Source organism: Gobius niger, assembly GCF_951799975.1.
Source record: "Gobius niger genome assembly, chromosome: 15".
In the NCBI taxonomy this organism is placed as follows: domain Eukaryota; kingdom Metazoa; phylum Chordata; class Actinopteri; order Gobiiformes; family Gobiidae; genus Gobius; species Gobius niger.
In genome coordinates, this window is record NC_136866.1 from 8,190,459 (window position 1) to 8,261,583 (window position 71,125).

At 40.5% G+C, this 71,125-nt stretch overlaps 4 protein-coding genes across 6 annotated transcripts; 3 read left to right on the plus strand and 1 right to left on the minus strand.

The window, feature by feature from the left end:
• Positions 1-4,044: 4,044 nt before the first annotated feature.
• zc3h14 (zinc finger CCCH-type containing 14) lies at positions 4,045-11,300 on the plus strand. 2 transcript variants are annotated; one of them, XM_079572298.1, is made up of 17 exons: positions 4,045-4,156; positions 4,414-4,456; positions 4,558-4,672; positions 4,756-4,796; positions 5,333-5,471; positions 5,650-5,935; positions 6,588-6,748; positions 6,819-6,919; positions 7,482-7,631; positions 7,711-7,788; positions 8,217-8,349; positions 8,705-8,901; positions 9,606-9,744; positions 9,820-9,959; positions 10,064-10,143; positions 10,565-10,671; positions 10,971-11,300. In XM_079572298.1, exons 1-17 carry the CDS (start codon positions 4,121-4,123, stop codon positions 10,972-10,974), a joined length of 1,950 nt encoding a protein of 649 aa, XP_079428424.1. In that variant the 5' UTR covers positions 4,045-4,120; the 3' UTR covers positions 10,975-11,300. The 2 variants fall into 2 exon arrangements, with proteins under 2 accessions (XP_079428424.1, XP_079428425.1); XM_079572299.1 differs by having other exon boundaries at positions 5,653-5,935; positions 10,971-11,295.
• Positions 11,301-12,011: 711 nt separating this feature from the next.
• batf (basic leucine zipper transcription factor, ATF-like) lies at positions 12,012-16,778 on the plus strand. 2 transcript variants are annotated; one of them, XM_079571664.1, is made up of 4 exons: positions 12,012-12,251; positions 12,821-12,943; positions 13,797-13,901; positions 15,929-16,778. In XM_079571664.1, exons 2-4 carry the CDS (start codon positions 12,881-12,883, stop codon positions 16,130-16,132), a joined length of 372 nt encoding a protein of 123 aa, XP_079427790.1. In that variant the 5' UTR covers positions 12,012-12,251; positions 12,821-12,880; the 3' UTR covers positions 16,133-16,778. The 2 variants fall into 2 exon arrangements, with proteins under 2 accessions (XP_079427790.1, XP_079427789.1); XM_079571663.1 differs by lacking the exon at positions 12,012-12,251 and having other exon boundaries at positions 12,445-12,943.
• Positions 16,779-17,934: 1,156 nt separating this feature from the next.
• Positions 17,935-33,126, plus strand: flvcr2b (FLVCR choline and putative heme transporter 2b). Its single transcript, XM_079572039.1, has 11 exons — positions 17,935-18,911; positions 21,870-22,011; positions 24,585-24,725; positions 25,827-25,894; positions 25,975-26,078; positions 26,747-26,857; positions 28,298-28,403; positions 28,754-28,865; positions 30,758-30,813; positions 32,025-32,182; positions 32,805-33,126. The coding sequence occupies exons 1-10, from the start codon at positions 18,312-18,314 to the stop codon at positions 32,115-32,117; spliced, it is 1,533 nt and encodes a 510-aa protein (XP_079428165.1). The 5' UTR covers positions 17,935-18,311; the 3' UTR covers positions 32,118-32,182; positions 32,805-33,126.
• Positions 33,127-62,720: 29,594 nt separating this feature from the next.
• On the minus strand, positions 62,721-68,099 carry LOC306974872 (transforming growth factor beta-3 proprotein-like). The gene is made up of 7 exons (XM_079572264.1): positions 67,372-68,099; positions 65,890-66,053; positions 65,206-65,335; positions 65,028-65,135; positions 64,776-64,944; positions 64,521-64,674; positions 62,721-64,328 (listed from the first exon to the last, which is right to left on the minus strand). Exons 1-7 carry the CDS (start codon positions 67,715-67,717, stop codon positions 64,170-64,172), a joined length of 1,230 nt encoding a protein of 409 aa, XP_079428390.1. The 5' UTR covers positions 67,718-68,099; the 3' UTR covers positions 62,721-64,169.
• Between the last annotated feature and the right edge of the window lie 3,026 nt (positions 68,100-71,125).

Consider the following 71,125-nt stretch of genomic DNA (forward strand, 5'->3'; position numbering starts at 1 on the left):
ACAGGGAGTTAAAAGTTTGGATGGAGCCTTGTTTAATGTCGGGGCTCAATACCAAAAATGTCATATTATAATTCTTCTTTCTGATTTATGTCCTTTTTTTTAATTCATGCATGATTAAATGAGATAAATGAAATATGTGCCAAGGTCAAAAAACTGATGAATCTACGCAGGCCTTCCAAAACATCTCCCGCTGTACCAAAACTTGTGCCAAATGTTTTTTAGCTTCCATAATTACCTGAATGACTTTAATGTGGAAGTGTCTTGTTCAATAATAAATGAGAAGAAAATGCTTCCAGCCGTGCAGCCCTGACTCCTGCAGTGACCGCTCCAACATCTTCCCGCACTTTGACTACGACCATTAGTGCAGCTGTAATTTTAATAAGGTTCCACCACTTCCTCACTATTACAAGTTAATGTGTGTCAGATTTAAAGGCATGAATCAGACTAGCATTTTCTTTTCAGTGCAGTGTGCTGATCTGACCTCTATAAGTACAGATAAGGAGGGCAAAAATGGACCATAGGAACAGTTGTCCACTTACCCGGGGCAAGTAGCTAAACGTTGTGTCCTGACATGTGGCCTGCTCCCCTGGTTCCTCGTGGGGCAAGTAAAAAAGAATGTGCCCGCAACATTACTATTGCATTTTATTTGAGGATGGGCCATTTCTAAGAAGTCATAGCCATGCAATAGTTCATTTATAGCAGGGGTGTCGAAATCCAGCTTCCTCTGCGGGTCGCGGGCTGCATATAATGTTAACATGAAATACTATAAAGAAAAAATGTTTCCGATAAATGAATAACAATAAGCTGTGATTTTATAATAAAAGCCTGACAGTAATAAATAATGATAATGTCTTACACTATTTACAAGCCTGTGTCACAACTTTCTCAGAGTACACTGTCGTCATTATTCATTCACTCCACACCGTGTTGGTAAGTTGCTATTGTTGCCACAGCTGCCCCCTGAGGCAGACTGACCATTTACCACGGGACTATAATGTGTTTTTTTTTTTATATCCTGATCTCTTATTATGTCAGTTCCCTCTGCTGGACACATGTGGAACTCTTTCTTTTTCTTTTTTTAGATTTAAGTAGCCCCTAGTGGCTGAAATGAGCATACTGTTTTTTTTCCTTAAAATATTCATAACTCCGCAGAGGAATGGGCTAGAGCAGGGGTCACCAACGTGGTGCCCGCGGGCACCCAGGGGCCCTTTGGGGCATGTCCAGTAGCCCTTGGGACTTTTTCTAAAGTGTAAAACACTTCATTTTCTTGAATCTAATTCTTAAAATTACAGTTATTTTGGTTCTTGTGACTCAGTATGAGTTTAAAATAAAGCTATTTTAATATAATATGGGGTCAATATCCTATAAGTGAACAGTGTACGTTTAAGTCTTTAGGATTTGTTTTTAACTGGTAGCCCTCGAACAACTTAATGCTCTTAAAGTAGCCCTCAAGTCGGGGGCCGGATTAAGTCATCTCTCAGGCCGGATTTGGCCCGTGGGCCGCCAGCTTGACATGTCTGATTTATAGATTTGTAGAAGTGTGACGCACATTTAAAAAACACAATCTTTATTTTGAATAAGTGATAAAACACAAACATAGGCTATATTTATGATCACTTGTCAGTTTGTTCTATCACAGTTAACATTAAAACAGTGTGAATTCTCTGACATCGGTGGTTAATTTAATCTTAAAAAAAAGTTACAAGTACAGGACTTACATTTCCCTCTCCTACCAGAGAGCCTTCGTGTTTTAAAAACCTTTTATATCCATGAGCCCTTTGAAATAATTGCTTTTAAGACACTTAATAATATAATATAATGTAAATGAAGAATTTTAATGCAAGAATAGTAAATTGGCTTCACTTTTCTCTCCCATAAAACAAAAACTCAGAAGCAAACACTGTAGGTATTGGGTAAAGTAGCAGTGACACCCTCTGATTTGTACATTTAAATGTTTGTACGTGCTTGTAAAGTTGGGCCTACTGTATATCATGCTTTATCCCACCACTGGACTGTATGTTGTAAAGCTCCATGGGACGTGTGACTGGGTGAGTCTTCCGTCCTTTCTGCAACACCAACAAGCCTCCTTCAAACAGGTGTCATCTTCTCCAGGAAAGTGAGTATTGGGTTACTGGACATTGTCAAAGCAGGTGCAATGAATTATCTTCTGGCGCACGTTGTTGAAAAGGGCCTTTTGGTTCAGTATTAGGCATCCGTCTTCCACCCTCAGGGAGAGAGATCTGCAGCGCAATGTGATACTATAAGGTAATACTCTTTTTCTCAGATGTACATGACAGAAGCATGGCTGTATGAGGCTTCAGGTCACACGGAGCTGCTGCTTCTGCTGGTTCACCACTGAAGTTCCCCTGCTCCATTTAAAAGGCAGTTGTGAGACATGGTGACCACAACATTTTTGGTCACACATAACTTTTTTTGTTTGGTTTGGTTTGTTTTTGATATGGACATACTGAGTGTTCATAGTGATCACAGTCAGTTCAGGGCATTTATCTTGGTGTTATTGTTTTTGAATCTCCAAATGTGTTTGCAAGCTTAGCCCAGCTTTAGCAGTCACCATCACAAAACATACACCAAAGGGTTGAAAGGGTTGAACACACCAAAATAAAAGTCTACATTTCACTAGGAAGACATCACTACCCAGTGTAAAGTTGAACTAACAGCAGACAGCCTTGGCTCACACACTTGTCTAGACAGCAGCTTCGTGCACTGATTATTGGCTGCAAAACAGAACACATTTTTACATAAGCAGAACTAATTGCAAATTTTAAAATGAGCTTACTAATACTATAAATACAACGAGCAACTATTTAGTCATTTGTGTTTCTCTTTAAAATCCTGGACTTGACCTTTTTCGTGGTAGACTGAACTGAAATTTGTTTTGTCCTTACAGTAAATTACAAAAGAAGACAATGTTAAAAGACACTTCATAGATAACAATGAAGCCTTTTGTTTCCTCAAGGACTTGCAGGTAAGTTATTGTTAGAGATGTTGTGACAGTGAGTGACCCTGAGAGTTAAAACGTGTTTATAAACTCATCTGTGAAGAATTGAGATGTTAGAAATGTGTTAGGAAAGTTATGAGTTTGGACAGTTTGAAAACAAACTCAGTTAAATTCACTACTTTTCGCTTCTTTATCTTTCAATGTTGTTGGAGAGGCTTTTTGTGTGTTACTGTAAAAAGTGTTTTTCAAGACACACATACAATAGGCCTTGTATAAGATAGTCTTTGGCGCCATCGTGTGTTCAACATGATAAAGTATAAACAGCCGGCTCTTTCGTTCTTTATTTTTTACCCTATTTTACCTGGGGCTTATCTCATATAGTGTGTCTTGAATATAGGACAAATAGCTATTTTCATTCAGCTTTTTATGACAATCAGCACAAACAGAAATTTGTCTGATAAAGAAACAGTCTGGTACGAACATCTTTGCTCTTGAGCCTAATGTATTTGTGCATTGTCCGGATAAAAATAATAAATAGCCTAAATAAATGAAGGGGAAAAAAACAAACGAAAAAAGAAAACACTTGTAGCATATGTAGCATATTAATTGGATTACTTTGAAAGCAAACAAATGTGTCTATTCAGTGTAAAATATCAAAATCAGAGGCTAAGTCAAGAAAAAAAAGATAAATGGGATGGGGGTAGGAAAAGAAGAGGCAATTTTAAGAATTAGGACACCGGACAAGGCCATGTCTTTAATTGTGTAGGGAATTTAATAGAGACAGGGTTTTAATTAAAACGAAAATAGAAAGAAAATGTTTTCTTAAAATATACTTTATCGAAGGCTTCAGAATATAGAGGAATAAAATACAAGTTTAAATTTTTAAAGAACAGCGGACTTTTTTCCGGATAGCTGCAATGATGTTCATGCACTATCTGGAGGGTGGAGGTAGAGCGCTAGATTATTCCGAATCTGCCGTTAAGCAGCCAAAGAAGAAGAAGACGACGAACTGTCCCTTTCCTGCTTCCGTAACTTTGGTCACGTGACTGTCGTTTAGCTGCAGAGAACGGTGCAAGGCTAGCTAACCCTCCAGCTGCGGTGCATCCACAGAAAGGGCTTCATTTATCAAACAGAGCATTTATAGGGTTGTTTTAAAGCAAAATGGAAATCGGAACCGAAATTAGCAAGAAAATACGGGTGAGTAGAGTGGCATGTGCGTGTTATTGATCTCAGAAGTGTTATAAACATCCGAGGGGGGGTTTTCTAGCCATGATAGTAGCTAGGCGATAGCTTTAGCAGCAGAATGTATTTGGAAACCAGTACTTTTAACTAATCTTGTGCTTACTAAAAGAAATAAAAAAAATCACCGAATTTTGAATTGCTGGTGACTGAAAGGGAATAGCGTGTTCTCGGATCTGCAGCTGCTAACGTATCAAATTACACTTGTTTTGCAGGCTGCAATCAAGGGCAAGCTTCAGGAGCTCGGTGCTTATATCGGTGAGTGGTGCACGTGCCTATTATTATTATTATTATTATTATTATTATTATTCATTTATGCTTGAGTTTAACCCTTATTTTGTTTGTTTCTTGTGCTGCAGACGAAGAGCTTCCTGATTACATTATGGTGATGGTAGCAAACAAGAAAACACCCCAACAGATGGCTGACGACTTGTCTCTATTTTTGGGAAGCAACACGATCAAGTTCACAGCCTGGTATGAGGAATGCTTGAATTGTCAGTCATTTAACAATAGTGTGTGTTTGTGTTATGACTCTGACATAATCTGTTCTGACGCAGGTTGAATGGGGTCCTTGAGAAGTTGAGGTCGGTGGCAGTTGGTAAGTCTGTGAAGTGCTCACTTAATGTTTACAAACTATTAAAGCACATTTTAAACATTATGAGCCCGGTCCATCAGGCTCAAGAACAGCTTCATCCACTGGGCTGTCTGGAAGCTGCACTCTCTCCCCTAACCGCAACCCTGACCAATATGCGTCAAGTGAATGAGAGTTGCACAATTTCAATTTATACAATTTTCCGGTGTGTTATGCATGTGAATTTCCGATATGTCTAAATTGTGGTCGTTTATTTGTATGCTATTGCTAGTGTCAGCACGGTCGCACAGCGGTTAGTTATTGAATCCCACCTGGACCGGATGGAAATTAGCACAAGGCTACAATCCGGTGTGGCGCGTTTACATGCATGAGAGACCCATGTATTCATTAACATGCACTGACCCGACTAAATAAAAATGAATATAACAAAAATGGATAAATAAGTAGTAGATTTTAATTTAGGCCAGAACAGTAAGAAACGTGATGTATATCTATGATTTTGCAATGCAATGTTCTTAAATATAACTGTAAATGTATTTCAGAGCCCGGATCTTCAAAATATTCACTGGAGTCAGACAGTAGTAAAAGGCGTCCCTCTGAAAGCAGCAGAATTGAGGAATCCAAATCAGTCTCCAGCTCTCGCTCTGAGGCGCGTGTTTCCAGCTCTGCATATGAAAACAGGTAAATAAATATTGTTTATACTGAGCCCATTTCACACATGCGCCCCAGCCCTCTGCATTTTCCATGTAATGTCAGGATTAAAGGAAGAAAATCCTGACTTTATCCTGACATTGTCTTGAGGAGGGTGTGTGAATTTGGTTATGGAGATAGAGATTTAATGATTTCTATTGTGTTTAAGAAGAAGCTCGTCATCCAGGCTTACATCTGCTGTGAAACCCCTGGTGGAGTCTGTTCTTTCTGAAGCGGTTATTGACATCAAGCCTGACATGGATGATGACCTGATTTCTGATGAGCCCGTGGAAACCGCTGCCAACATCAGCCGCACACGCAGTTCAACAAGCAGACCTAGTATTGAGATCTACAGACCTGGTCAAAGCAAGTTCAGCTCCATAAACTCTGCAGAGTCGCACTCCAGGCATGTGGAAAGCAGAAGCAGCAGATCAACCAGAACCAGCGTCAGTAAGGTATGTGTAGCCTACATTCAATTTATAGAAATTTGTTTGTAGGGCTTATTGGCAAATTGTTATTGCAGTATCAGATAAGGGTATCCACATTGTAAAAATCAGCAATATGCCAAAAATGATTTTCCATCTGAGTTTTACACACTTCTTTTGCTATCACAGCCTGAAACAAAAATACCAAGATAAACCAGGTTTATCTTTTGATTATGTCAACGTGACACTCCGTTGTTAGACGATTTGACACATTTCTCATCTTATCATTAGTTCACACAGTTTTCAGACTTTTTATCATAACGCCACAAGGTTTGGTCAAAACTACTAAACTTGTTCTTACTTATAAACATACTTTGACCAAAGCGTTGCCTCTTTTGATACAGAAACCTAAACATAGATCTAAAATCTGTGAGCTCTCAACTGCTAATTGCAAAGAACTGACTCCTGTGTCTAGTCACACATGCATTAGACATGAGGAAGACAGATTACAGCAGAAATATACTGTTCATACTGGACTATCATGGGACATACTGTGTTGAAATAGTTTAGTAAAATATCACAATATTGCTGTTGCAATACTTTATCAAATATTGTGAGATTTATTCTCATTTCATGCTCCCCTGAGGTGTTAAAAGTGGTCTATACTATTCTATTTCTTTAGCCGGAGGAGTCACGGAAGCGTAAAGCTCCAGTTGCAAGCTCAGTGGTACGCGTGAGCAGAACAGCAGATGATGACAGTGATGAAGTTGAAGATGAAGAGGCAAACTACGGCAGCAGAGGAATGTCCAGTCGTGTGTCCCTTCCCTCCAAACCAGAGCGAAAGTCAGTCTCCTGTTCACGCTTGCCTCACCTTTGTTTAAGTGTAAAGTGTAACCCTAACCCTGTGTTTCAGACCTACACTGCCACCAGCAAAACAAGCTAATAGGAATCTGATTCTGAAGGCGATATCAGAAGCCCAGGATTCCATCACCAAAACCACAGCATACCCGATAAGTGAGTTTTCACTTTGTGTAGATTATAAACAAGTACATTAATAGAAATGGTGTTCAATCGTAAAAATACACAAGCTGCTATATATTCTGCTAAAGTTTCAGATTTGTTTTGCCTGTTCAATATGCATTTTTTCAACAACCATTAACATAAACTGTCCAAATTATGTGTGATCAATCATGATGTTTTCAACTCATCAGCCACATTAAAGTGAGAACCCATGATTTACTCATAAAATGTAATATAATCAACATACCATACTTAAATTAAGGATTGGTTTCACAATTCATTTTCTGTGGAGAGAATCCAGATTGATCAGTAGCTGACAACTCTGGGAACCCGAGTGTTTGTTGTTACACGAAGATGGCCAAGACGGCTTGTGTTGTTTGTTGTTTATCGATGGAATCCCTAAAGTCCAGCTGTTAGTGAGCCCCAAATGTGTTCAGAAGCTTCTTAAAAGTGGCTTTTGTAGATGCCAGCAGTGTGTTCCACATCTAAACGACATGATTTATTTAAATATAATCGTCAGAGTGTTGTCTATTTCTCATACATGTATTTGTAACAGTCCCACAGCGACAGACTGTTCCTGTTGCCCCACGAACCCGTTTGTCCACAAGTGAGGAGATGACTGCAGCCATTCAGCTGGTCCAGGAGCACCTTCACAGCCTGGCCCCCAGAGCCTACACCTCCACAGAGCTACCTCAGTCTAGAACCAGTCTGTTCTCTGCTGTTGTTTAAAGTGTTATATTTGTTCTTGAGACACGTTTATTTATGAACGTCCCCTCTCTTTTCAGCTTCCTCCAAATCCTTAGCATCACGGCTGCAGTTGGATTCTAAAGAGGGCAGTGAAGCAGGGGTGCAAGCTGCAGTCAGTAAGTCAGTTTTTACCATTTTAAAGCCACATTGATGGGCATTCAGTGTTAAAGGAATAGGCCACCGTTTTTACATGCTGAGATATGTTCTTACCTTAGCTTTGACGTTCTTTAGGACCTGTCTGGTCTTCCCCCGTGCCTTCAGTCACCTAAACACAGCGCAGACGGCGTTAGCATTTAGCCTCTCCCTCTCTCCACTATAGCTCGAAAACAGGTCAAGATAGAAGCTACCAAGCTCTTCCACGTTTTCCCTATTTAAATATGGTTACGTGAAGTGTTACACTACAAAGTATTATTACACAAAATTAAACAATGTGGATTTTCTAAGCGGATAAAAGGGGGACCTATATTGTAAGGCGTAATAATACGTGTGTGTTATGTAGTTTGGCTTTATCCATTATTTTAACGTGTTCTCAAATATTGCGTAGGTGTGGAAGTAGCTGGAGGCCCTGATACTCGCTCTTTCATAATGAGTAAGCCACAACTTGAAGAGCCTCCAGCCAGAACCCCACAGCGTTCCCTGGATATTTCATCTGCCGCACTTCGCACCATCCAGTCCAGGTACCATACCCTTTAATTGGAAGTTGATATTAGTGTGTATTTGATCTTGATTGATTAGTATGTATTATACTTTCACTGAGTCAGCAGCTGGATGGGTCGTTAGCATTGGCGCCTTTACTTTTATTTTAGGGTTTCTGGTAAGCTTTCTCTGCCCATTCATACATTATACATTCCATCCAGAAGACAAAAGATCCAACAAGTATAGCAAATACTAAAATTAAAAATATAGATGTATGGACAAAATAAGCGAGGCGAGGTGGTGGTTTTGGTACTACTCCGAAAGCTAAATACTTGACATGAAAGTTGAGAACCACAGGGCCACAAGGCTAATGTGCATTTCTTCTCTGTTTTACAGTAAGGAGCCAGGCGAGTCTGCCAGTCCAAAGTTTATAGTTACCCTGGATGGTGTTCCCAGCCCAGTGGGGAACTTTGTAGATTTTGAAATGGAAATGGATGACGTTAGACCTCTTCCTCGAGAAGAGCTCATGGAGAGCAGCACTCAAGCCAAAGTCAGCGTTCTTCAGAGACTCCAGGCAAATCCACTGGTCGAAGGTACAGTAACAACAACAAATTAGATTTTTAAAGGTTATGTTTGAGGTGTATGATCGTAGTAGTTTATAGAGGTAAGTTAAGTTTATTAGTTGAGCACCTTTTACAGGGCAAGAAATAAGGCACTACAATAAAACTATGGCAATAAAATTTGAAATACAAAAAGAATACAATATTAAAATTATAAAATACAAAATGTATTGGTGTAAAGATGATATGCACCTGGATGATGCACATTGTAGAACTCAGGGGAAAGCAAGCTGAATAAATGAGTGTAAGGCTTGTTAAAAGTCTGTGGACTCAGCCTCCACTCTCTCCTCATCTTAAATATGTGCGTTCCTGATTGGAAGACCTCCGTGTTCTGTGTCATTTAAGAAGTTCTCTCCTATTCTGGAGCTTGACCCCTACAGGGGTTCACTGCACAAGCACGTTTCCCTTTATGTGAACATACCATTCCTCATTTGAAAGCCAAGAACCTCCAGAATTCAGTCACTTTAACTACTGTAGGCCTGCTCTAGCATTGATTAGGTGCTGGGATTTTGCAAGTGAGAGAAGGTTGAGATTTAATCATGGTAACATAACTGGGGGACACAAGAGGTCAATGATTATAAAATATTTACAAAAAAATCTTACATACCCTCTTAAATATTTTGTATTGGATAATCATGGTGTTGTCAATGATTGAATGTATTGTTTTACTATATAAGATGAGATGATGGACTATGAAGCAGCAGAGGGAGAGAACGTCCCAACAAAAAGGCAAAAAGTGATGGAACGCTGCAAGTTCTGGCCCGCCTGCAAAAGTGGAGACGAGTGCCCGTACCATCACCCCACAACTCAATGCAAGTAAGTGTCACATGTTGTATGTCGCAATAAGTATTTCTGAATGTTGTTATAACGTATGTGATTCATTTCTTGTAGAACCTTTCCCAGCTGTAAATTTGGAGATAAATGCCTTTTCATCCACCCAAATTGTAAATATGACGCCAGGTGCACAAAGCCAGACTGCCCTTTCACTCACGTCAGCCGCAGAGGTACAGCTGCGCCCCCGTCAAGACCAGGTTCATAACACTTTTTTTTTTTAAAGTTATTATGTTCTAAACAATTGAAAATAGAAAGTCCTTCCAACAATTTTGTCCTAACCAAGTGCTCCGTATGTTCTTAGCGCCACCAGTGCAGACGACAACAGTGTGCCGCTTTTTCCCAGACTGCAAAAAAATGGACTGTACATTTTATCACCCCAAGGTACAGATTACAAGTATTAGATCTACTTTAAAGCCACACTGCAAAGCATTTGTGCGTATCAACAAACACTGCAATATGCTAATAAATAAACAAACATCTTCCAAATGAACATCAAAGACACAGGCACTGCTTTTTTTGGAATAAGACCAAACATATCTAAGCCTTCTAACTGCGATTAAAACAAAGCAGCTCTATGTCCACCAACACAAACTGGCGATGTCCCGCTCCTCACATCACACGCCAGGTCTGAGGAGACGCAAACCCGCTCACTAATAATAATAAATAATAATAATAATGAAGTCAATCCTTGTGTTCAGTTCTATTTATGTAGGGAAACAGTGTGGCTTTAAGATTCATAGCATGAAATGTATAGACCAGTACTTTTGTTTGATATACTCATGATGTCTGTGCCCCTTCGCAGGCTTGTCGCTTCGCTGCGCAGTGCAAACGAGCTGGATGTTCCTTCTATCACCCGACCACCACTGTACCACCAAGACACGCACTGAAGTGGACAAAAGCCCAGACCAGGTACACACATGTTCAATTTATAGTTAGGGCTACACAATATGAGAAAAACTGTCTATGCTATTGGGATATTTTACTGAACTATTTCAACACAGTACGTTCTGTTTCAAAGAAATTCGTTTTTTTGTTTCACAAGATTTAAGTCGCAAAGATTATTTTGAAACATGTTGTGGCTTCTTGTGACATTCTGTCACAGAGCAATGGAAATAATGATGTAAAACATCATTATTTCACCCTGCTCCATAATGATTAACCATAAATATATATAACTAATAACTATTGTTCTGTTTGTTTGTTTTTAGTTAATGCTCCCCAGAGGATGAAAGGAGGATCCGCTCTCTTATGGATATAATTCTTATTTTATTCTATTTGGCTAATTTTTATTATGTTTTCATAAGCATGTCACGTTGTCATATACACGAAAAAAATTAAAAACATGTTACATTGAACAGTGTATTCGTCTTCTCTATTTACATTAGTAACAAGGATTCAAAAGAGAATCCATGGCCAGGTCTGACTCCTCCCACAGAGCATGTTGTTACAACTGTGGTAAACTCCTCCCGGGCAGAGCCGCAACACGGCACCACAGTTCTGCCAGACCTGTTAATCAAAGACGTAAATGTAAGTTCAGATGTTTTATGTTTTATAATGTCACAAGATTGAATCAACCACCTGGATGACTGAGAATCTACTTCGATTTATGGGAGAAATGACTCACTCTTCCTGCATCAAAAATTGTCTATCTACATTTTTTTCCTCAAAAGTCTTCAAGGGACTAGTTGATTTAAAACCGTAAAAATAAGCCTTTACAAACACGGTTTAATCCCGGGTCAGTAGTTTCCTAGAAATTTATGATGTACCAAAATTCTCTGTAATTGTCCTCTGAAACGCCCCTGTCCCACTCAATTCTGTTTTTATATGCGTTATTTATTGCATACTTAAGCTTGGATACCCTTTGCCATCTCTATATTAAACACACTCACATCTATAAGACCATAAGTAAACTACAAACTGAACTTCTGATCTGGATGTGGACTGGGGCCTTTCTGTATGCATCATGAAAATTACCCTGTTTATTAACCCCTTACTACCAGGCGTATTTTTAATCTGCTTTTTGCATTCTGTTTAGTGCGAAACTTTAACCAATCAACAAGTTTTACATAACAAAAATCAAAAACTTCAAGATTGACAAGCATTCTGAACCTGTACAGAACAAAGCGCACTGACTTCATATTTACTGGTTAAGTAACACCAAATAGAAAAGAAAGAATAGTAGGAATTCTTTGTTCTAATGCTTCTAGTTCTGTTTTTGTTATGTCAATCAGCTTTCACTCTCTCTCTCTCTTGTCAACTCATTTGGACACTGCTAAATGCCAAGTATATGAAATGTGTGCCCTTGCTTTTCAAAAATTCCAGCAATGGGAGAACATGTTTTTGTGTGGGAGGACTGTTCAGCCAAGCAAAGCTGTTTTGGTCCTGATCTTCTTTTTTTTTCTCTCTTCATGCTATAATCTTGCACCACCAAATGCCACCTCGCGATGGGGACAAACAAGCTAATCATATTTGACAAGCTCCAAGATCAGGTGCGATATTGTTTCTGAAATGCATGAAGGCATGAGAATTTTCTCTCGGTTTGTCTTTTTTTTTTTCACTTGCAGTTGCTGTGTTGGAAAGTCTTGTGGAAATCACCTAAAGCTCTTGTACGTGGTGAAGTCTCGGTCAAACGTGGACATGGATGGCCTGTCTCTTGGGGATCAAACCAAAACATAATGGCTGAGAAAGAGGAAGAGGGAGTCCCTAAGAAACCAGACCAAAAGAGATAAAAGATATATATTTATATTTCAGGTTTTGCCTTTCAGAACATCTTGTACCTGCTAACCCATGCGCTATTTCTGTGGAGTTTACCACGGTATCACTTTGGGGCTGGGTTTCCATCAGACATGTGATTTCCAGGGTAATGCAACTTTGTTTTCTGACTAGAAGTTGCATCAAAACTTATTAGGCAAACAGATAGAGAGATAGATGGGAGGAGAGAGAGAGAGAGAGTGAGAGAGAGAAAGAGGGGGAGGCAATCAAAGACGAGAAGAGAGAGGAGTTAGTCATTCATGTGGTGAGCAAAAGCCTCCTCAGAGCTACTTTCTCTCTCACACAGACACAAACTTCATAGAGCAGACGTGTGAAGAACGCACGAGGGCTTGAGGGCAGCTTGGCCATGGCACAGGGCTCTGACAGCAATGACACAAGCTACAAGTCCCCGTCCCCAGCAAGTAGAGCGGTGAGTATGCTGCCTATTTCATGTCCTCAGTTTACACCTTACTATTGGCACATGCATTTTGAGTGCCCATTTTGGCCACTTTTAAGGCGTCGCAATGGGTTTTCACATGGGCTGCAGGCATTACTCAACCAACGTGTGTAGGCTTTTGTGAATTGCACGATTCATCTCATGCCTAATTAGAGCGAATCCATTGTCTGTTTCGAGGGCGCAAACTGTGAATGACGGGGCGAGTGTCAGGAACAAAGTGTGTTGGACTTGCATGTGTCCGCAGTAACGTGTCCTAAATGTAAAACAATAATGGCACACACTGTTATTGATGCAACTTTTGTGTATAGCGTTGTACAAGTACTAGCTTTCACACCATGTTTATTTGTAGAGTACACCATGTAGAGCTGATTGACATTCGCATTTACTAGATTTACTTCTACAACTTTTAAACCACATTCACAACCTTAAACTATTTGACCTTCAAGGCATACAATCCAAATGTCTAAGCTGGGTGTAAACCATATCCAAACTTGAGAAACGCCAAGCTAAAATGCATTACTGAAGCATAAATGATGAATCATCTCTAATTAAAAACGAATAAAGGCTCAAATTGCAGATGATGGTGACATGTGCAACAAGTCTGACCCGTGTAGTAACTGTCACGGCACCTCTTATCAAGTAATATCATAAAAATCAAACGGACAGGAAACAATGGGTACGTTCTAGTTAACCAATGACTCAACCACTCCCAAACCCAGCCCTTTCCTTGTTAGACCGTCAGACAGGCAGCACGCCATTCGCACACACATACACCTGTAGTTGGAGAGCTTGAACAGTGTTTTATTGCCTTTCTTTTTTTGACCAGGGCTCCTCAGACGATGTTAAGAAGGTGATGCGGCGAGAGAAGAACAGAATTGCTGCTCAGAAAAGCAGGATGAGGCAAACTCAGAAAGCGGACAGCCTACATTTGGTAAGACTTTGAAACTTAACACATCACAGCTTTCATTGCGTTTCATTCTTGACAAAACGTTCGAAGCGGCCAGAATTAGGATTGCCCTATAATTACTCTCTGGTGGTACCTGACCATGTGGCGATGTGTCATGGCTTCTGCTGTCACTTGTCTAAGTTTGCAGAAGCCTCACGAATAAATTAGCACGTGTGGGCATCCCTCTTTAGCATACCAGAGAGGCAGAGAGGATGACTACAACTTTTGCAATACACCAACTATCTCTATGTTTAGTTTTAAATTGTATCACATCTTTACAGCAGTGGAGACTATTTTGCTGCAGCAGAAATGTCTTCCTTGTGAATTAGTAAAAGTCACATTAATTTGGTTTTAATAAAAAACAAACAAACAAAACCAAGATTGATGAATATGAGGAGAAAATGTCAAATATACCCTATACATCATTTCACTTAAATCGATTGCAGTTATACCACAAATGTACCCAGGGCAGTATCTATTGAGTAGGTGTTGAAACCTTTATTAGGCCAATCTAAAAGCCAGTGTGATGGGAAGTAATACGTCCAAAGAATACCTATGCAGACTTCCCCGGCAGTTCTTCACAAACACACTTTTGTGGTTTTGCTTTTTATCGCGTCGCTTGATAAACAGGAAGGTTATTTTCCCCCGCGGTGACACCAGGCAGACTTCCTGTTTCCTCCGTAGTAGTTTTTGGTGAGGTTCGAAGTTAAATGTCGTGGGCTGAGGCAGGGGAGAAACACTGCAATCACTTCTTGTAAACGCTGAGAGAGCAGTGGGCAGTGTTTGGCTAAGTGACGCATGAGTCTGTGGGGTTTACCCAGAGTTGTGTGACAGTAAAGACCAGCATCTCTGTTTCAGTTATGATCGGGCGAGATGTGACCTTTGCATTACCAAAGTGTCTGTTCGCGCTCACATTTCACTTGAAAAGTGGGAAAGAACATGCGGCATTCGCAGGTGATAAATATGAAAAAGTACCCCACAAAAAGAACATTTACTAAAATGAGACGTTTAAAAGTATACGTAGGCACACTCCGGCTGAGCTTTCTGTTGAGACCAGTGCACATGTGCATATAAGCATAATGTTTTACATTGTTTATATCAATAACCGTCTAACTTTTATACATTCTGGCCCTCGTTCTTTTTGTAACTTGCTACAGCAAATCATCTGTCACTATCAAACCCTGTCCACACCCATGTTTGCTATTAAGCTGCTAAGGTATCAGCATAATGTGTAATTTTTAGATCTATTATGGCGTCGATTTTTATTTCATTATCCACTATTGCAGCCATTACGGGACGTTGCGCCCCCCTTATCGATCTGAAAATCTGTTGGGGCCCCCGAATAATAGTATATTTACTCTATTCTGAGGAATTTGTTATTATTTTATATCTAAAACTTCATGAAAAGCAACGTTTAGCCATGACTGCACGGTAAACTGGTTTATAGCATAATGTTGCAAAGAAATGTATATTTCCTTATAAAATCTTTTTTCCCCAATGTACTTGTCTTGTAGACAAGTGCCCCCCCCCCCCCTGCAGTGCCAGACCCCACTTGGGGAGCCTCTGCACTATTGTATTGTACTCATTAGATGGATGTATGCGTGGCTGGGAAGCTATAAAGGAGTTGCCCCTTGGGGATAAATAAAGTTATCTGAATTTGAATCTAACTAAAAAAAAATATGACCACAACTTTCCATCTTCAGCCTTGCTCAAGGCCTAAGTGTGGGTCTTTCTGTGTGGAGTTTGCATGTTCTCTTTCTGTCTGAAAACATGCAGATAAGGTTAATCCTTCAGATAGCCACAGTTGATCATGAATGTAGCTCAAGATCTGGAGGGAAAGTAAAGTGTAACTGAACAGCTATCGTGTCCCTGTCAGTGTCCCAAGGCGATTATACAGAAGTATTTTACTTTTCTATTCAGAGAGTCCTGGTAGGGGATGTGGTGTCTTGTTATTAACACAAAAACTGTCACTATAAACACCAGTCAAGATTCCCTAACAATGTATTTTTCAGGAGAGTGAGAACTTGGAGAAAGAAAATGCGGCACTGAGGAAGGAAGTGAAACAGCTGACTGAAGAGGCCAAGTATCTGTCCTCTGTGCTGAGCAGCCACGAGCCTCTGTGCACGGGCCTCACCCCCACCACCCCAGACCTGATCTACCCCTCCCATCACGGCGCCTTCCACCAGCACATCGCCGCCTCACACTACCAGCACTGACCCCCACCCACCCTTGTGCCCCAACAGACCACCTCAATGGAGCGACTCGACCAGAGTTGTACTTACACATCATCAGCCTCTTTTTTCTTTCTTTTTTTGGGCCAAATTTTGATTCATCTTCCATTGTATTCTCCCAACACTGCTGCATCTTTAAGTATCACTGGTTATGTCCTCAGCCAACTAGAAAGCATCGTGCAGCAACATAACCTGGAATGTTCTGCAGTGTGGCTTTAAAATGACAATTAGGCTTTGAGGACAACAACATTCTGTCTACACAAGCCAATGACAGCAAACTGTAACACGGTCACTATTTATTTTAGCTTCTGCTCATTTTTGTCTTGATCTGTGACTGTCTTGAATTGTACCAGTCAATGTTTACAAAGGGAGACATGGACAGACATGACACCAATTACTGTATGCTATTGAGGAAAGTATTTTTGTAAGCAGCAATTTAATGTATTGTCATACAAAGATGAATGTTGTCTTGTATATGAAGTCATTTTATGTAATTATTTTTGCTCAGGAGCCACTGACAGATGTGATTGTTCGACAAGCAGAATGTACCAAAGCAGGAGAGCGGACCATTTGTATTGTGATATCTGAATAGTGATTGTACAAGAGACACGTTATAGCCTATTTATTAAATGTGAAGCCTCGCGCCTCTTCTACACCTTGTCTTTCACATGAGCTTTCTTATCACCAGGAGACAGGGTGTGCGTGCCTGTTCTGTAGGTGATACAGAGCACAACCGTTCTTGATGCTATCAGTCTCTAGATGGCAGTGTTTGGTAGCACCTCACCCGTAGTAATAGTGTGGTGATGGATTAGAAAAGGCATTGTACCTAAAAGTGTAATAATATAATTGCATAGAATATGTAAGGATATGTATGTGATTTTATGTTATTCTCTCGTTATAATAGTCTTGCCCTAACCCACTATAAATGGTCAATTACCAGAGATCATTGTTATTTCTTTGGTTAAAAATACAGAAACTGCATAAAACGTCAGTCGTTATTCCTTGTTAAGCAATTTCCAACCTTAACCATCATATTACTGCGTTGTAACATAAAGAACAGCCCAGTATTTAGGATTAGATAATCACTATTTAAATGTAGGCAGCAGCCAGCTGATGTTATAGGCTTCATAATTTGTTCAGGCACTTTAATGAAGCATCTTTGAACAGGGGTGTTTCTATTGGGTGGCCAGGGGGGGCACAAGCCACTCAAAGGGTGTCAAGAAACTTAAACAAATATGAGGAAAATTATATGAGCATTATCATATTTTTTATGCAACCAGGATCTACAAAGGTGGTGCCAAAGGACGCATTTGCAAACTATTTTTTTATTTTTTATATTTGGCTTTACTTTGACCGAGGATGAAGTATTTGCCCAATGAAACTCTCAGCTTGTTCTGCATGCAAGGTTACCAGAAGCTGCAATTCACGTGTTCAATTCTTAATACGATTTTTGTTTCAAGGTTTTCGGTTTGGGTTGGGTAGCAGTCTTGCAAAATTGCTCCCTCCGGGCCACCCCCAAAGAATATAGTCTGAACACGCTCCTGATTTTGACGCAAAACAATAATGTAGCTGGCGATTTGTTTTGCTTGCCTAAGCCTAAACCCCCAAAACTTAGATTCAACTGCCAAAACTGTATCTTGTTCGGGTATTTCTATGCAACACAATCATTCATTCGACATGTCTGCATTCCTATTTCCAATGACAAGCATGTACAGTCAGTCTACCGGACGTTCAAGTGGAAAAAGTTTTAACTCCGCCCTGCCTGTGTATGGTTCGGAGCCCTCCTCGTAGTTTCACTGACGGACTTGTACAGAGGAACCGCTTAACGTGGGGTTGATCCTGGGTCAGAGCGGTGCACGTGTTCGCACGGTGTGCCGAAGAGACTCAACTTCAAGCAGGCTGCACAGCAAAGGATTTCAAAGTTCAGTCAAATGGCCGGGACAGCAGGAAATGAAATAGGCTAGTGTGACCACGTGAGTTAAAAAAAAAAGTGGAAGCTATATATTAGTTGTGTCTAGAGTTCAGTGAGCTGTATAGTTCGAGTACTTGCCAATAAGAGTAGCTGCACGATCGAGAGCTAATGTGTTACAAAGAAGCTGATTCAGCCACTCTTGCGCCGGTGTCAATTCAAGTTGATTGAAAGTTGATAGAGTTTAAGACAGTTATGGGTGAAACGGAGGCGTTAGAGGACAAAAATGTCAGTGACATCCAGGTGGAAGTTTCGGAAAAGCAAAGTCTGGCAGAAGGAGATCATGGGACGGAGCAGTGCGCGCGGGACGGAAAGACTTTGGACAGCGGCGTGACCCTGCCTACTCCACCGCCTCGGATTCGGCTGTACAGGCGACGCTGGATCATAGTGTTTCTCTTCAGCTTCTACTCCCTCTCCAACTCCTTTCAATGGATACAATACGGCATCATCAACAACATCTTCATGCACTTCTACAGCGTGGACGCCTTTACAATAGATTGGATGTCCATGATCTACATGCTTACGTACATTCCGTTTATCTTCCCTGTCACTTGGCTGCTGGACAAGAAAGGTCTGCGCGTGATTGCACTTGTGGCCACGGCTCTGAACTGTGCCGGGACGTGGATCAAAGTCCTGAGTGTCAAACCCAACCTGTTCGCAGTGACCTTCCTGGGACAGTTCTGCTGCTCCTGCGCGCAAGTCTTTATTTTGGGGATGCCCTCGAGAATCGCCTCAGTGTGGTTTGGTTCAAAGGAGGTGTCCACCGCCTGCTCCATCGGAGTGTTTGGGAATCAGGTAAAATGAAATGCCTCACAGCGTTATATGTCCATCCTTTCCATCACTCATTACCCTGGAAGTCACTTCACTAAGTCATCATAACGTGGGAAACCATATCCCAGTGGCATGTCTGCGTAATTGCGCACGATCCATATTGGTTGTAAATATGTTTATTCAATAAATAATTTTACAACAAGTGGTCATAACATAACAAAAACAACTTATATATTCAAACATCCTGCCTGACACGGTTAAAAGCAACTGGCAGGTAGTACTCAGTTACATTTGCTCAAGTACATGTAGTTTAAGTAACTATGCCTCAAGTTTTATCAATTTACTCTGACATGAGTAAAACATTTGGTCACTTTTGAAATCTGTAGGCCTAAGTGACAAAAAAATTGTCATATAAAAGATAAGATGAGCCTTTATTGATCTCACAATGGAGAAATTGACTTACATCAGCGCTCAAGAAACACTCAAGGGGTGCAAATAGACAGGAAAATGTGCAATCAAGTAATAGTAACCAGAGGTATCTCATATACAACAAATATAAAAGTTTATAGGGCAAAATATGCAAATAATAAAGATAAGGACAGAATGAAAATATTGAGACTATCAAGACTCAACATTGTGCAAAGTTTACAGTCATAGTGCAGGCGATAAAGTGGCTCTGATGCAGAGGTTGTTGCACGTGGTTTGCCTTAAGTTATTGCACATAAGTTACTTTGAATCAAATTTATTTATTTTAATTCCAATTAATTTTATTGTATTTTATCTGAAAATATATATATATATATTTTTAGCTACTTTTAAGGTCTGTGCTTGTGAATGTGAACACTATTTTCCATTGACTGTCACTACAAAAGAAATCTGACTTTTTTTTCTAGTGCTACTCAAGTTGAAGTTTCACCCCATAGCCTACTTTTTTCTGAAACAGAAACAAGAAGAAACAAACATAAAATATTGCGTGACCAATAAATATAAACACTTTACTTTTTTTGTTGTTTTTAGGTGAACTTTAACTAAAACCAGGACTTATTCACCTGACCTCCTTACCAAATACTGTATAAGTAAGCTTTCACCAGACAATTAGTGCTCACTTTAGCCATAGACTTTGCTGGATAAACTTTACTTTATTAACACATGGAGTTGCTGCAGAGTATATATGAAAGGACAGAACAGAGCTGTGGCTCATTGGCATCACATGTAGCTGGGAATGTAGCATCAGCTTTTTGTTACTTCATTGAATAAGTAGTTTGGACCACGCCACCTCTAGCCTTACCACTTGCTTCTCTCTTTTTGTTGAACCTCGCTTTGGGACAATCGAGATGACACGGAACAATAACATGGAAGGCAGCCATACAAATTCCCAAACCAGCGCAAGTAAAGCTTGCAGGGACGTCACCCCTAGTCTGGCTTCTCTTGCATGGAGCCCTGGACCTTTAGGAATATCTCTTTCCCCTCGCTTGGATATTGAGGCTATCAATGGCGACTCCATTCAGCACGTGCCGAAAGCTGAACTTAAACTCTACCATCGCCGCTGGCTCATGCTTTTTCTTTTTTTCTTCCATTCAGCCTGTAATAGTTTTATGTGGCTTCAGTATAGCATTATAGGCAATATCTTCATGCGCTTTTATAGTGTTGAGGCATTTGTACTGGACTGGTTGTCTCTCCTCTATCTTCTTACCTACATCCCTGTCATTCTGCCTGTTCTGTGGCTTTTGGACAGGAGGGGAATCCGAGAAACTGTCGTTATTGGTGCAGCTTTCAACTGCATCGGCGCTTGGATCAAAACAGGGAGCGCTCATCCAGACCTATTCTCAGTAACATTCTTCGGTCAATTTGTTTGTTCCATTGCCACAGTTTTTATTCTTGAGATTCCTTCATACATTGCATCAGTCTGGTTTGGAGACAAAGAAGTTTCCACGGCCTGTTGTATTGGAGTTCTTGGAAACCAGGTAATGCTGTATAAATGTATCAGTTTGAGGTCTGTATATCTACAGCCGACTCATGCAGCGAGGCATAAACTCACTGTTTGAAGCTCGTGTAACGCACAGCCAGAAGCCAAGGACATATAGAGATTCTTGTGTCGTGGGGTGAAAGAACAAAAGGATTGCTTTGCAATGCTTCTGGCCTGAAACCTCTAATCAGTTTAAGACGTCTGTTCGTGAGATTATTTGGTGTAAAATCTTAAATCTACTCACAAAAAACTAAATTATTAGCAGAATGAAAAGTGGGCCATGGATGAAGTAGATAGTGACACATGATGGTTAAAAATAAGGTTAAAATATACTCTTTAAAAAAAATGATGTTATTCTAGGATTTCTCAATACATTTTTTCTTTCAATATTATCAATCTATTTTCCCAGATAAGAAGCAAATGCAGTATGTTTAAAGCAAACATAGATTTTACATTTATGATGTTTATTCACAGAAAACTGTATCTGATGTAAAAGTTGTTTATGCTACATTCTTTATTTTAGGTTCTCAAGCCAATTATCTGATGAAAAAGCAAAATAAGGTCCACGCTCAGTTTTTAGTAGTCAAAGTTTATAAGATGCCTCTATCTACTATTTAATTGTTTGCACATTTCCTGTCTATTCCGCACACCCTGAGTGTTTCTGAGAGCTGAATGTAACAAGTGAATGTGAGCTCAATACAGGCTAATCTTATCTCTTATCTTATGCAGACTTTGGTTTGGATCCTAAAGCCATATTGAAAAAAACACAAAATTACCTTTGCTGATCTATACAGTCACTACCATAACCCAGTCCTGAATTAAATCATTGAGAGTGCTATAGAGCAGGCCATCATTAGTTACATCATAGAAGGTGATTTCTGGAGGTTCAAATTCCAGGTGAGTGGGTAAGACCTATGTTTTTCATTTGCAGCTTAAGCCAACAAAGGTTGAGGTGTGCAGAATGCATGCTACGTATCCCCTTGTTTAATGTAACTGGATGTTTTTGTTTTCTACAGCTGGGTATTGCCATTGGTTTCCTAGTACCTCCCATTCTTGTCCCAAATGTTGAAGATCTGGACGAGCTGGCTCACCACATCAGCATCATGTTCTACATCACAGCGGGCGTGGCCACTCTTCTCTTCATACTGGTTGTCTTCGGTATGTGCTAATCTCTAAAGACCCCTTATAAACAAGCGTATCTCCGGGAAGTCAATCACTATCTTCTTATGCGTCATTCAGATGAGTGTAACAGCCACAGAAAAACGTTAAGATCTTAATGTTTTTAGCTTACCAAGCCAATTGTTTTGTTTTCACTTAAATTGAAATCATTTTAATACATTAGTTTTGAAAGTGGTCAGCTCTAGCGTTGCTACATTTTTTGTGAAATACCAGACAAATCAGGGCTTGTTCCTTCTTGTTCCTGTTTTTTTTTTTCTGATCTTGCAAAATCATCTGTCACCATGTTTTCAATTTCCATTATTTCTACCTCTTGTTGAAGTAACAATTGGGCGATTGACTGTCCAGTTGAAACCCCATTCAGTGGTTTTAGTTTACATCTGATTTGAACCAAACAAAATAGGCCCATTGAGTGGACTGGCAAAAAGCGCAGACCAGAAAATCTTGAGCCAAAGCACAAATTCCTCCCACAGACCAAAAGTGACAGAAAGGCTATTATTGTGTTTGAGCAGGGTCAGGAGACGAGTCACGAGATTAAGAATGCAATCAGCAAAATCCAACAAAAACATGGCCTGGTGATACTATTAATAAAGCAAATTGTATTTCAATCAGTCACATTAAATCTCAAACTCTTGGTGCAAAGCGAGCAATGTTGAATAGATATGTATTGTACACAGTAGGACCTGTCACTGATCGAGACCCAAAAGGCCATTTGTTATCTCATAATAACCCCTGAAACTTGCTTATGATTTTAAAAAAAAGTTGATGGCATTTGTGCTGTAGCTGTGATCAATATGAAAACTAATAACAAGTTGTCATACCGCAAACACACAATCAAGTCGAGTTGAAGTAATACTGCGCCGGTCACTGGATCTCAATGAAAACGCAGTTGTGCCGTGGGGGAGGGTTTAGTAGGCCTGAGCTAAAAGTTATGCATTCAGAAATACAAAAGGAAGCTTGTGAGGGCATTCCATAGTAAGGCTGTGACCACCATTCACACTGTCCGCACGGCTTTTAACAGTAAGTGAGGACACCAAAAGACAAAAAGCCACTCTTAAAAGAAATGCACTCTATTCTAAGCCTTGGGACTTGCTGTTGGAGGCTTGTACGGAGTGTGTGCTGTGCTTACACCTCACGGCAGCAGTAGTTTGATATGACACATCTCAGCACACACCCTCGTACACGCTCACGCCAGGTGCCATGTGTGAGGGCTGTCCTGCTGTCCGCCCCATCTGCGGTCCTGCTACAGACCTATGAGTCAACGGGGCAGACAGAATCCCACTGTTACCAAGAAGAACTGTGGCTGCTGCCCTTTAGACAGCCAATGAAACAACAAAAGTTACCTTTTTTAATAAAGCACATTACTCCATAAGTTAATTATAACGAGCCTTTGGAACACTCTTCCAAAGTAAATTATTTCAGGCATAAGCTATAGTACGTTTATACGGCTGACTAAACCTGTACGCACTGAATGACTCTGATCTGAATGGTGTAAATTCTCCAGAAGTGGGAAGCGTTTTCATGATGTGAGTGAAATAATGATCCATGCATTATTCTGTATACATTGTATGAACTTTTGTAAGTGTAGCATCAACCTGTCCAGGGACTGCGGGTGGAAATGAGCATTTTTTGCTATAACCTGGCCCATTACATGTCTTCTTTTTTAGACTAATGTCTTTTGTGAATTGTCCCAATCAATGAAATAAATCAAAATGAAAATAACAGTAGTTTATAAACTTCACACTTTGAAGGAGCTAAAGGTAAGATTTAGTCTTGCCCTTTACCATTGCTTGAAGGCCTTAAGTCTGGATAAAACCGGGAATAGAGAAGGATTAGATTAATGTGTGAAACAAATAAAACATTATTCAATTGTGTCTGAACTTTTACCCAAAATTGGTTTGGCAAGACAAAATCAGAAATTAACTTCTAAACCATGGCCTGAAAGTACAAAGTGTTCCATTTGTGTCAAAGTTTAAGAACCACTGTCCCACAGGGTTAGTGAGTTTGAGGTCCAAAAAAAGACTTTTAAAAGGAACTGTAGAAGACCGTTGACACAGATTTCAGTAGTGTATTTGTGTATGAATCTCTTGTTGTTTTAAGGGCTGACAGCTCCAAGTGGGCTGCCGTGTTATGCACACAAAGGTCACTTAAGATAAACATTTTTAAAATCTATGACAACTGTCAGTCAAAAATGGTTATTTGTTACTTGTACTTTACCCTTATGACTCTGGTGTCTATTCGGGGCATCGAAGTAAATGTATCACATGTATATTTGTCCTCCCCATTCCTTAACAATATTCACACTGTATTATTCAATGTTTTATTGTGTTGATGATTGGATAGTTAACACAGAAACATTTTGATGAAGCTCTCTATCTCCAGATTCTCACAATGTTTACCACTGCTATAATGTGTGCAGCCCTCCCTGGTGATTGTCTTGATGTATGTGTGTATGCGACTAATGTATACAGCTGATAAACTGAATTTCCTTCTGACTAATAAAGTATATTGTATTATATTGTATCGTGATTAATGTTTATTTTGTTTCTTTACAGTGTTCCAGGAACGTCCCGAACTTCCCCCCACTCAGGCCCAGGCCGTGGCACGCAGTATCCCCCCAGAGCAGTACTCTTACACCGCCTCCATCTTAAGACTGCTGCGAAACAAGCCCTTCATCCTCCTCATCATCACCTATGGTCACTAACACTATCAGTAAATAAATACATGCACCTGCTTCACAACCAGAACATACTGTATACAGGCTCCAGGAAATTACCCCACTAAAACACACTATAATTTCAATTATGCCAACCCATAAAACTGTATACAGCTAAAGCCGAGTGTGCACGTGTCATAGAACGGTCCTAAGGTCATTTATGGTGATGTGTTTGATCATTACAACACATCTTTTCCATATTATGCTGTGTATTCAAACGGAAGGAGTTCGTCTGTCATGTCATGAATTGTTCGCGCCTCTATTATTAGTTTGCCTTTGCAGCTGGCTTTAAGTTTCAGCTGTTAAAACTTGATAAACATTCAGATGTACCTGAGAAGCACCTGCCTCTGTCAGTTTACACTATTGACCCTTCCCAAGGACAAAACAGGCAGCAAACCTGCTTGTTAAGAGGCCTTTCCTCATACAAAGTTCTCATCACAATGATGGGGCTACAGTTGCTCTTGACTACATTTGAGAACAAAGAAAAGTTTCTGAAGGAAAAATGAATGTAAGATTTTGAAAGATTTTAGATGTACGATGAGGGCCCAAATGAAACCTTCTCATGGTGCACACAAGCTGTACTCGAAGTCACCCCGAAATCGAACCCAGAACTTTCTTCAATGAGGGTCCAACCACTCCTTTCACTTGTTGTTGTTTGTTTATTTGGTCTTGACAGTGCTTGTTAATGAACATATATGGGACACACACATGCATTCGATGTCCCCCACTCGCACTCTCAATCACACTCTTGTTCATCCTATTGTACATGTTTTTAGTGGTAGGGGAAACCGGAGTACCCGGAGAAAACCTATGTAGACACGGGGAGAATATGCAAACTCCACACTGAAGGGCCTCAAACCTGAGACCATCTAGCTGTGCTGTGCCGCCCCAACTCCCAGTCGCGGTTTACAGCAGGCCACAAGAAGTGTTATTTCATCCTTGAGTCTTTGTTTTGGAAACTTGGCTTCAAGGTTGGATACAGTTTGCTTGAGGACACACCGCTCTAACCCAAACTCCATTGTGAAACAACACAATGCAATGTATACAATGCTCCATTACAATACAGTGTGTTTATTTGCAGGCTTGAATGTGGGCTGTTTCTACGCTGTCGGCACCCTGCTGAACCGTATGATCATTGAGCATTACCCTGTAAGTGCTAAAGTATCATCTTTTCCTATTTGTTAACACATGTCTTATCTGTCTATAATCTATGTCATTTTGACCAACAGGGAGAAGAGGTGAATGCTGGGAGAATAGGCCTTACCATAGTCATCGCAGGAATGGTCGGGTCACTGATCTGTGGAGTGTGGCTGGACCGAACCAAGACATACAAGTAACACACATTTAGTCTGTCCATCTGCTTTCATTGTTTGACAGGACAAGGTTTTTTCAGGTGTCAGTGAGGTGACCCTACTCACCTCTCTTGTCCGCTTCATTGTTGTGCGGCCCAGGGGGCTAATGTCCACACACCCGACCATTCAGTTTTGTTCTGCAGATGAAAGTGTATTTGTAAACATATCTGCACTTTGAATTCTGGAAATGTACACCTAAGCTTGGGTCCAAAAATTGATCTTTGGGAGGTTAAAGTTTATTTAAGAGTCAGTGAGTGCTGGTTCAGTGCCGTACTTTGTAACCGTGTGGAAGTGCCCTTGTGCAAAACAAATTCCTCACTTAAACGTTTCTATTTAGACTTTTAGCAGTAAACCAGTGCACATTTACTACCAGTGATTTGTGGCCTCTATGGTAATTTAAGGAATGTCTTCTGCCCGGCCAGGATCATTAACAGCATAAAGTTTATTGCGAAGAATAAAGTTTATGGTTGGCTTTATAGTTTTACCCATATACTTGTTTTGGTTTGGTTGCAGATTTAAAACATGTAAAAATATTGAAGATGCAATGGGTGTGTAGGTTGTAGGTCCTCTTTGGTGATACAGCAACAGCAGTTAGTCATTTCAAAACAATTGAGCAATAAATATTTTGTTACTTTGTGTGTGACTTTAGGCAGACGACTCTAGCGGTGTACTTCATGTCTCTGGTTGGGATGATCGTTTATGCCGCCACTCTCAACCTGGGGCACCTTTGGGTGGTCTTCATCACTGCTGGAGCCCTTGGGTACGTATGCTCTGTGCTCTTTACAGTGAGCTCAGTGAAATAACAATGTTACTCGCCACAAACTTTTTGATGAGTTTGGGGACATGTTTTCAGACTGTTAATACTTGCTATACTGCTGCGCTGTGTAATAAGGTAAAGGTAATGAATATACTTTTATTAGCAAGGACCATGCCACAACATAAGGTGCAATTAAAGAATGTATTAACGGTGAGTAGTCCACGATCGCTGGGTTGAATGAGCTTGGCTGCTATAAATAAGGTATCCAGGTAATTAGAGGTGTGGCTAGGTGGTTAGGTGGCTGGTAAGAAAGGGTTCGGTCCTGCTCCTGAATCTAGTCGATAAAATATAAACTTAGTATATAAACTTATTTTCATAAAAATGACCCAGACAGTAACAGCTTGTAACAGGCATCAGAGGCTAAACTAAGGACATGCATAAATTGCACCTGAATACCCAAAGTGAAATAGGACACGTAAGTAGCATTTTTCTATACATATATATATTTAATTAATAATTCAAAGCTACGTTTACCTTTTATTCTAGTCAGTCTAGTGTTTAAGTGACCCAGTGGAGAACTGTAGGTAATATATAGATGTGCGTGCAATGTATGTATGCCACATGTGCAAAGGTCAAGACTGTAGATCTGTCAGCACATTGTCATGCACCAGTATGACTCCTCACTAGTTGTCTAGTCTTGTCTCTGCTTCTTCTTGAGATTATTTTTCAGTATTGTCATTGCTCCCTGTAATATGTGCTTTTCATGCACTAAATAGGCCATAATATAGATATACATTACATACAACACCGAAGGCAGAAAGGGTGTGAGACTCGTCGAGCAGCTTCAGGAGTCACTTGAAAGATTGTGTTCAAACAGGAAAGGACACATACAGTACACCAGGGGGAATGTAAGTTAGCTTAATGATGAGCCCATTTTCTTCCTTGTCAAAAGCCCCACTTTCTCAGAATCCCAATATTGCATGTCATATTTGATCGGTAGGTTTTGAAGGAAACTTTGAATGGAATTGACAGCATTCCACAGTACTTTAAACATGATCTCTGATGTGTGTTATAATCTTTCTCAAAATCATCAGTTTTTATTCTAGAGGGCCGGGTTTTGCCCCGGGGCCTGACGTTGCCTACCCCTGCTGTTCACTATCTAAGTTTACTGTACTTCGCTTTATTTATTTAACAGCAATTACTAATGTGTTCGGATTTTACACATTTCCCCCCATATCTTTGGATACTAAAAAGTTATTAAAAGTAACCCTAAGAAGTTTGGTTTATTGTTATGCAAATAAAGTGTTTGTTTTTTTACTTGACAGGAAAGACAGGTCAACCTTGAAACAGTTTGCATTGTCCCGTGTTTACTTTGTGTTTTGGGCAGTGCTTGTGACACACCATTGTGTCATTATTGTGACAAATCTGTTTTTGTTTTTCCAGTTTCTTTATGACTGGATACCTACCTCTCGGCTTTGAGTTTGCTGTGGAATTGACCTACCCAGAGTGTGAGGGCACATCTTCTGGTCTCCTGAACTGCTCCGCACAGGTACTGCTTAGAAAGCCGTCAGAGCGTGTGTCCGAGTTTATAATGAATCTGTTGCTACCTGCGAAAAACCTCAATGCAAATTTAATCTTTGTTGCAGTGAATAATCACCTTTAGTATATTTTTTGCAAAAGTGGACATTGGATCACTGTATTCTTTATGTGGTTGTTAAAAATCTGACCTACACATGTTTATCAGGTGATTTGGCCTTTGAGTACGCATTACCAGTAAAAATCAATATTCTAATGTTTGCGAGAGATTGTTGGCTGTTGTAATCAGTGGGGTTGCAATAGTTTTGGAGCTTGTTTGTTATACTTGGAAAACACTAACCACATGTTTTTCCACTGATCCAGGTGTTTGGCATTATTTTCACCATCAGCCAGGGCAAGATCATTGACTCTTATGGCACACTGGCAGGAAACATCTTCTTGTGTGTATTTCTGCTGATTGGAACAGTAATGACAGGTGAGGCATGATGTTTTAATACACAGTGTTATAAAAGATATTTCATTTTTCACATAGAAGTATTAATTCTTGTGATTTTGTGGTCAAACAAATCGGTTTAGGTGCTCACTGGAGATAGGTGGGTGAATCCATCTGCTTCTAGTTGAAGTACAAAACAACTCCAGGGCACTCCGATGATTTAAATTAAAAAGCCTTTATTTTCAATTGTCAAGAGAGATACATTTTGCAAGCAGGAAAGAGGATCGATGTGTAAATGTTTACATCTACCAATAGATGTAAAGGATTTGAGGAAAGAAAAGGAGGGGAACCAAGGCACTCCGCTTAGTTAAAAATCCCTTATTATCACGGGACAAGTCCTGTGATAATTTATGGATTCACTCCACTCGATCCTGAAGAGCGCCCGTTTTGGATTTTAGCTCTGTTACCCACTGACACACTCACTTATCTCCTCCACACCAGATGTAAAGAATTTGCTTGACCTTTTATTCACACCAAAAGGATCCAAGATGCGGCCTCCATTTTTTTCTTTAATCTTTTTTGTTACATTCTTTTATAGATTTCTGTTGAAGTGTCCTATTTGCAAACAGAAGCTGCTAAGAAAACCATTTGAACTCATTATGTCCAATGTTTAACTTGTTAAAATTACATTAGTCACTGAAGTGCTAAGCTTTGTTCACAGAGTCTCTAGTGCGTGAAAGGTCACTGAACTGACTCACTTAAGCTGATGTTTGAAGCTGAAGTAGTTTATGGAGGGAAAACTTCATTCGGCTCATTCATTAACATTCAAGACACAATGAAACTTGTCATGCCTTTTATTTAAAACACTTTGACAGTCGAAATAAATGCACTGATTTGAAATGCTGAATTTAAAGTAAGGAAAACTGTGAACAAAATGGAACCGTTTATTTGTACAACTGAGCCCTCTGCTGGTGGACCTTACTCACTGCAGTACAGGGGCGGACTGGCCATATGTCCATTCTGGAAGAGCACAGAAGGGCCACTGGCTCTAGGGCCACCAGTCCCGCCTCAACCGAGCTTTACCCAAATCTAAAAGCTTAAAAGAAAAGCATCAAAATAGCGAGAAAAAGAGGATGAAAAGTCAACCAAAACATGAGAAAAACACAACAAAAAATAATTGAAAAAACAACAAAAATATGACAAAAATGTGGCGACGTGACGAAAAGTTTCCATCACTTTTGTAGGTCTTAACTTTCAAATGAGGCGTTACATTGTTGATCTCCAGTCGAGAAGCTTTTAGATTTGGGTAAAGCCCAGTATAAAAAAGCATGAATCTAAAAGGAATTCCGTGGAGTATGGTGTACCACAAGGTTCAATTTTGGGACCATTATTATTTATTATTTATGTTGATGATTTTGTTTCTGTTTCTATGACCACCTTTCCAGTTCTTTTTGCTGATGATACCAATCAAAAAAACAATAATAAAAAGCCGAACTGGGGAAAATGCACTCGTTATTGTTAAGGCGGGTGGTAAGAGGTTAACCTCTTAACTCCCACCTGAACGGATCCTTTCTCCAGTTTGGCTTTACCCTAATCAAAAAGATTCTTTGGAAAAAAGCACCAAAAATGTGACAAAAATTCAACCAAAGACTGACAAAAATTCAACAAAAATGTGACAAAAAAGAAAGAAAAAAAAGAAAAAAAAGAAAAAAAAAACATACAAAAGGTGACACAACACAGCAATAATGCGAGGAAAAAGGTCAGTTTTGTGGGTCTTAGTCAGAGTCCAGGGCTGTTTTTCAGTCCCAGTCCGCCCCTGCTGCAGTAGGAGAAATACCACAAATTGAGGCGGGTTTAGAGAGCTCCTTCTCATCTAACCTCTAAATTGAAATGGAAACAGACATTGACGGAAGTTTTTTTTTTCTGTTTTTCAGGTTTCATCAAGTCTGAACTACGAAGACAAAATGCCAACAGGACAGCTGATGCCGCTGTAAGTCCCCTCAGTACTATGTCTATTTGAAACACAAGGCTTATTATGAATAGCTTGATTATGTTGATTATGAATAACTATGTCGACATTTCTTGTGAAATTGTACATTTGATCCTCTATAAATTTGACATTGAAGTCACTGTGGCCGTTGGAGGTATACTGAGTCGAAGAAAAAAAAACATATATAAGCGATCACTGTTCAATTTTCATTCAATGTTTGTTGAATCGTAGGCAACAGCTGAAAAGCATCCAGGTCTCTAACGCTGTTTTATAAAATTACTGTGACCGCGCAAGGGAAGCATTGCCCTGTTTGTGAACATAGGACTTTTAAAGAGGGGGTATTAAGCTTTTTTCAATCACAAGGCACCAGTCTATATCACACTACAATGATGACAAAACCTTCTGTTGGTCTGTCAATGCAGTAAATTAGAATAACTGCCTTGTATAAAATTGCTCTCTCAAAATGGCTGTAGTGAATGTCTTGAAATAGGCCTCTGTCTCTTTAAGAACCCTCTGACCCTTTCCGACACGCCCCCTCCCCACGCTGTCTGGGGCATCAGTGGGGAGGGGGTTCTGCTGAGGGGCAGTGGTTGGTTACTCGGCTGGTGACGAAAGGTCGGAGGCGTCTCCAGGAGGTGGGGGCGTTCCTAGGAGGACTCAGGCAAACCTATCCCTAAAATGGCCGCCATCAGAGTTTTTACAGATTACTCAAAAATACGTGAATGTGCCAAGGCAACACTTCAGGCATGTTTTTAATGAGGGAATGACATAATAACACGATGTAAAGGTTGAAAAAGTCGATTTTGCATAATACCCCCCTTTAATATTAATTTAAAACACTAAATGGCCTACCACAGCTGGACGTTGCGACATTGCGATCGCTCGTACTGTTGATATTTTTCAACAGTAGAATATGTAAAAGTGACTGAAGTTTTTATTTGAACTACATGATTTGACTTTATCACAAGAAATAAGTTATTGTCCATTGAAATATTCTGATTTGATACTCAGATAGAGAATATTCCTCTGAGACATTGGTAGCACACAAGCTACAGGTGAGAGACCTTTACTCAGATTAAAAACATGTACTAAATCACACAGGGAAGAAATGCCTCCTACAGCCTCAGTGACAAACCCTCCCCTGAACACTGGTCCCTCACAGTGGCGTGTTGTGCTAGTGATCGCTTGATGATCAGGAGGTGTTTTTTTAGGCCGCGGGGCAGATGGCGGGACTGGACTATGGAGCCACAGCCCTAATCACAGACAAGACGCAGCCCCCTCCTCACTCTCAGGAAATAAACTAAACCTTTCCACTCCCAAAAACACACAAATCTACTCAAATCTTTGCTCAACACACAGCTGTGTAAAGGTAGGCGCTTCTGTCGATCAAATGATTGTTCTTCCTGAAATGATTATTAATTTTTCGCTATTATCCCCAGTGTGATCTTTTTCTGCGGATTTGTTGCTTACTTTACTAATAAGAAAAATATACTTATGATGTTATTTCAATTAATAAAATCATTTGTGTCATTGTTCTTAAAGTAAAGTTTGAATACATTTTTAATTGCAGTCTTAGCTACTGTATGTTTGACTTGCTGTGTACATGTCACATGCTGAGACGACATTATGACCACCTGTTTTCTAGTACAATTGCCCAAATCATTCTTTGCTAAATTCGATTTTTTGTTTCATTCTACTTTCACAAAATGTTTCATCTTTAGGAATCACGAGCTATTTCCTCAACCAATAAGAGGGCGTCTTACCACCCAAGAAGCACGTGACTAATCTTTATGAGGGCTCTGAACAGTTTTTTCACTGTCAATTTTTCCCAAAAGCCTTTGAAAATGAGTCATTCTTCACTGCTTGTGATGCTTAAGATGATCAAAACCCCTTCGACTCCAAGTCACTCTGTGGTCATAATGTTGTGTCTAATCTCTGTGAAAGTTGTACTAACAGGATTACATCTTTTAAAACTATTTTTGGCTCCGCAGGGAACTCCTGATTGCCCAAACAGTGCTGTCCCATCGGCAATAATCCTCCGAGAGGCACAGTTTTAAATGAACAGACCACGTTCTTCCTGTTTCAAGAACAGTGCAATCTGAAGACACTCTCCCTCCTACAGCTAAGACACACACTATAGTCAGGGGCATGTCGGGTGGCCCGTGGGGGGCACTTCGTTATACCAAAGTGATACATAAAGTGGTGCATGCATACATTTGTTTACAGTAGTTTGATGACATTAATAGTCACATTTTATACTGACCCCCTAAAACTCTCTCAGCCCCTTTGCATTGGGCAGCACCTAGAGCGGCCAATGAGAATCCAATGAGGATTGGCATCTGGTCATCCCTTAAACATGCCCCTGATTATAGTAATTATTTATTTTTAAATAAAAAAAGGATGAACGTTATTTTACAAGCTATGTAAAGATTTTAATTCTATGGAAATCTGAACTAAATCTGTGAAATATTTGTAACCATAAATGTATAGTCAAATGTGCTAAAGAAGGATTACAATGAAGTTCTACAGATGTTTTGGATCTGAACAGAACACTGACATTATGACTTGTATATTTCGTTTCTAACATTCAACTCATTTGTAATTATGTATAAAATAAGAATTGATTTTTGTAAAACTAATCATGTTTACATTAAATGTGTTTTTGTGCTAGTGGACTCTGTCATTGTACTGGTCTTAGTGTAATCCTCCATGTGGCCACATGAGTGTGGTATTGTATACTGTGAAGTCTCTGCTGTCACTCTGCCTGGCCAGCCTGCATTAGTTGGTTCTTTCTTTCTCTTTTGCAGAGTTAGGTTTTGTGAATTGCGTAAGACCTGATTGTGCTCTGTTGGCATCCAGCGCACAGATAAACGCTTGTGAGCTGAGGTCACGCTGGTTTTGGTCCAGTACTCTGAGCATTTCCCATCTGACTGACTCTTTGATGAGCTCATTGTTTTTTACCGCGATAATGATTGAACTTTGGCACAAAAATGGCCGCTAGTCGGCCACGATGGCTGCGGTTTATTTTTTTAATTTTAATTTTTAAATTTGCCGCAAGGTCTGAGTGAAATCAAGGTTCTGCTGTTATCTCAGGTAAACTAGTTGTATTTGCCTGGGCCTACTTCCCTACTTAATAATAAACAGCAAATTACAAGTGAAGTATTCCTAGCTATGTATTATTTATAAAGTGAAAGCATATTATAAAATGAGTGATACCTGGCCTGCTGTCAACGTTTTTTCAGACACACTGCGCATTTTGTTTCTAAAAGCCTTTAGAAAAGGTTTATGCTTATGCTTTAATCTGACGAATAAGAACCAACACTAACACTTTTCCCAAACATGCAAGTTTACAAAGCCTGTGTGCCTCTAAAACCTTTACTTACGTGTTAATGCCATTCATTTGTGAAAGTTTTTACGCACAAGTTGATTGTTGTACTGTCATATGACGATGCATGATCCAATAACTCCAGAAGCATCAAGTCATTTTAAAAACAAACTAGGGCTGCACAATATATCGCCAAATGATTGTTACTGCAATATTAGGTGACACATACCACTGCAAGAAGAAAGCCTCCATAAAGCCCATATACTGAGGAGATTATTCTTCTGACTTGTCCGATTTGTAACATCTTTTGCCAAAAGAGCCAAAAGACATAAGCATCTCAAAATTTGTGTTTAGGTCATGATTTTCCCTACTTCGTTTCATTTCGGTCTTGTTTTGGTCCTATTATTGATTCAATGCTACTATTTCGTTTATATTAATGGAATGTATTATCAGATATTTGTTTCTCTTTTTACTTTTTTATTCATTTTTTTGTGCAGCCCTAGAACAAGCCTTTCCCCACACACCTATTTGAAGTTTTTAAGGCCTCATGTCTCAAGATGTTAAAAATGTGTTGTCATTTTTTCCCCCTGCTGTGTTTTCTTACTCCACAGATGAGTAAATGCGGCCACCTCCCATCTCTGCAGGACTGCTGACCCGAGCCTCTGAGGAGCACAGTACTGATTTTGCCCGTAGGTTAGTATCCATAATGTGCTGGTGTAGCATGGCGCAATGTGGTGGAGTGCGTCATTTCTCAAAACGTGGCCGATCCTATCTCGCTCCTGGCTCTTTGCAGATATTATCAACTATATGCACACACAGTGATCCATCCTCAACCACAGGCCAGCAACACTATATTTACTTTGACTGCGAGGCGCAAGAGACACGGCAATCTGCAGCGACTGGATTGTGTTTGTGGAGGGAACCAGATTGTAGGTTTTCGTACAGGAGATTATAAAATAGAAACAAATTACGCCACTTGGTGTCGGAGAGTAGACAGTGAGCGAGCTTGTTCAAACAGGGATTGCTCATGTAAGTGAGCACAGCTGAAGAAAATGACTTTTTCTTGCATTAATATGTTAAATGGAGAAAATAGAACAGCAGAGATGTAACGATTATTAGTAGTTTCAGATGTGCTGTGTGTGCACTGAGTGAAGTGCAGCAGGATGGCATAGGGGTTAGTTTTCAGAGTGCACTTTGCCTGGCCCAGGGATCAATTCATGCCTTTGGGCTTTGAGAGATGATTGAAGATCACCGTCCACTCTCACCCATTTCATGCCACTGACTATCCCGTCCAATAAAGCTATGGGCTAAAAATACAGCAGTTGTATCAGTGTATTGAGGTAAAAGCAGCAGTAAATAGTGAGGTTGTCATCTACTTTTTCTGCATTTAGGGCATCATTATGATACTGCAGTTTCTCATCCAGTACCAAGTAAGAAAGTGCTTTATTTGTCATTGTACAAGAGCACAACGAAACTGTGTTCAGGTGTTAGTCCTGAGCCGCGCCGCCACTGTGGGCCAACCTGAGCAGCATTTTTTTGGAGGTTGGGGAAACTAGCACCCGGAGGAACCTGGCTGGCTGCCTTCAGTCTCCTCTGATCCTCTGAAACGGTGCAGCGCCTTCTGGGTTTGTCCCTGTTTCAGAGCGTGGTGTCCTGCACTGGTCAGCTCCTCCGCCTCCTCCTTCCTCTTCCTCCTGCGCAGCTCCCTCCGCTCCACAACAGTCTTTCGCCATCATCTGGGAAGAGCATAGCAGTTAATCTGTTTTATTCTCCAGTAAATGTCCATTAGCCAGAACAATTCTAGGGATAGAAGATGTGTGTGGCTTAGCTGTGAGTCTTACCCGGATACCTCCTCGTTTATCACTTTTTTGTTTCCTGTAGCGCTTCTTGTGACGCCTCCACTGTGTTGCAGGTGTGGGTGCCTTTTCAGTGTTTCAGAAGAAGAAATGTGTGTCTCTAGCTGATTAGATTGCTGTTTGTTAACTTTTATAAAGCTGCTTTCTTCAGGACCATTATGGTATAAAAAAAATCATCTGAACCTCACAAAAACGCAGCAAAGATGTACAAAAGCATCCAGTAAAACAATGTGGAGCACAGAAACCACAAATGTAATTCACAGAAAAAGGCAAAAAAACCGCAGCTGTACCAAGAGAGAGGGAGGTTGCTGTTAAGTCAGGTCAGATATCCATTGATGGTGATGTGGAGCAGCTCTGTGTGAGTCGCCCACATTATCCACAGATGGGCTGTAGAAGGGAGGGGCTCTGAACTGATTGAGGATATTTACCGTTGGACGGGAGCCAGGAGCAGTGCTAGGTACCATTGCTGTATTTTGCAACACTCCACAGAGAAGATAAGGCATCTCCCAGTTTCATGGTCTTTTTTTTCTATTTTTCTTTTGCCAGCGTGTTCGGAAAAGCCCTCTCTGCACTGTTTAAAAAGTATTAAAAGAGAGGGTGCACTGGAAACAGGACACCATTAATGTTGGCAGTGGATATTAAAGTGTAGATCCTAATGTTTATACTCAATACCATATTATAAAACATTCCGGAGGTTTACTAAAAGTGAATAAGATAATCACTTTTCTTCTGCTGTTAAATGAATGTCTCTCTAACTTCTCATTGCTTTGACCACAATATAATTTCAGTTTTTGTAAGGCCATTTAAAACAAGCAGTATCTTAAGGAAGGAAGACAGTTTTATTGTTATACTGTACAATTTTCAATTGGTCTTTTGGAAAGCTTTTCAACTTTGTATCGACTAATAAGACTTATCATATTTGGTCTAATCATGGTCTAATGGTCTAATAAAAATAAAAGCTATGGTTAGTTGCACACAATCTCTGCCCGATCCCGTCAGACATTGGAAGATAAGCAGGGAAGGGCCTGGTCGGTACTTTGCTGGGAGACCGTTTGGTAACACCAGGAGGCCTGGGGTGAATGTGGTGTGTGTGTGAGTGAGTGGTTGGTGGTGATCGGAGGGGCCGATGGCACAGGCTGGTTGCCTTGCTACCGTCAGTCTACCCCAGGGCAGCTATGGCTACAATACCACCACCAGGTATGGAGTGAATTAATAATTAAATGAAAAGCGTCTTTGAGTGTCCAGAATAGCGCTATATAAAACCAATGCATCATCATTATTATTATTATTATTATTTTTGTTGTTATTATTAGCTAATGGTTCTCAAACTATGGCTGCTCTCAGGTTCCATCTCTGTTTTATTTTGAGACAGTTTAACTAATGTTTTTGTCCAGGTTTAGCCCTGGTTTTGGCCTGGTCTTGTTGTACCTTTGGTATCTTAGAATCAGATGTTAATAGAATTAAAAAGTCAACAACTGACAACCACTAATCTAATGTTTACATCGTAGACAACGCCTCAGTTTTATGCAGCATAAGCCGTTCAAGTAGCCGTTCTGTGCTTATTGTACAGTTTATTGAGGTTAACCAGAGCTTGTCGATGTGTTTTGGCTGCATTAGTGCAAAGGGTCATGTTGTGGTTGTGTTGATTAGCAACAACATTTCTGGTATCATTTCCTCCGCCGCAGCGGCGCTTGCTTTTAATTGTTCTGAGGAAAATTAAAATGGAAAAAGTCAGTTAATTTTCTTCAGCTACTGTATTGGCGTTAGCAGCAACCCATGGCACCTGGGCGGCTATAAAAGCGTCCGGCCACGTAGAGGTGAAAGTGCCGCTGTATCCTGTCCACGACACTTTATAACCACCAGAGTATAGGCCCATATGGAACATTTTACTGTGTTTTATGACAAGTGGGGTATTGATGCGAGTGTCTTTGATTTACCTTTAGTCGGAGGAGCGCCCCGGGGCTGGAGGTGGAAGGGGTGCTCTGGTTTCCAGAGCTGGCAGTGGGATCAGAGCGGAGGAGGTTTGTGGGCCTTGGCACCAGCTCAGAGCTCCAGATTAACCTGCTCAGTAGTTAAATAAACACACTTCCACACACTTTCAATGGACGTTTCACCACCAGACGCTCAACTCGCACCCCGCAGAACTCCATGATGCAATTACAAAAACAGACACAATCACACAGTATAGACGCGATACATTTACCCTTAAACTTTTTCATGTGCTGATGATTTTTGTTGTCCACTTCAATCAAAACCGGTGGTGCTACGGAATAAAATACTTGTACATGAACACTTTTACCAGGAGTTTTACATCATACTGTATTGTTTTAGTGTCTCTGTTCAAGAGGTTTCGTCAGCAACTCAGAGTCCATTTGCAGGTGCCTGGACTAATACTGTTCTAGAAGGAAGAGCTTTTGTATTGGTTCCACACTTTTATAACTCTAAAAAGTAATCCTCAACCTTTTCAATTGCCTCTGTAGATACTAGTGAGCGTCTGTATCAGCCGCTCTTATTTACAAACCCTTTTTCTCTGCTATCATCTTGACATGGGTTGGGTCTCATTCACTGTAAATAGAGGGAAAACAGAATCTTGAACATCCCTTATTGAGTAAAGGGTTTTCTTGTGTTCTTTTTTCTCCCTGTCATCAGAGGTGTGGTCGGTGACTTTAAGATGGAGATATACCGCCGTCCGACTTTGGGCCATAAGGGCTTTCCCAGCGGAGATGGTAAATCCTCTTGTGCTGTAGCTTTTGCATAATTTATTGAAGGAGATTAAACAGTAAGGAAAGGAAAGGACTTTATTTTTATCGCTCCTTTCACATACGCAGTCTCGTTAATCTGCAACTAAACTATTTGCTATTTAATCATAGTCAAAATCACAATCTGAATGGTATGATTAGCGCATTACAGGTAGGATTAGTTTATCAGCTGTTCTCTAATATATCCAGAAGTGTAGATGTTTGAATCTTGATTTAAAACATAAATCACAAATCTAATCGCAGCTTCCTGTCCGATTTTGCATTTAGATTGGATTATCTCTTTATCTATTTTCCCTCCACACTTTTATTACACAGCACAGGTCTGTGACAGTTGATGTATTCTCACACAAGTTGTATTTGTACACAGAGAACCCCAGGGCCACTCAGTGAAAAGTGCTTCATAATTTAGGCCCGCTCCGGAGCAGAGATGGAGCTGGAAAATACCCAGGATCCCCGGCGCCAAGTCCCTTGCTCTTGGAAAATCCAGCCCAGAGGTGTCCAAGCGGAGGCCTGGCTTTAATCACCGCCTCACACTCACTCAAGAGGTGCCCACAATCAATCGTTCTGATTCTAAACTCTGTTGTAGCTATTATTACAGTGGCTTCAGACCGTTTTCAGATCTCTTTTAATTATTTGATTTGTAATATGTTGCAGCCTGGTCCAAAAAATCATATGCATTTATTTTGTATTTGAAATTCTGAAAAAAGAAAACCTAAAATCATGTTTATTTGAGGTGTTGTAGATGAATAAAAACACTCGCATGACTAATTTAGTGCTTGTATTTTGCTCCATATATCATGCAGTACAGCTTTGTTTCGTTTCAAGTACCTTTTCCCTTTTATAGAGTTGAAAGTAAAAGCCAATCGCATTTGTTTTGGGATGCTCCTTCTTCACATCATTCAAGGCTTTTCCAAACTCGTGTTGACACAATCCAAACACATTAAACTCATCGCTTTCTGTCACTATAGAGATATGTTGTCCTGTCCACTTTGATCCACCAAAACCTTCAGTGAGGTCACAAGAGAAATGGATTTCTTCAGCCAGCAATCTTTGCCTGGATAACGATGAAAGCCGAGATTTTTGACACACGCCCTGTTTGTGACTTGCAGAGTGCGCACAGCTGCCGGCGATGGGCCTGTCCATGTGTGACACTGGAGCAAAGGTACGACTGTATTTATCATGTTTTGGTTATGGGAGTTTAAAGGCGCACCGCGAAACATTCCAGGTTATATGTTTCACCTAAACTAACATGCCAAATGTACTCCTGAAGATCAGCTTGACCTCAGCAATACTTCATCAAAATAAGCAATTGGAAGAGGATTAAATGTGCTTTAACCTCATGTTTGGCTGCCTGTATGGGAGCAAAGCAGCAACATCTTGAAGCTGCTTGTTGTTAAGAGATATTATTCGAGACATTTTTCACCAATGTCGATGAAAGATTTATTTTCTTTACTCTTTTTACCGTGTGAAAGGTTATGCAGTGTGGCTTTAATCTCTTAACTGACCATCTGAACCGAGCACTTTCTCTCCAGTTCGGTTTTACCCAAATCTAAAAGCTTCTTGAAAAAAGTGTCAAAATGGCGACAAAAATGAGATGAAAACAAGGATTAAAACGCACAAAAAAGCAACAAAGAAGTGATGAAAATGTGGCTGAAAATGTGGCTGAAAATGTGGCTGAAAATGTGACGAAAACGCAACATAAAAGCAAGCAAAGAGTGAGAGAAAAGTGGCAAAAAGTGATGAAAAAGTGACAAAAATGTGGCAATAATGCAAAAAAAAGCAATGAATGAGCTTTGTAGCTTTCAAATTAATTCAAATGATTTGGGCAAAGCTGAACTGGAGAAAAAGCACTTGGTTAAGACGAGGATTAAGAGGTTAAAAATAGATGCCCAGTTCCATGTGTTACATCATGTTAAAATGAGTATAAATACATTTCAATGGGATTTTAGGGTGTAGTGTAAAATCTCTTATTCTCTCTTTATTATATTGTGTATGTACTGTAGAATCGTGTTCTGTATTCCCCCAAAGGAGCAAGAGGACATTTCTGTGAAGAGAAGAGTCTTAATGTTTGCTTTCTCAGCATCTCCTCGACCCTCGATGGAAGAAGGCTGAACTCTAGAGTCCCCCCCAAGCCAGCTTTCAGGATCCTTTCATTGTAAGGTGAGCAGCATAAATGACCACAGTGAAAGAAACCCTGCATTTTGGGATAATGCACGCACAGGATCTCTCCACCTCTTTCAGACTCGCTCGCCAAAGGTTATGTAAATGATTTTATAAGCTTGACGAGTCTTGAAATACTATCTTGTTCTATTGTATTGTGTCCAAACTTTATTTTTATGCTGTATCAAAAACAAAAGGGGCTCGATGCTTCTCACTACTAACTTATCAGTGCAAAGTATTTGAGATTTTCAGATCGGCTGCTTTGGATTAACGTGACTCATGAGGTTAAAAAGGGAAGTTACATCAGTCATCCAATCGGGCCAGCTAAGTGAATTATGATCGTTTTGCAAAGCTTTATGAGAGTGTAGTACGCCGGTTTAGTTTGTTAGGTCAACTACTGAACTCGGTGCCTCTAAAGACAAAGTTTTAAATTTGTCAAAAAGACAGTTTTCTTCCACACCCTGCATTTAGACACAGTTAACTCTCACATTAGGAGATTTGAAGATTTCCTTTGGTTTCTTTGTGTGTTTTAACCTACAATGAGAACTGGTTCAAAAGGTCAAATTTGGTATAACACCCAGTACATCTTCTTTTTTCTTGACATGTATACGCACTACTTTTTTTATGTTATTCCCAGCCTGTAATTAGCCACTGTATGTGTTTTGGCTTCATAAAATCAGTCATTATGAAACACCAAAGTGATGCAACAGATTTGTTCACAGTGAAAGATGATGCTTTTTATTGTAAGGGTTTGCGGATCGATGACTGGTCAATGCTGAGTCCACCTAAACTCCCAGTTTTTAGTGGCTCGCCAGGGAACGATTTCTCCTCCGTCAGCTAAACATAAAGCAACATTTTCCCCTTTTTTTTTCCCTTTGGGTTTTTCCTCGCTGTAATCCTTCTCTTCTTGTACAGTGATTTGCATTTTGATTAGCCCTGAGTTTATCGAGGACATACTGGCGCAATGTGACCATACAATTTTGTTCATTGCGTCAAGCTGCAAGAATAATCGCAACGTCAACAACAAACGGACTGTCCACTGGCTCTTTTGAAGCGCTTTGTGTGACGTTTGAAATGCGCTATGCAAGCAAAATGAACTTTCCCTTAAATGTATGAGATAAACAATAATCTCAACTCTTTTTACTAGAGATGCACCGATCCAGCTTTTTTGCTTCTGATGCCAATACTGGGGGTTTGAGTATCTGCCAATATCCGATATTAACCGATACCAAGAGACTTCCTTAAAAGTGGCTGCTCTGATTGAAAGAGTGAAAGGTCCTCTCCTCTTAATTTTAAGATAAATGAAGTCTTGCTTTTCTTGTCATGATGTTACAGATCAGTTACCAATTTGTTATATTAATAAACAATTAGAAAAACATTTAACATTTCTCACTGGATTTTCTACACTATCCTTGGGACAGGCTATTTAAACAACTCACATAAAATGATATCAGTTATTCTTTAACAGCATTTCATCCAGCAGTGGCTGATTTTGTTTTATTTGGCTACTTCTATCATAGTTTCTGACCCAGCCTTGATTAGTTGCCGTTAGCAATAGCATGCTCCCGCTAGCGTTAGCATGCTGTTGCTAGCGATCAGAAATACATTTGCGGAGGTTAAAACTAACCCAGCCACTGAATTCCCCAGGCTTCAAAATGACAGACAGCCCATATTTACTGAGATTAGTTGGTGAAGTTGTGTTTTTAAAGCCAAAATTGGCATCGGTTCAGTATCGGATATATGTAGCCAATACCCGATGTTGTATTTTTTCTAGTGTCGGATCGGTGCATCCCTACTTTTTATACTTGTAATAGTTGTCAGAAAAATCACAACTCGATATCAAATCATGCAGCGCTAATCTCGCTGCACCCCTAAAGCTATGGACCCCCTCACCTCTCCTGAAAATAAAACATAGATAATCTGCCTTTCTATCTGTCACCTGTGACGTTTGTCGTTGCTTGTCCAAATGAAACTCTGTGCCCTTTCCCCTGCCTCCTGGATTAAGTGTTGAATTCCTTTTCTCCGGGGTTTCCGACACTCGTGGCTGCGCTGGCTTCTCTGGAGGTGACGTAAAGTGCTTTTCTGGTTCTAAACTAATATTGTTGCACGGGATTTGTGAGGAAATTAGGGTTTTTCTTGAAGCCTATGGGGGCCCGTTGGTGAGAGGGTTCCCAGTGAAAGGTGATCTGAATGCTTTTAAGATGGAAGTGCTGGTGTCCTGACGGAGGCATGGTGGAGATAAGGGACTTCTCATTGGTGGTTTTAGTCCCTAATTCAAATCGCATTTTTTTTTGTGTTTTTAACTGAAGTCACTTGAGCTGCACTAAATAAGAAAAAAACGACCATATTCAACAGCTCAACAATTCCATGTCCCTGCCATTACATTTGACCCCTTATCCTCCACCTAAACCAAGTGCATTTTCTCCAGTTCAGCTTTACCCAAATCCATAAGGTCATGCCTCATTTGAAAGCTTCGACCTACAAAACTCTTCTAAGTGGATCTTTTTCCTCGCGTTGTCGTCACTTTTTTGACATCTTTCTCCCATCGTTTTTTGTTGGGTTTCCGTCACATTTTTGCCTCATTTTCAGCACTTGCATTTTTGTCACTTTTTTGTCACTTATTTGTTGTTCTTTTGTTGCTCTTTTGTCACCTTTTTGTCACTTTTTTGTCACTTTTTTGTTGCTCTTTTGTCGCTTTTTTGTCACTTTTTTGTTGCGTTTTTTTCACTTTTTCTCTAATTTTTTTGTCACTTTTTTATCACTTTTATTTTGCTTTTATGGCACTTTTTTGTGGTGTTTTTGATGCTATTTTGACACTTTTTTTCAAGAAGCTTTGAGATTTGGGTAAAGCCAAACTGGAGAAAATGTGCTCGGTTCATGCGTAGGTTAAACCAAAAATGTAAGCCATTTCTTTTTTCATCAAATTGGTCAAAACTATGCTTTATTTTCAACTCTTATTTCTCAATGCTTATTTCTTGAGCTTACTTCTATAAATCTTTAACAAGGCTTTAAAAAAAATGTTAACATTGATGTGAACAATACTTGACCAAAAGTATCTCGTTACTCCCCCCTTCAGGCTTTGTAAAGACTGTAAGGAAAACATCTTTCTGTCCCGATCTCTCGCTGCTCACCACATCAGTCCCGTGTGTGTGCTACTGATGCCTCTGCCTCTCCATATGACTCTGGTTATTTCGATATGAAAACCCCGGCTGTGTCTTTATTCTCATGCTTAAAAGCCAGCCTGTGATTTCTTTAACCTCCCACTGGTCCTGTTTGCAAATCAGTCCCTGACCAGGCGACCGCAAGAACTTTTATTTGCCTTGGACGCATGTTGGGGAGTGAGGTTCATCGAGAGGCTGCTGTAGTTATTATGTGACACCTGGATGTGATTTCGGCGCCCTAATTGCAAGAGAAAATGGGAGACTATAGAGAAGAGTTTATATTTTTATGATCAGAATAGACCAATATGCTGTGTGGGAGTGTCTTAATAAACAAATACATTACTATTTATACTGACATGCAGTGTTAATGGACCAATGACTATATTTTTATTTTCATTATGGGTCCAGGTTTAGAGCAGTGTTCTTGAGAGCTGATGTAACAAGTGAATTTCCCCATTGTGAGATCAGTAAAATCCCATCTTATCTTATCCTCTGGTTCTCAAGATGATATTGAGAAATACTTTAACACTCATACATGCTGATGTACTCCCCCCATTCTGCTATGTATAATAATGTACAGTACAACATTAGTATTTTGTAAAAGTAGTGCTTGATCACCACCAGGTTCACCCCCCATTATTTTAGTTCACTTGTTTATTCATTCATTTATTGTAAAGCCTGTAGGTTTTATTTGTTTTATCTGCTTTTGCCGTTCAACTCTTCAAGTGTAGTTGCTCTTTTGTTAGCTTTGTCTATTGTTTGTCGCTAATGTAATTATGCAGAAGTCATGAACTGAAAGATCTTCACTTTTAGGTCCTGGGCCCTCATTTATAAAGCACAAAAGGCCAAAACTGACCTCACTGACCTCAATCAGCCGTCCTAATAAGGCTCTTCTTTATGTTCAAAATGTGTGTTTCCAAAAGCTTTATTGAGAGATGCCAATACGTGTGATCAGAGAAGAAGAGTTCACTTTTCCATGCAGATCTTCAAGCTTGTGTCACTGCTCCAGCTTCTGCATGTATGACCTGCACTTGATGAAACCCACTCATTACTGCCTCATATTTAGGGAAATCTCATACTTTGTATCGTCCTTTTGTGGTGAAATGAAGGTGTACTGTTGCATACACAGGTTTTTGTAAATCGGGAAAAAATTTCATACTGAATTTTTTGAGTCAGTTTCCTACACACTTTTCAAGTCAGAGTCTCATCCACAGTTTAATAAATAAGCCACCAGGTCTTGAAACTATGCCCTTAACATTGCGCTCCATGTGCTTCTTTTCACCTTTTGCTCTTTAGTCTTTTTTTTTTCCACACTGAAACTTCGTGTCCTCAGTTTGTCTCACGCCGGGATCTGCATGAGGACCCAGTGCGAGGAAGCGTTTTGAATAAAGTATCCTTGCCCTGTCAGCGCACCAGCAAATCAAAGCTTCTTCTTCCCTTCCCCGTCCTCAAGGCCCTCGTGTTTTCTATTTGCCGTTAGCCTTTTGACTCTTGTGCACAATTCTCTTCTCACTTGGAGACGTCAAGCTGCATAGTTTCTTGTTAAAGCTTGCCGAGGTGCTGACATACGCATCGGTTCCACCATGCACCCATTTTGCTGGTGGTTTTTCCTCAATAGATGACTGTTGATCCTCACTGCTATCTGAAAGTAATTTCCGCCTGGTATCGTGTTGTCTTGGGTAAGAATGCACAGTCATGTATGCACAGGGTAAGTCATCGAGGCGTTTTTATGGACAGTTGGAGCTCAAAGCTGCAGAACGCGTCCAAGGACAGAGTTATATCTCATTTGGCAGGAAAACGAATGATTGTCGACCATAGAAGCCAGAAAGGATAGAACGAAGCAACATGCTGTACTAGATTTTGGCTTGAACGCTTCATAGCTACAGGAGGTCATGTCATCAAGTTGCAGGAAAACAAAAACTTCAAGTGTCTGTCTCTTAAACAAACTGGTTCAGAGCCCACAATTGTATGCTATTCTTGTCAAAGCAAACCAAAGTAAATTCAGCTATATTTTTATCCCGTAGAAACTGGATGACTCGGTCGCTGCTGAGCTGATTTATGTGTGTGTTGTCTGAGCCTACATAAAGGCCTCATCATCATCCATTTATTTTGTATTTTGCCCTGTTAAATTCACACATTTTAGTAGCAACAGTAGCTATTTTGATGGAGCTTTAGCCAGATAAAAGGATCTCTTGAAACCATAAATAAACGGTGCAACGGTGTTTGATGGAGAGATGTCACACTTCACTTGGTTGTAGTCGTTTGATATATTGATGAGGATCATGTTGATGTTATCGACAAATTATTTTATTGGTTCATTCACAACAAACGCTTCTATGGTAATAATCAAAACATACAGAATGACTGTTCTGGTGCAGCAAAACTGTTTGTTTGGGTGTTATTAACTGTATAAACACAGTCCCAGCTCACCATCAACATTCATACAAATGTCCCCAAAGCTCATAATTATTATTTACGCTAACTTATATGCTGTACTATAAATGTGGACTTGGCAAGATAAATCGCAATCAAATTGAGATCACAATAAGGATATTAAGGCTGCAATTTTATTATTAAGTACGTTTTATTGTCCTTGTAGCAAAATGTACCGTATTTTCCGGACTATAAGTTGCACTTTTTTCATAGTTTGGCTGGGGGTGCGACTTATACTCAGGTGCGACTTATATATCAAAATGTATAATTTCACATGTTTGTTATTTTCACACTAGAGGGCGTTCTAGGCTTATGGACCAGTATCTGCTACTCCTGCACCACTGAAGTTTTAAAAAACAGCAATCAAGCAGCAGAAAGAAAGTTTGGAGTCAGCGAGAAACTTGTGAGGGATTGACAAAAGGCGGAGGTTACTCTTACAGCATTGAAGAAAACAATAAAAAAGCTACAAGACCACAGTTAGAGGAACGAGTTCGCAAATGGGTGCTTGAACAGCGTGATGCCGGGAGAGGCTTGTCAACGGTGCGGTTACGCCTCCAGGCCCAGGTAGTCAAGGCTGGTGCGACTTATACTCCGGAGCGGAAAATATGGCATTCTTTGCATTTGCCCCTTCCTTCAGCCAGCGCCACAAGTTTATTTGTTTTCAGAGACAGAAGTCACAAAGTGCTTCACAAGAGGCAGCAAAAGCAGTAGTAACACATGCTATAGTTAAATTCTTTATCATTCATCTGGTTCCTTTTTTTTAGTTTTTTTTATCAGAGATCACCATAGTTCACCAATTACATGGTAGTCTGGCAAATGTTTGAAGCAGGAGACATTCCAGTTCTGTGGCTGTAGGGAGCAACGTTTATTCACAATGATGAGTTCGAATTTCCAGAAAGACTTAAATGGACAACTACCTGGTCAACAAACAGTTTTTACGATTCAAGTACGGTGAAGCAGACAGAAAACACAATCATACTACTGTCATCAATTTACATTCATCTGAATATGAGCCACAACATTACTCTAAGTTGCGTGATGTCCTCTTGTTAAGGTCATCCTGCTTATTTAAATCGAACTGGGTCTTGCCCCGCACAGCTCTGTACATCGAGCGGCAAGCCATAACAAGTGGAAAAAGGTGACGCTGGAGGTGACTGCGTGTGTGTGGTCCTCCCTGTATCAGATGCCATACAGCGGAGACACGCACGCACCCCGTTGATATTCAAAAGCCGTGGGTGTTTGTTTTAAGTGAGTAATTGATACTTGCCACTGGAAGAATTTCCCCCAATTTGGCACCGAGTGTGAGAACAAGGGGAGTCCAGTTTGCCATGTCTGCCCGCTGTCAGTAAGCTGTGTATAGGCGAAGTGTGTGTGTGCGTTACTGTGTTAGCTCCGGGAAATCCACTGGCCCTCGTCCCTCCTTCAGCAGCAGACCACACATACTGCCACTTTTATGGATTTCAGGATTCCTTTTTCTCTCTCTCGCAATGTGCCAAATTGAAGAGGAGTGTAGTACTTGTAAAATATGTTTTTCATCTAAGTGTGTCAAAACAAGACCATGGAGCTACATTCTGTTTTAAGGTCACAAAACATGGAGCTTCTTGATAATCCAGGTCTGACAGTGTCCCACAAGATCCCATAGTGGACGATAACATACAGTATTATGTGCGCAGGTTCTTGTTTGCACTCTCACTCCCTTTTTCCCCTATTCACCTGCTGTGTCTTGCCTTTAAATATAAATCACAACTACGTGCAATCCAAAAATCACGCAAACCTGCAGTATTTGTTGTATTAACCAAAAAGTGACTGAAAACTTTTGCACCTGGACTCTTGTGATCAAACCCCCTCCCCCACAAAAAATAAAAGCTCTGATAGACCGTCATGGCTCCTTTGATCTGAGCCGTCTTTTACACCTGAAAACATTTTGTGTTATTTCAACCTGCATGCGAAGGGGAGAGATCTACGCTTTGTTTTGATAGCCGCCACTTCTGCCGCCCACATCTCCTCTCGCTATCATTTGGAGCATTTTATTCTTGTCTTGTCAGCTGCTTTTCATTCAAGTGTCCAAAGTCTGGGCCCTAATCCCTAAATGAATGTCTTCTTCACATGGCACCACATTCCAGGCACAGGACCCGGCCTGGAACAGCTGGATGACAGAAAGTAATGCTTTCATTTTTCTCCTCTTTTGTAAAATTGTCCTTTATGGCATCTTGGATCCTCATTATGTTGACGTGAGCTTGACTCATAAAGCTGGCTGAGAATCAAACAACTTATCACAGGCCTTGCAATTGCAAAAAAAAGGGCACGACTCTTCACCTACCCTGTCTATGTATCGGGATGGTTTGGTGCAGCCTTTTTTCCATCAGTTTATTCTTTGGTGGCTGTGTTTTGCTGGTCTTCAGTCACACCTTACAGCTGAGCTTGACACAAAAGAAGTGCCTAAATCTTTACAAAACAGATTCAGGCTTTTGCACAAGCCTAATGCTCCAGCCACTTGCTCATATTTGATCATCATCCCTGCGCTGGAAACCTTTTCGCGGTTCTGGCAAGAAGGGGCACCTTTTGACGGTTTCATTTGAGAGCAGACAGGCTTTATTTGAAGATTAGTCGTGATTGATGGAGGAAGAAATGTAAAACAGCACCAACATAATTTACACAAAAAGGCTGATCACTTCACCAGCGATGAGCACAAGTCACAGCAAGCTAATGAGCTAAACGGTACCACTAGTATTTCTCTTTTAGAGCCGTCAGCTTCACTCCTCAATACCTCAAGTAATCAGCTGGTCAGCCTGTTTTTTTGGGGACATTTCTCCACAGTTTTAACTCGTTTAATTCTTAATGTAGTAATGCCAGTATCAGGTTGTGTCCAGATTTCCCGCACACCGTCCCATATATAAGATTGACATGACATTTACGGCAGATGCCTCTCCTTATTTTGTATAGTTGTTTTTGTCTTTAACCTCTTAACCCCCACTTTAACCGAGCGCTTTTTCTCCAGTTTGGCTTTAGCCAAGTCTAAAAGCAAAGAAGTGGCAAAAGAGCGACAGAAATGTGCCGGAAAAGCGACAATGACACAAAACAAAAGGCATGGTTACACTTCATTTTACACTACCCTTGATACATTGTACCTGCCAAATTAAGAACAATGTCATTGGCTTTGTAACAATGTGTAATGACTTGTACCTAAAGGTTCCATGTATGATGGAGTAATGTGTATTAGTACTTTGTAGGTACATAATGTAATAAGACATAAGACTTTAAAGGGGCTAGATGCAAGTTGGACATTATATGCTCACTACTGCCACCTCAGGTCATACGTGTAACTGCACTTTCTTGCTTGACGGCACTTCGGACCCGAACAGCTTTTTGAGTGACAGTGCAGGATTTTAGAGGCAGTTGTGGTGAATTAGTCTGGGCTCATTCTACACCTTAGGACATGGCTGAAACATGTAAGGGGAGGAACATACATACTTTTAACATTTTTAAACTCCGTATAGTCCCTTTAAACCTAACCTTAAGCCCTAAACCTTATTCAATGCCCGCTTGTAGCAGAGTTTCATGATGACAACGCTGGGTGTCACCATTGCCCTCCATTTCTTTAGCACTTTCAATACAGGGACGGCAAAACAAGCTAGTTTTCCATAAGCAAGCATTGCACTTTAGACACATTAAAACCAAATTAAAAAACTTTAAAACCTGGCGCCTAGTTTTCCTAACCTTTCTACAACTAAATATTGCTCCTGTGATAACGCTGGGTTAGGCACAATTACAGAGACCAGGCTGGTTTTCGTGTGGAACATTTTAGAAATCTCGTATAGCTACTAATGAGGGCCGAACTTTGATTGACAGGCCGCATAAGAGCTAAATGCACGGGCGTGGCTACGACTGAACTACACGCCCCTCGAGGGCCGAGTCTACAGTGAAGATCCCGCCCTTATGCCCTTTTTAGGAACATGCCACGTCAGAGCTTGGTAGGAGGAGTCTGTAAATCCGCTATGATTTCCCTTACGAACGTAATTATTATGGCAAACGGGGAGTGAAGAGGAGCTGTCTATTAATTCTACAGTCTAGGGTCTTATTACATTATGTACCTGCAAAGTACAAATACACATTATTCCATTGTGTATGTACTACATAAATACAAGTTATTACAGATTGTTACAAAGCACATTACATTGTACGAAATGTTGTAGTGAAGTGTAACATTAAGTGTTTCCAAAAGGGGTAAAAACACAACAACCAACAAGTAATGAAAATGAGTTGGAAAAAGTGATGAAAACACGACAAAAAAGTGTTTATTATAGACAAGAACAGAATAAAAACACTTCCAATATGTGACAAAAACGCAACAGCCGGAAAAGCAAAAACACAACAAGAAAAAGCGGCTAAAACACGACTTAATTTACGAAAAAACAACAAGAAAGTCACAAAAGAGCGACAAAAAGGTGACAAAAAGGCGATGAAAAAACTTCGAAAACACGACAAAAAACACCTAAAAAATGTGACAAAAACGCGGCGATAAAAAAGCTCTTATCGGTTATTGAAGGCCTTAACTTTCAAATGAGGCATCACGCTGTTCTTTAGGCTGCAAGCACCAGCCCAGAAGCTTCTAGATTTGGGTAAAGCCGAACAGGAGACAATGCATTTGGTGGTAAGAGGTGAAACAAATGTACCTAAACACCAGACATATACTGAACAAGCATTTACCATTCTTGTTCATTTCCTTGTTGCTTGCCCGTGTATCTGCTCTGAACTTCTTGGTAGTGGACCTTGTTTATCCCTTTTAGATTATAAGTGTTGTTGTCAAGCACCCAGAGATGCTTTTTTTTTTTTTGCACAAAGAAGAAAAAGCAGCGCGATTGCACAACACCATCTCTATTGTGTTCTTCTGGATGGCATCTGACCAGTCCATTTTCTCACTCAACCGCACGCAACTGGACACAGTAGTTGCCATAAGCGTCCAGGAGGTTTACACATTCGGCATTCTTTTGGTCGCGGAGATCCCAGCTATAACCTGACATTAGTTGCACTCAGGTCGTTTAATGTGAACAACCCAGCCATTATCCTCTCCTCTTCTCCTCCAGCTGCTCATCCACATGTGCCTATAGCCTCGAAACATCGCCGCTGCCTTTTAGTGCCGCAGAATCTGTAAAAAAAAACAAAAAAAAACACCACAATTAATGACATCATCTTTAAGAGACCCAGATAATCTCCCCCTCGTTGCAACATTTGAGCCCCGTAATGGCTCCCGGGGTGGTGAGAGTGTGTCCAAGTAACACAATGCGAGCCCTGACACGGTCCAGAGGGGCACTTGTCTTGTTTATGTCCAGCCCGCGCTCCAGATAAGGCTGTGGGAAAGAAGCGTGTGAGGAGGAGGAGGTTAGAAACAGAGGAGATTGCTAATGGCAGGCCTCCCTTTGCGCTTGAGCTTAATAAGGCCTCCAGCAGCTGAATGGTGAATTGAAAGAAGAAGAAAAAAATACGAGGAAATTGGCTGTGAATTTGTGTGAAAGGAATTGCGCAAGAGCGTGAGGCGACACAGAATAAGCAAAGGAACATAAATTAGTTTCAAGATTTATTCAGACGGTTGTAAGTCAATGATAGTGTTTAATGGACGTTAGTGTCACAGTTTTCACTCCTATGTGCATATGGATTCCCATCTGCCCTAGTCATCTGTTTACTTTAATTATGTTAAGTTGTTTTTTCATACTACTTTTTTTGTTTTTGTTTTTAGATTTGGATAAAACCCAACTGGAGAAAATTAGCTTGGTTAAAAACTCAGATCTTACCTGTTTCTCAGTGGCAGCAAAACTTAAAGGGGCTAGCTGAAAGTTGGCCATTTTATACTCACTACTGCCACCTCAGGTCATACGTGCAACTGCACCTTCTATACTAAGCTCAGGCATGACGGCACTTCAGACCCGAAGTAACAACTTTTTCTGTGACAGTGCAGGAGTTTAGAGGCAGTTGTGGTGAATAGGTCTGAGCCCATTCTACACCTTAGAACATGGCTGGAACTTGTAGGGGGAGGAAAATACCTAATTTTAACATTTTAAAACTCGTGTAGTCCCTTTAGAACAGAAGATTATTATCTAGTTGTGCTACTCCAATCAGAGAAATAAAATGTACAACTCCCCAACCTGAGCTTACATGCAGTTAAGAAATCCATATAATCAGAGGAGGGATGGTGTTCTAGCCTTGTCATTGTTGCCCATTAGTTCATTTGTAATCTTTCTGTGCATCTTAATCAATTTGGTGCATCACTTGTTCGACACTTGCTATTACATTTTGTATCTTGCGGAAAAGTGAATGCCCTGTAATTGTTGGTTCCTAAATTTGTCCTGACTATAAGCGACGGAAAGAAGACCCTCCTGCCTTTGCCTTGTGCTCCTCAGGGGTGCAACAGCCGTGTGCATTTTCAGCTCAAAATAACGACTTAAACAGAAGTACACATTTACACATTTTCATTCTCAATCCGTCATCCAGCCTCTTTGTCCTCGGGCCCCCACCATGTTCCAGGCTGCCGCTCCCCCCTGAAGTTTTGCTGCGCTTTTTTTAGGGCTTGTAAAAAAAAAAAACGGCAGTGCAATCTCATGGAAACTCGCAGCTGAAGTCAATAATAAGAGCCACTCTCACAGATCATTTTATAGCTGATCGGGGAGATTACAGTGTGCAGTAAGAAGCATGTGTTGCTTTAGAAAGTAAAGTACACGTTTTAGGAATCAATCAGTATCTGAATATATAATTACTCACTCCTCGCCTTGACTGACCTTCATTGTGCTAAACAGGCCAGAGAGGTTACAATAAAGCTTCCTCTTGTTTGTTTGCAGAGGGCGTCCTGGACTGCAATGAACCCAGTGCAGATATAACAATGCAGATCAGTTTTCCTTTAATTAATTTCAGCATGTGTCGCAATCATGGGGCTAAGAACGGTCAAAGCGGTATGTTTTGAAAGATACAGTAGATACAACTAGAAGTATTACACACAGGTAATTGTTTGATTGTCATGTGTGTTGTCCAAACTACATATTCAAGCTTCTCGCTCTGACTTGGGTGATAGAAAGCAGTTGGGTGACAGCTTGGCCTGTTCAAGATCCTCCCTGGCAGCTGTACTTAGCACTGATCTATATCTGTTCAAAGTATACTTTAAAAGCACATCATACTTAGAAATGGCGCCTATGTTCTTCAGCTCACATTGATGCCCTGGGGCTAATACGTTTTCATGGTGTTTTTTCAAGAGCACCCAGTTTTTCTTAAAGTAATGACTACAAGCGTAAGATTAACATCTGATCTGATTTCAGCCCAAGAGTCCTCTCTCGAGTCTGGCTTAAATCTGCAGGGTGACCACATCTGTAGATATACTTGAATGTACCAGCGATGGCTCTACCATATGAACCTCACCAGCAACATACCTGAATGGCCTCCAGATTTCCTTCTTTGCTATTTTTAACATTTTAACATATTTCTAGGTTCGAGAGGAAGAAGGCAATTTTGGTACCTTGTGATGAGCTTGAAATAAGAAGTTTGGAAAGAAAAGAAGCAAGTTCCAATAACGAAAAATCTACACAACTGAATGCTCACCAGCTTTTTTATTGGCTCACCACAGTATGACATTTCGGGTGAGTACCCCTTCTTCAGACAATTAGGTTTAAACACACTGGCTGTATCTGCTTGCCCCACCTAGACACACGTCTTTACTGCCTTACACAAGGGCGTCTATTGTTTTTGTTCTTATACTGGTATATATTTTTGACTGATCATGTGATGCGTTTTTGCGTCATGTGATGTTTCCTGTCACATGACCCATGTAATCAAGTACTGTATAAATGTACAGGTGTGTTTGAGCTACCTTGATTGTCTGAAGAAACGTCACACTGTGATGAGCTAAAAAGCTGGTGAGCATTCAGTTGTGCAATGGCTTTGGACCGGTGGATGTGCGTGTCTTTGCCAGGATGAATGAGAGTGTGTTTGAGAGTGTGCATGGGGGACAACGGCTGGAAATTGGCCCAAGGCTACTATCCGGTGTGCCGTTGAAGCCCTTGAAGTTAAATGTTAATGTCTATAATGTTCCTCCCTCTACAGTAACACTAGTATTTTGCTCAGTAATCCTGACTGATCACATCAGTATCATCAGGAAACCGGTAGCAATGTTTTGTTGTCTTTTACAGCAGTGGTTCCCAAAATGAGGGTCGCAAGATATTGTGAGACAATATTTTCTGATATTGAATTTAGTGTATTTTTTATGGAAAACAGCATATTTTAGTAAAATTAAGCCCAGATATCAAAATGCAGTATCCAACTTAACACCATTAAACCAGAGTGTAAATGTTTCGCAACGTTGATTATTATAAGTACTAATTACATTTCACAGCGGGGGTGACGAGTTGTTGGTTGAGTGATTTTGGGGGTCTCGGCTTGACTGGGAACCCCTGCTTTAGAGACCTGTTTCTAAAGCTAGGCTAAGGTCATGGGTTCCCAGGGGTTTCTCTGCAGATATTTGGGAACTCATATTGTGAAATGTAATTTGCAGTTTATAATAGTATTAAGCAACATTTACAGTAAAATCAGTTAATAAATGCTTTTTTTTTTTTATCTTGAAGTCGTCTTGCCAACATCTCAGTCGGTGCAAGTGAACTTTATATATACAGTACTTCTATTGTACTTTACTTTGTCCTCTCAGTTCAGTCAAGTTCACCTTTGTTCTGATTCCTGGCTGCACTGCATTCCTTTATGATTCTCTGCTCTGAATCTGCGATCTTTGTGTAGGATCAGTTCCCAGTTGAATCTGAATAGCTGTGATTGATCAGCGGGGCGGTTACGTAATGCACTGGGTTTTACTTACTTTGATATTCGAGCAAGTATTAGACACATTTTTGACTCGGAGATACTGAAGGAAATGTTTGATTGGCTCCAGGAAGTGAATGTGGGCTAAGATTTGAATACATTCTTCTTCTTTGAGATGAGAAGTATCAATTTCTTTGGACTTTCTGCGAAGCCTTTGTCTAGATATCAGCTACTGCTACGGTGCTTGGGCCTACTCAAAAGCTTTTTTTAAATGCATTGTGCCATAAAAATCCATTTTCCTTTGCCATCCTCCACCAGCTTAAACCAAATTGTCTCATGTGGTGAGATCTGTGCGAGTCTGCTTTAGGTTATCACTGGTTATGGGATGCATGATTTATCACCAGTCACCTCTCAGGGTCACGCTTTTCCAATATGGTCCTGGCTGCTTTTATTGTAAGGTAAGTGTGTAATTATTGGTGTTTGATGGTTGACCTGCACACACAATTGTTCATTAAAATCACTGCGCCTCCGCTTCCCTTTTTAAAGGGAGTATGGGTGAAACGCATTATGCCATTAAAAGTCTCAAAATGATAGCAGATGTTTGGGCAGCCTCCTGAATGAGTGGGCACTGGGCTGTAACTTTTCAGACCAATTGAAGTGTAGAGTTTCAGTGGTGGAATAACAAGCTTCAGTGACGAGGTGTTTTTGATTGGACGGTCGGCATTGATAAAGAAGACTTTGAATCGACGACTTTTGGACAAAGAAAAAGTTGGAAAAAATAGACAACAAATATATATACAACAAAGAAGATTTAAGGCTGTTTACATGTCTGCGGATTGTGATTGGATTCACAAACCTTTAGAATTACAGATGTTGTTGTATTAAGTAAATAAGTAAGCGTTTTATTTGTCATTGCACAACCGTACAACAAAATAATGTTCATGTGTTAGTCCTGAGCCGCTACGACTGAGCCGCCGCTACTGAGCTGCCGCTTCTGAGCCGCCGCTTCTGAGCCGCCGCTTCTGAGCCGCCGCTTCTGAGCCGCCGCTTCTGAGCCGCGCCGCCACTGTGGGTCAACCTGACCAGCACGTTTTTGGAGGTAGAGAAAACTGTAGCACCCTGGCTGGCTGTCTTCAGTGAACCTCTGTATGGTGCGCCGCCTCCTGTTTGTCCCTGTTTTAGAGCATGGTTTCCTGCACTGGTCACCTCCTTCACCTCCTCCTTCCTCTTCCTCCTGCAGCAGCTCCCCCCGCTCAACAACAGTCTTTCGCCATCTGGGAAGAGCTTAGCAGTTAATTTGTTTTATTCTCCAGTGAACGTCCATTAGCCAGAACAATAGAAGGCCTGTGTGGCTTAGCTGTGAGTCTCGCCCGGATACCTCCTTGTTTGTCCCGTTCTTGTTTCCTGTAGCTCCTCTTGTGATGCCTCCACTGTGCTGCAGGTGTGGGGGCTCTTGGTGCCTCCTCAGTGTCTCAGAGGAAGAAATGTGTAGGTCTCATATGTCTTTTGCTCATAAGCTAGCTGGTTTAAAAAGCTGCTTTCTTCAGGACCATTATGGACTCTATGCAGTAAAAAAAAATCCACCAAACTCCACAAAAACACGGCAAAGACGAACAAAAGTGTCCAGCAAAACGATGTGAAACACAAAAACCACAAAAACATACAGTTACATCAAACTTTTTTTTTTTAGTAATCTCCACCGTCAACCTGCCTAATTTGTTGAGCAGTGTGTTCAGTGATAGGAGATTTTGGCACGGTTCTGCATCGCTGTAAACAAAGTCCTTTTGCTGTTTGACTTAGGCTTGACAGAGCGGTGCTAATCCTCGGTAGAACGGGCGGTGACATATGGGGTTTATACCGAGAGGCACCACACAGGTACCATCCAGACAGGAGCGAGAACAATACTCTGTCTGAGGGCAAGACAACTGTACGTATAATGCTAACAGTGAACGGACGTTTCACACAAACGCACAAAATGACAGTCCTAAATATTAGTTTCTGTACACCCGAATGCGTTGTTAAACCGTATTATGCCTGCATTGAGTTTATTAGCATTGATGTGAAATTAAACACCAAAATGCTGGTGTGTTTTTGTCGAAAAAACATTTTATTAGGGTAAAAACCTCAGAGCTTAACCTTAAGTTAGCCTTTTTTTAAGTACATTGATGCTTGCCCACACTTTTTTCCTAGTTTTTACTTCATTTTAATGATGATATAACTGTTTGGAGAAATAAATGGATAGATAAATTGTAATCCACTTTAACGTGCAACTTTTCTCAATTTGTAAAACATTATTTCTCACTCCGTCGCCGCAACTCCGGAGTGACGATTAGGTGCTTCTGTTTCTCATTACTCTGATTATGTTTGCGGTGCTGAAGAGATAAAACTCCATTTAGATCCCAATCCACGTAATAAAAGAAAGATGTGTCGTTGAGCGACCAGTGCTGGCCCCGCAGCTTAACTACCAGGATGTTTATTGTTTGTGTTGTAAGCATAACAAAACACGGCTGATCAGCTCCATTTGTAGCCGCACTGACCACGGTTTTATTTGGAAGCCAATGAAGGGAATAAGGACCAGGGGTTGCTGTCGATATGTCCAAAAGAAAGTGACAAAAGGAAACTATTTTGTTTTTTGCAGGTTTCGTACCAGGCTGAAGTAAAAAAAATGATGCAATTTTGCAGTGTGATAGAAACTTCTGTGGTGTGGTTGGAGCATATTGAGGGATTAAAAACGTAGCTGTTTCTTGGGTTTACATTTTTTGGTGTGGTCCGCAGGCTTTATTAAACTGGATGGGTGGACACCATCACCCAACCAAACTGTCAGGAGCCAATTCTTAAAAACACGATGCAATGACCATATCCAGGCCAGTCATCTTTAACTTTCAGGTGCTTCTGCATTTTTTATATATAAATTCTACACTAAATGCTGCTTAGACCTTTTCAAAGAGAGTCGAGCCACTGGGCCTTGGTGAGCCCTATATCCTTAAGTGCAGCCCCTCATACAGTGCTTTGTTCCACACACACGAGCAGCAGTGGCCCGTGGAGCGCTGCCAGCCCGGGGAGTCGTGAGGTCTCGTGCAGAGTTATGGGCACGCACAATCCAAACATGTTTCTCATTGGCTTTGTGAAGGAACAGCGTGTCTCTGCCTCCGCCGGTCCCTTGGCAACTCTGACTCCCCAGATATCGAGTTACTAATAGAAAAGTAATTACTGCGCCATTAGAGATGCACAAACTCTCCCTTTTCCACTTGTGTTGAGTAGTATCAGTATTAGACCGGGCAGTGCAGGTATGTGACTGAAGTAACTCTGAGCGCTCAAAAAGTGCATTGTATTGGTGCAATTCAAAACTCTTTCTGTCCATTTATTGGAAACTGTACAGAGTTTGGCAAGTGCAGAGTGGCCTGTGCTGCCACATCCCGTGATTGGTGTAGACGAGATGAAATGCTTTCACCAGGAATAAGGTTACCAATAGCTTTTCACCTGATGATCGCATACTATGTGATCACAGTTCTGTCCGTTGTGTTTGTTTGCCCCAGTGCATGAAATAATGAGGACAAAAAGATCTATTCTACAACACACAGCTGTAAGTTGTGGCGAGTCCTGCCCCTCCACAGCTCAAAGTGAACTCCGTCAGTGGCCTTAAAGCAGCAGGATTACTTTCATTGTTTTAAACGAGAGGAGAACCTTACCCTAAACTGCAGCTGCAAAGTTTTAATTGAGTATAACTTACAGTTTAGTAAAAATGTACATGACAAAAGGCCCTTGTGCTGCACCTGTTTATAGATTTGGCCCAAATTCCTTTACTTACGTTATATTGCAAATCTATATGAAACACCTGAAAATGGTCCTTTTTATGAAGATATAATTGATTTTGATTCTCCATAGCTGTTCTGAATGTTGTATTGTATTTTACATAGTTACCTTTGCAGTAAAGCACGATAATCATTAAAAACTTTGCTCTGTGTTGTACCACCACCGACTACTAACTACTACTTCTACTATTGTGTTTATTCTTCAAAAACTGAAGACGTATCTTGTTAGTTATCGTCTTTATATCTGTGCCAAACTCTTTCTCAATTCTGTGCTAAACTAGTGTGAAATTGCAATTGAGACCCCGCATTGAGATGCCTTGTTTATGAAATGTGCAGTATAAATAAACATGCCTTGCCTTGCAATAAAATACACATACACAAAACAAAGCACTTTTTTTATATTGTTTCTTTTACTTAAATAATTTCATCAATGCAGACACTTGTTTGACACACAATAACTGTGAGAACCAATTTCTATGGCTCTATATGATGCATGATAATAAACTTAAGTGTGCTATGACTGCAGGGGCAGGTTAGGCCCTATCTGCTTATGTGTTTAAAATACTGTGTGTTGTGCACAAAGAAGTCTGTAAAGTGCCTGACTTTACTCCCAGCATCCATCTCGTTTGCAGGTCTGAGGTTTTAGAGTTTGTATTACCATCACCAAGAGGATAATCCCCTGCTACTCATATGTCAGTGTGATTTAGGAGTCCCTGTTCTTATAGCATAATGTATGCATTAGCAGATGTTTATGCATAGACACACGCAGCTCTGGGAGCTTTATCCAAATGTCCCTGTATTACACTTGATGTTTATTGCTGTAAGTAAAACTTGGGTTTTATAACTGGTGTAAAGAGAGAAGGTGTTTACAGCCCCAAAAATCCTTAGGAACCCATGACCCCGCTGTGGTACTGTTACACGGGGTCTTTTGTTAGTGTTGGAGAACTGAAGCACACAGTCTTTAGTTTGTTAGTTGAACAATAACCGCTGTAGTTTTATTCATTGTGTCCATGTTTATTGCGTTGTGCAGGCTGCATTTTGCATCGACTTACTAATGCAACAGTTTCTCTTTTTTATCCTGCAAAAGCCTGAGTTGTGTTGCTCTAGGAAAGACACTTGACATAGTCTACACAGTTGCTATAGAAAGGGCATTTTATTAACAAAAAAGAAGAAAAAAAAACACCATATAAAGCAAGAACGCAAAGAAAAAAGGCAAACATGAATCTCGCTTTTTGAACAGAAAGTACAATATGAGTGCAGTTCATTGTGTCATGCACTAATCCACTTTGGTGTCTTTGTTTTTTGACTGACCATGCCAACATATAACCCACATTACTGTCTATAGCACCAGGCTACTGGAGGAGCTAACCTAATCTGATTGTGTCAATGGTTTGGACCTTCTCTCAACAGTGGCTCGTCCAAGGCCTCAGTGATGAATCGCATGACACGTAAATGCACAGAGGTTTGGAAAACTCACAGCGCCTCTATTCCCTGAGCAGATTAACAGATGTGTAGACTGAAGACAAAGAGAGTACGTGTGTGTGCTCAGTAATAAAATCATCGGGTCACATCGGAGCAGTTCTCAGGCCCCCGCTGCTGTGTGATTGGGGCTCCCATAGCACGCACTGTATACAAGTCAAGCCGGCGGCCATACTTACTGGAAAGAGTGAAGGCTAGCACAAATATGTAAACAGCTTCATAGGCCTTAAGAACTAAACAAATGAATGGGAGGTCTGCATCGGACGGTGCTTTATGTTACAGTAGTGAGTGGGCGTGGAGGTGGGGGTCTGTGACGATCTCCCACTGAGAGACAGAGAGGGCGCGGGTGCAAAGAGACAGAAAGCAGAGGCATATTGACAGTTTTCACACCTGGATAAAGTATTCTGCTAAACTGACTTAAGCTTTTGACCACATTGCAGTGATATTTCCTCATCAAAAACATATCTGGAGGTGTGTTATTTCATTTATGCACACTCGAGTGTCTCCTTCCCATGAGGCTGGTACTGATGTCATGATGTTTTGCTCCTCTGTGCTTATCAATCCAGACAGCTTCACCTGACTGTTTAACGATCATTTCAGGAATCAAATTGCCTCCGGTACTATTAATTAATTTATTTGTAGAGTATAAAGCGTGACATTGCTATGGCCTTAACCGAGAGCATTGTCTCCAGTTCGACTCTACCCAAATCTAAAAGCTTCTCGACTGAAGCTTTCAGACTAGGCCAGTTTAATGGCTCACATTTTTTGTCACATTTTTGAAGTGTTTTTTTTGCTGTGTTTTCGTCTCTTTATGTCACTTGTTCATGTGTTTTCGCAGGTTTTGCTTTTTTTGCTCTTTTGTCATGTTTTTGCCACATTTTTGTTGCTCTTTTGTCACCTTCTTGTTGCGTTTTCGTCCTCTCTTTTGACACTTTTTTTTTTTTCGAGAAGTTTTTAGATTTGGGAAAAGCCAAACTGGAGAAAGTGTGCTCGGTTCAGGTGGGGGTTAAGAGGTTAAATGATATAATTTTTTTAGGTTATGGTATTGGCACTCAGCGAATAAAAACATTTGTATTTGACCTTTTACTCAAACCATATTTGTGATTGTGCATGATTAAAGCCAATGTAAATGTCTTTAACTGATCAAGAGCGGTATTTATGAAAAACTAGTCAACGTGACATGTGTTGATCAAAGAATTACCCAAAGAAGTCAAGCTCCAGTCTTTCCTTTTTATTCCTCAATGAGGGCTATATTTTTAGCTAGCAAAAAATGGCAGAGAAGCTACTTATGCTTCGGAGACGCCACAGATTGACTTCAGCTTGTGTGACTAAAGCAAACTATAACTCAAGTCCACGTGTTTTCCCAAAGACAATGTGGTTAAAAGCTGAAAAAAAGAGTTGATTTATCATAATAAGCCCTTTTTGAAAATTCGAAAGCCTATTTTTCCAGCGTGATGTTCAATTAGAGCTGAACTTTAAAAGTCAATCATGCATGTGTTGGCTGCTCTTCCTGGTGATGTGTTGATGTTGGTACAGGCTGTCCCGTAAAAGCCATTAGAGGCCAGGGCCCAGACGCCTGTTTTTAGCCCTTGTTGTGCCCTCTGGTCTTTGTGCGTTCGTCCTGCTCCATCTGTGATTGGTTGTGACAGGGGGCAATAGTGGGCGCACACAGAAAAGACATTCTCTCTGGCCACTTGTCATGTTGTATTAGCTCAGCTCGGCGCTAAACTCGCCAAACAGAAGTGAAAGCTTTTACCTGAGTTTCTAAGTGCGGGTGCTTTCCGTCACTATTTGTAATCATTTCGATGCTGCGCCAGATCAGAGATTCTTTGACCATGGCAACACATGACACTAACTACGAAATACTTTTAGTCTGCATATGCTGGGATTTCTGTGTAAAGAGGATGAATAATAATTGCGTCTGGAAAAGTTGTTAAGCTGCAAAAGAGGTGAATTTATTACGGTCAGGCCTGTTCATTGCCCCGAGGAAGCAGCTGTTGAAATATAAGTCATAAAAAATACTGTATGCTGTATGAATCCAGAGCGAGCTTTTTAAAATTGAAATTCAAGATGGCTGACACGTCAAGCAAATATGGTTTACATAACAATATCTTTATCGTAATGATTTATTTGTTCATTCCTTTTTATGTTAAATTATCAATGTATCACAGACCATTTGTCAGAACATTGGCAATATTCCCGTGGTCTTGGTGAATGTCACACAGTACATGGATTTGTGAGGTCTGCTGTACAACATTAAGCCAGTTTTTTAATCAATATTATAGTTGCAGGTACAAGAAAACAAACACTCCTGTTTTAAAAGCTGGTTTTAAAGCAGAACTAAGTAACTCATGCCCCTAGAGGCCACGAGCGCCACTGCAGGTGTCGTAGCATGTTGCGTTTTTTACTCATTAATTGTCCGTGAGAGTAAATACTACACTGACAGAAAAGACAAAGGGAGAGAGGGATATTTTATGTCCAACTACACAATGGAGATAATTTTTTTCACTCAAACTTGGCTGTAAATACTGTTTAAGTGGCGCTAGCCCACAGTTAGCTTTGCCCGTTAGCTTGTTAGCTTCTTCGTGATTCCATTAGTGTGTATTGCACCTCCAACCCGGTGTGGTTTTCTGGCCAGAGACACCGGGGGAGATGAAAGACCCCCCAATCATCCCATCATCCCATGTATTACCCCCAGAGGGACTTTGGAAAGGATTTATTAAGGTAAACAAGTTACTTAGTTCTTCTATAAATTGTTGCTAATTTCTTCTTTCTTATTTTTTTATTTATGGCCTCAATGTGAAACCCACACACTGTATTTGGTTGGAAAATCCAAGATGTATTTAACAAATCAATCCCATTTATGAGAAATCTATTACATTAAACGTTGCGTAACAAACCAGATCTGCTTTTACAGTAAAATAAATCATGTTAAACTGGTTGTGTAACCATTTCTTTTCCAGTTACAGCATTTTTGTATGTCCAGAAATAGTTTATGGAGAGTGATAGAGCCCAGTAAAAGGCCATGCGCTCATGGCTGAAGTTTCCATCACAGTTCTTCTCTTGCTGCAGTCCTTCTGTTTTTCTTCTACTATTAGTTATATTAAATTCACAAAAAGTTCATCATCGCCGGCTTGCCAAAAGAAAGAAACGCTTGGCTCAGCTTTTCGTTCATCCACTTTCCATTCGTGAATCCAACAGTCATCCTTTCAGCTCTCCCTTGCCTGACCACAACTATGGCTCTGGATACAGCAGCAGGTCTGTCCTTTTTCCCTTTGTGTTTCAGTATAATGCCCACTGTTCTCAAATCCAAGGAGGAAATCCGATCTAACAGGTCTGGAGGGCAAAATATTTGATTTCAGAATAGAGCCAATTGTGTAGATTAAACTCTGAGCTGTAAACAGTTTTTGCACATATTTACTGTTCCAAGTTGATATTTTGATTGACCGTATGAGTAGAAAGGGACAAAAACTCTGTAAACTATGGGGCTATTAAACACGTTAAATTATGTTCCAAGTCTCTGCTGTGAGACTGTGGCAAAAGGTAAAAGTATTGATCACAGCTAAAAGTCTAGAACCCTGCTCATCTCAGCTGCACTTGCAGGACTTCACAATCATGTTGGAGAGCTGCTCCACTTTGGGGGTCCGTCCAGAGTAGTACAGTATTGTGAGTGGTTCCAACTCCTGAGGAACGCAGCAAGGGGAGACGGACGCCTCTGGATTCAAAGTGTTGTACAGGCTCAGCAGCTTTAGGACAAAAGAATAAAATACAAACTTAGTACTTTATAAGCATCTGCCTGTAGCCTGTATTATCCTGCCTATGTAGACCAGTCAGATCAGTCAATGGCACATTTGTTTAACGACATTGTGTATCCTTTTTCACATAAATATTAGAAATATGTCCTATTCCTTGGTTTAGTTTGGATTTATTCATCTCACCGAGCTGTGTGTGGTGTCTGCGCTGCGCAGGTACGGGCAGGGCCCAGAGCAGTAGTTGGCATCATAACCACTCGGCTCATGAATCCACTTCCAGTCCAAGTCCTTCCGGAAATCAATGTGTAGCTTTCGAACACAGCAGCTCTCCTCTGTGGTGCTGCAAACGTCAATGTTAACATTACTTTAGACCCGACTGAAATTAAGGTAAACAGTTAAGACTCTTTGGCGAATGTAAGCAGTCATTAGCGCATCTCTTACGAGAAACAGTAGTCTGTGTCCAAGGCTCTCTTGCGTCTTCGTGTGGACTGTGTTTCGAGGCGGTGAGGAGGGATCATCATCAGGATCAGGTGAGGCAGAGACTGGTCCTTCTGTTTCTTCAGATTATCCATGTCCCAGCGACTCTGCTGCTCCTCTTCTCCATCAATGCCTATAAAAGATGTTCTGGTAATGCAGGGACTGAGGGATATAAATCACTCATATTTTATTTATTGTATCCGAATTCACAATTACCTTTAAACTTGACGTCTAGAACTTCATTCTCTTTGTCGATGATGTCACCGTTAGTGTTGAAGGTGTGGCATGGACAGTGCACACTGATCTCCAAGCCCATGTTGGATCCTGCACAGTTATTAGTTATTAGAAAAGTTTAAGGCTGACCTAAATATAAAGAAAAGTAATACTATTTTACCTCTATTTGTGAGCCATTCTCGCACAGTCTCAGTCACATCAAATGACACCCACTCAGCAGTGCCTTTGGTCAGTATATTTTTGGCTCCGATGTAGCGCTGCTTTCTGATGTGTTCATTTGGCCTCAGAATCTGAAACCAAGAGCACAGAGTGAATGTGGAATTTCCATGACTGGTATTGATAAGTCAGTAATGATTTGTATAGCAGCACATTAGCACAATAGCAAGATTTACTGTACAATAACTACCTATGTAGATTTCTAATGGCTAGCAGACCTGGCAGGTAAATAATCACACACATATTTTGTTGTGTGTGTGAGCAGCAGATAGAACAACTTACCACCAGAAAGTACAGTATATACAACATGTCATATGAGTAAATAAAATACATTAACGTGCTTAGAGTCCCACTCAAAAAAGGTTCTTTGACAAGAAGTGCAGATAAAGTCTTGTTAACTGTTGTAACTAATTAATCAATAATCATTAACTGGAATATTAACAGACCCATTAAACATGCTATGAGGCAATAAGTTTTATTACCAACAGAATCTCAAACAAGACTATTTGCAATATGCAACAATATAAACATATATGTATTATTGACCCCATTAGACTTAGTGTTAAAAAAAAGTAAAATCATTCATACCTAAAAAAATATGTGTGAACACCCAAGTACCTTTACCCACCTGGTAGAGCTCAATCCGTTGTTCATTCCTCTTGGCGCTCGAGTTTGGGATCCTCAAAGCACGAAACTCGGCTCTGAAGAGGTTTGTGGCATTCCTCTCCATGGCAGCAACATTGAAACGAAAAATCCTGGAGGTGACTCCTTTCAGACAATGGGTAAGATCATCTGAAACAAAACGGTAATTCACATTACAAAACAAATATGTCACATGGTTTGAGCTTGATCTACTGTCACTGTAAATAGTTTATGGCAGCTTCATCTTTGTGCATACAAACTATACCGCAATACTGATGTCCTCTGTGCTACTGGGACCCTCTTGGAAAACTTCAAATCAGATCATGACAAAATAGTCTGACCAGAGGAAAAACCCCCTCCCTGGTGTGTGCCAGTTTCTCTTTACATGCCATGCTATAAAAGGGCACTTCCATCCTTCTTGTCACTGTTAATATTTCAATGAGATTTTCTGTTTTTGAAGAAAATAAAAAAGTTCAATTCTTTCATCTAAAGCAAAGCATAATGCCTAAAGGTGCTCTGTACAGTACAACTACATGGATGGGTCCAGGTTTCATTGACGCTTGGGACCCTTGTTATCTCTGTGGCCAAAACTGTTTTACAGACTTTAAGCAGAGCTTTGCTGAAGGGAAATGTCTTGAGAACACCTGTTGATTTCAAAGGATCTAATGCAACATTCTTGGCACTGCTTTAGACAGTTGTGCGTCTTCCTTTCACACACTATTTATTTATCCCATTCTAGTTTTTTGATCATCCAGAAGCTGCTGCACTCACTCTAGTGCTGACACATGCTGCTTTTGCCGCTTCACTTCACAGCTTTATCTTATTGAGGACGCAGTTGTGTCAAAGAATGGTTTTGTCAACTATTGTATAAAATATAGCAGGACGATGTATATTCATCTGTGTGGTACTGTCACACACAATGAACATACCCATACACGTCCTGTGTAAGTGATGTCACATTAAAAAAAGGTCACACGCACATTGTGAAGACTCACTTAGGATTCAACCCATTGTAAAGGTATAGCCTCTGTGTCTCAAGGTTTCCTCGAACCCCAGACAGTGAATCAGGGAAGCCCTGTTGCATCATTTAGCCATTTTACCATCAACTACTGTTAACTTTTCCCATTCTCCATCCCCCTAAGACTTCCTGTCTGCTGCGGCAGATGTCCCCTCTTATTTGTGTCTGACTGGAAAGGAAATGGGAACATCTGGGAAGATGGACAGCATCTACAGACAGAAGGAAACACCAAAACTGACCAATGGAAAGGGAGGTAGGGAACAATACTATTACTGCAAACAACAGGTGGGTAGCTCAGGGTTAACAGCTGGAAACGATACTGTCATGAAAACAAACATTTGCTGGGAAAACATTGCCTTCATTGTGTGGCACATTTTTAAAAGTGCGTAATTACGCAGCCTGCTCTTGCGTGGAACCAAAATAAACATGCTGACGTAGTGGCGTACTCACTGTTTTCATGTGGGCCGTAGATCATGTTGAATTTATAGATCTCTTTGGCGTAGTACTCTGTCTCTGTGTTGTCTTGACCGCAACTTTGCTGCCGGTCTTTCCCGAGCTGCTCGAGTAGCTCCTTGGTGCTGTTGTACAGTGCCTGGATTTGAAACGGGATTTTGCTCGGTCCCATGGATTTGGGGGGACTCGTGAGTCGAAGTTTGCTCAGGATTTGTCCGCGAATGGCCTCGACTCTTTTTCTCTTCACATTATCCATATCTACGGTGGCACAGGTCGACAAGGACGAGCTCAGCCTTGCGCAGTTGAGGAGGAGGATGAATAGGAAAACTTTTCCCAGTTGCATTCTTATGCATTTGTTTATGCCAGGATTTAGACGCTCAAATTAGATTGCGATGGCAGCGATAATCTACCAGATTTGGATTCTAAAATCATAAAAAATGACACTTTGTCCACTTTCTTGTAAACACCTTTTGATGTCATCCAAACATGTTTATAAATCAGACATTACTTTAGGTCCATCCCGGCATCAAAAGCGTCCACGTGTGTAGCAGCTGTCCGGCAGAGAGCGGTCATCAGAAACAAGCGCACTTTTCCTAATCGCGCTCGGACATGAGCCCTGTCCATTTACGCAGCTCCGCAGACTGTTGCTTCTTCGGATAAACACTTCTCTGAAGTTGCACTGCTGACTGTCACCTTGATAAACACGCGGCACTTTGCGCAATCCGTGTGGACCTAATCTGTTTTATACCAGCGCTTTCTGACGTGCGGCGGAGGAGGGACCGAGCGCTGGACCCAAAGCTCCTTTGGAACCCGCACAGACCAGACGATGAGACGAGACAATAAATAGTGATAGACTATTACTAAAATGTGTGGCCACATTGTAATGCCGCGTTAGTCCAACAAATATGACCACTTTTTTTGTGACTATTTGCAAAACAGCGAACTATTGTTACTTTTTCTGACACTAACTCGCATTTGTCCTCTAGTGGCCCAGTGTTGTACTTGCATTTAGATAGTAGACAGGTATTTAATTAAAAATGAGAGAAAAGGTAACCTAGAGGCTTTTGACCTCATTCATTTCACTTACTGACTTACACTTACACTATTCAACTTGAAAAGTCGAGCCTCATAGCCAGTTCCCCTCAATATAATATAATATCTATTCAGATAGCCACTATAATATCATCAGTGGACCATTTTGTCAGTATTGAAAACTTTTCCCCATCATTCTCCTGATCCTCTGTTTTTTTTTAAGGCATAATTATCTTTCCAGTGAATGCTTGAGGGCCTATTGAAGTTTCCTATTTTTATTCTATAATTCACGGAACATAGTCATATTTGTCCAGAGCTATTTTAGGACAACGGTCATTCATACGCCCAAGACACTGTTTCCCCAAACATGGAACTCTCTATTTTGTCCACCAATTTGTGGCTGAAATATATTTTAATGTCCAAATTTGGTAAACATTTGATTGGAAGTTGTACTTATTTGGAGTAGACTTAGTGCTGAAGTTGTTTATATATGTTTGTACATAACCGAGTGTTGTTAGATACAGTACAGTAGTGGGATCCAAACTGGAGTCTCTCTACATTACAACAGGATCTATTTTGTCACGATCTATTTATTTAACCCAAATGCTTGATTTGAAAATATACTTCTCGATCCTATTGGGTTGTTAAGTATGACATCACAGACAATAATAAGCTACTTCCGGGTCCAAACAGCTGAGAGCTCTATGGACAAACACTGCAAAATCAGCAACTTTATCATAACCTCCTGCAGAATTAATTACAAATTAAACTGAATATAGTTTTGAATTAAAATAAGCCTTCATTGTGTATCAAATCATTTGATAATGAATGTAATAAAAGCATTGCTGAAGAAAATCCAGAGTAAATAATATTTCTGTTGTGGCTTAAGTCCCATTGGACCCGGGTGTAGAGTGATGACGTCATCACTTAGCAAGAGGATAGCATCGTAATTTACTCCTATTTAAGATAAAGAAATACTTGAAATTTGTGTTGTAATTTTCACATATGCATAAACTCATGAAAACCTTTGTCACATCTACAGCTAGTGTTTGATGGCTGTGAGTGTTGGCAATTCTCCATTAAGCCAGCAGGTGATGCTGCTTCACAAACAATAATGTCTAAGACTAGTAATGGTGACAACAACATTTCTAAAATTAGTATTGAGCTTTAAATATACAACGTAAACAAAGTGAAGTTAATGCACACAATCCACTTAATTACTGTGCAAATAAAAGACAAATAATCAATCATTTATTTAAAATTAAATCTAATTCAGAATTAGTGAAACAATTACATGAATTCAATTTGGAAATACAACGTATAATATAACCTAATACAGTATGAAAAGATATCTTCTTCAGTTCTAACAGTCTAGTCCAGTCTAGTCTATATTCATGTCCAAAGCTGGGACAGACTATTGTGGGACAGTGTCTGCCGAACAGAAGTCTCCCAATGATCTCATCCTACCCCCATATTTTCAAGGTTTCCACACTGTCTGGGGACTATAGACATGATCCCAGTCAGATATCCCCATTCAAGTTCACTTTTTTTTTTTTTTTTTTTTTTCACTTTTTACTACGCAGCAGCCTCAATGATTACCTCAGCTTTTAGTGAGTCACTCTCCGGCAATCTCGCTGTCTCGAGTCGCACACAGAAAAGGAATGCAGCTCCAGACCAAATCATGAAAATAAAAACACATGCCGCAAGTAAATGGGAAGGAAAATGTGCTCATATTCCCTAAATGTAGGTTAGATTCCTGTCTGCCGGACCTGTCCAAGACGTAACTACAACCAGGGCTTTCTGACCACTCATACATCGAGTCAGACAACTAATCCTGGCAAGACACGGGCCGACAAATACAAATACTGACCCGCCGTAGCTCTCATAATAAGCAGTGTGGGGATGCCAGCGTGCCTTGGTCTGTTGCATCTCAGGGGTAACAGTGAGTCACGCGGGAGCAGACATTTTGGAAGGAAGGAACCCCGAAAGGACACCCCAAAAGGCAGTCATACAACAAAAATGAATCACTTGATGTGACCGCGTTCTGTGAGTCATAGCGGTAAATGTATAGGAATGGCTAGACAGTGACTGAGGAGTAAGTCATGTAGAACTGTTGTGTCTTGATCTTCTATTATTATGATTCTATTACTAGTGTGCACACTTTTACAGTATATGACTCATTTAGATCTAACTTTACACTCAGTGCTCACCAGATCTTTCACTCTTTGATCTACAATAGACAAAACATTGCTGCAGTGCCTAATATAGGATGCTGGTTATAGTTTAATTTCAGATCCTTCTTCTGTTCTAATTTTGACTTAAACGAGAGGGCACTCAGGTTGTTGTCATTGGTGTGTTTTTCATCTTGTTGTCGGCTTTGGTTTTACATAATTTACATTTATAATTGAGGAGTGTTCTGTGTTTTTAGTGGAGCATTTTGAGGTTTTTGTTCTACCTTTTTATCACATTGGGCTGTTACGTCATGTATTTTTGGTTGGTGCTTTACCATAAGAAAACATCCTTTATTTGGTAACAGATGCAACGGCCCTGCACTGTTTCATACATGTCAAATACATTTTTGTTTAACCTCTTAACCCCCACCTTAACTGAGTGCATTTTCTCCAGGTTCAGCTTTACCCAAATCTAGAATTTTACAGCCAGCGTAACGCCTCATTTGAAAGCTAAGACCTGCAAAACTGATCTCAACTGATCTTTTTGC

Bases quoted from the DNA above. Each gene is read 5' to 3' on its own strand.
- zc3h14 (XM_079572298.1), top strand. From the start codon at position 4,121: ATGGAAATCGGAACCGAAATTAGCAAGAAAATACGG. The intron at 4,797-5,332 runs GTAAGTCTGTGA...AATGTATTTCAG, and splicing joins GTTGAGGTCGGTGGCAGTTG to AGCCCGGATCTTCAAAATAT. The intron at 7,789-8,216 runs GTAAGTCAGTTT...AATATTGCGTAG, and splicing joins AGGGGTGCAAGCTGCAGTCA to GTGTGGAAGTAGCTGGAGGC.
- batf (XM_079571664.1), top strand. From the start codon at position 12,881: ATGGCACAGGGCTCTGACAGCAATGACACAAGCTACAAGTCCCCGTCC. The intron at 12,944-13,796 runs GTGAGTATGCTG...TTTTTTGACCAG, and splicing joins CGTCCCCAGCAAGTAGAGCG to GGCTCCTCAGACGATGTTAA. The intron at 13,902-15,928 runs GTAAGACTTTGA...TGTATTTTTCAG, and splicing joins AAGCGGACAGCCTACATTTG to GAGAGTGAGAACTTGGAGAA.
- flvcr2b (XM_079572039.1), top strand. From the start codon at position 18,312: ATGGGTGAAACGGAGGCGTTAGAGGACAAAAATGTCAGTGACATCCAG. The intron at 22,012-24,584 runs GTATGTGCTAAT...GTTTCTTTACAG, and splicing joins CTTCATACTGGTTGTCTTCG to TGTTCCAGGAACGTCCCGAA. The intron at 30,814-32,024 runs GTAAGTCCCCTC...GTGTTTTTTTAG, and splicing joins ACAGGACAGCTGATGCCGCT to GCCGCGGGGCAGATGGCGGG.
- LOC306974872 (XM_079572264.1), bottom strand. From the start codon at position 67,717: ATGCAACTGGGAAAAGTTTTCCTATTCATCCTCCTCCTCAACTGCGCA. The intron at 66,054-67,371 runs GTGAGTACGCCA...GTTTTGTTTCAG, and splicing joins CTACGGCCCACATGAAAACA to ATGATCTTACCCATTGTCTG. The intron at 64,945-65,027 runs GTAATTGTGAAT...CATCTTTTATAG, and splicing joins TCTAGACGTCAAGTTTAAAG to GCATTGATGGAGAAGAGGAG.